Source organism: Echiichthys vipera (assembly GCF_963691815.1).
Source record: "Echiichthys vipera genome assembly, chromosome: 5".
Classification (NCBI taxonomy): Eukaryota; Metazoa; Chordata; class Actinopteri; order Perciformes; family Trachinidae; genus Echiichthys; species Echiichthys vipera.
In genome coordinates this window covers 15830598-15902686 of record NC_139830.1, presented here as the reverse complement: position 1 = coordinate 15902686, position 72089 = coordinate 15830598, and the positions used below count along the sequence as shown (strand labels likewise).

The 72089-nt window shown below is 40.9% G+C and overlaps 3 protein-coding genes across 5 annotated transcripts in view; 2 read left to right on the top strand and 1 right to left on the bottom strand.

Moving 5' to 3' along the window:
* Positions 1 to 13844, top strand: part of cbl (Cbl proto-oncogene, E3 ubiquitin protein ligase) — a 35881-nt gene extending 22037 nt beyond the window's left edge. Inside the window, exons 5-16 of the mRNA XM_083914052.1 lie at positions 1206 to 1327; positions 2234 to 2371; positions 3123 to 3210; positions 4851 to 4982; positions 5147 to 5365; positions 6228 to 6359; positions 6906 to 7325; positions 8111 to 8199; positions 8393 to 8599; positions 8682 to 8770; positions 9203 to 9454; positions 10634 to 13844. Coding sequence (XP_083770178.1) covers positions 1206 to 1327; positions 2234 to 2371; positions 3123 to 3210; positions 4851 to 4982; positions 5147 to 5365; positions 6228 to 6359; positions 6906 to 7325; positions 8111 to 8199; positions 8393 to 8599; positions 8682 to 8770; positions 9203 to 9454; positions 10634 to 10929 — 2184 coding nt within the window. The 3' untranslated portion in view covers positions 10930 to 13844. The remainder of the gene's footprint in view (positions 1 to 1205; positions 1328 to 2233; positions 2372 to 3122; positions 3211 to 4850; positions 4983 to 5146; positions 5366 to 6227; positions 6360 to 6905; positions 7326 to 8110; positions 8200 to 8392; positions 8600 to 8681; positions 8771 to 9202; positions 9455 to 10633) is intronic.
* Positions 13845 to 15605: 1761 nt separating this feature from the next.
* mcamb (melanoma cell adhesion molecule b) lies at positions 15606 to 53886 on the bottom strand. 3 transcript variants are annotated; one of them, XM_083914055.1, is made up of 17 exons: positions 53657 to 53886; positions 27488 to 27612; positions 27170 to 27395; positions 25591 to 25661; positions 25406 to 25493; positions 25101 to 25280; positions 23547 to 23677; positions 23265 to 23400; positions 23027 to 23139; positions 22283 to 22421; positions 21912 to 22039; positions 21453 to 21594; positions 21030 to 21116; positions 19492 to 19533; positions 18918 to 19041; positions 17512 to 17623; positions 15606 to 17375 (listed from the first exon to the last, which is right to left on the bottom strand). In XM_083914055.1, exons 1-17 carry the CDS (start codon positions 53718 to 53720, stop codon positions 17346 to 17348), a joined length of 1938 nt encoding a protein of 645 aa, XP_083770181.1. In that variant the 5' UTR covers positions 53721 to 53886; the 3' UTR covers positions 15606 to 17345. The 3 variants fall into 3 exon arrangements, with proteins under 3 accessions (XP_083770181.1, XP_083770182.1, XP_083770183.1); XM_083914056.1 differs by having other exon boundaries at positions 15606 to 17380; positions 53657 to 53883; XM_083914057.1 differs by lacking the exons at positions 19492 to 19533; positions 21030 to 21116 and having other exon boundaries at positions 53657 to 53876.
* A 13142-nt stretch (positions 53887 to 67028) lies between these two features.
* Positions 67029 to 70713, top strand: rnf26 (ring finger protein 26). The gene has a single exon (XM_083913514.1). It carries the CDS (start codon positions 67393 to 67395, stop codon positions 68740 to 68742), a length of 1350 nt encoding a protein of 449 aa, XP_083769640.1. The 5' UTR covers positions 67029 to 67392; the 3' UTR covers positions 68743 to 70713.
* The last annotated feature ends 1376 nt before the right edge of the window (positions 70714 to 72089 follow it).

Here is a 72089-nt window from a genome sequence, read left to right as displayed (position 1 = left end):
CGTTTGTGTGATGCTGAGGTGGAGTGTTTACTGCAGATTTGGTCAGATGAAAATATTCAAAAACAGTCGGACAAGACGCATGAAAACTCCAAGGTCTATGGAAAGATTTGTAAACAAAGCGACGCATCGCGATGACGTCAATCAATGCGTGTACCTGTGAAGTTTTACGGCGTGATGACGTATGGATAGGCAAGATGCATTTGCGCGAGGCCCAGGCAGTGTGAGTACAAACGGGCTGGCCAGCGGGGGGGGACAAGTACCCTAAAGCCCGGGGCGCGGTGCGGAAGGACAGTGTGAGTGCGCCCTAAATGTCCTCAAACATAGAATCCGTCCGTCCGTCCGTCCGTCCGTCCGTCCGTCCGTCCGTCCGTCCGTGTCCAAAGAAGGGCAAACTGAAAAAATTCATGTACAGCTATTAGATGCTACATTACAGTAAATCACACTCGGCACAGATTTGTTTACTGACCTCGCCAGTCTGCGATCACATTTCACCAAAGGGTACAAGACATCTAATGTTGAATCCATCAGAGGGAAAAGTTTCGACCTCACTTTACTTACTCTTTGCGAAAACTATAAATAACCAACATCAGATTTCAAATTACAGGGAAAGATGTTGATTTTAGCCCGATTAAAAAAAATAAGTTGAGTTTTTACATAAGTGAGTTGTTGAAGTGAGATTGAATCGCACCTGTGCCTCATCATTATCAGTGTTGAATATGTTAATTCTGCTTCTTTCTCACACTGTTACACCACCTACTCACTACCTTACTCAGTCAGCTATGGAGTAGTATGAATTTGTTTTTGTTTTTTTCTGAAGTCGGCACCCCTTGTTGCTAGGGTGGCTTGACTTGTTTTGGTCAAGTAGTTTTTAAAGAAAGAACATAAAGTTGACTTCTGCCTGCTTTATATTCAGTATAGGAAGCAGCATGCATGTGACCATTTTAACCTTCCTCATTCTGGGGCTGCAGATGGAGCCAAATGAGCTGCATGCTGTTTTTAAGTGTTACACATTCTGCTTTAAAGACCTTTTAAACTGCTTGACTCAGGTTGAAATGGCCACCATAAATCACTGAAGTTCAGTAATTGTTTTTTTTTTGTTCAGTGTCATCCGTGATCTCCATTACTTTGCTCATACTATTATTGCTGTGTCCACTCACTCACACCAGATGACTTTCCCTCTCTCATATGTATGTGTGTGTGTGTAGCCTTGGTCGTCACTGCTGCGGAACTGGAACAGCTTGGCAGTTACTCACCCGGGCTACATGGCCTTCCTCACCTATGATGAGGTCAAAGCGCGGCTACAGAAGTTCATCCACAAGCCTGGCAGGTGAGACATAAAAAGACAAACATGTACACGTGCACACAGATGCACCTTGTAATGCAGTCTAAATTAAGATGTGGTGTCATTTGGTGCGTGTGTTTGTGTGGGGGGGGGGGCATTCTTACACATTTCTGTTCACAATGCATATCTGAGTTAGCTCTGCCCTCACAGTGATTAAGTGCTCATGTGGATTATAGACGAAAGTAAAGACGTGATATAAAAACTTTCACTGAACAGTGTCTTCAGGTCTCGTGTTGGCCACGTCCAGGCGCTGTCTCACTCCCTCTTCCTCTCCTTGCAGTTCTCGTACTCACAAAACAGAAAACTTAAACATTCAGTAACCGAGTGTTACTGGTATCAATACAAAGGCAGGGCAAAAGTTCAATCTTGATGCCAGTTTCACATAGTGTGTTTGCATGTGCGTGTGTGTGTGAAGGACCCAGGGCAGCATGGCACTGGTACCTAGCATCAATGGCCTGATTGTACACCGAAAGCTGATGTCACTGTTTAGGCTTTGCTTGTGTAGGGTCACATCCAAGCTGTTATTGCTCAATGTGCACGCAATATTTTGACATTATAAATTACAATTTACTGTCAGGAGTGTTCGTTTTGTGTTATGGATTTTTTGCGTAATGTGTTTTTCAACTTGTGCAGTAACTTTTAACTAAATCCTTAGAAATGTTAATATATACTTCCATGTTGTCTATAGATTAATGTAATACCACTTTTCTGGCCTACGTAAGTCACAAACCAGTGGTCTCCAGCTTGCCCTGAATGCTGCGGTTAGTGTACTAGCGAGATATTAGTGTACTAGCGAGATGCCCTCTTCTATTTGATCTCACTTTTATTTCACTGTAACAAAGGGCAACGGCATTGCAGCATGTCTTATTTCTCATGTCTCTTTCTCCTCAGTTACATTTTCCGACTGAGCTGTACACGGTTGGGCCAGTGGGCGATCGGCTACGTGACAGCAGATGGAAACATACTCCAGACCATTCCCCACAATAAACCCCTCTTCCAGGCCCTCATAGATGGCTTCAGGGAAGGATTGTAAGTCCACTGGCATTTTGTTTGGCTCTGTGTCTCTGTGGCTATGTCTTGTTCTTCATTTGATGCAGTTTTAATAAATTGTCTATACGTCAAACTTCCTGTCAGACAGGGCTCCTTTTGCTCTCTTTTCTGCCACTTCTCCTTTTCTCTCCCCTTCTCTTGCCACAAAGCATGCCTCTCTATGCAAACTATGCAGCTCTGCTTTGCATCCAACGACTGAATCTGCCTTTCAGCACTAAACCAATCCAGCCATATCATATTGCCTGTTCCCATCATTCCAGTGTTATCATAACCAGAATAGAACTGTTGGTTTCTAATGTGCAGCTCAGTCAGTGGTTTAGATGGCTAGCATGAAACTCTTCTTCTTATGCCAACATTGATTATTTTGTTTATTGAAAGCTATGGTTGGCCTGCTCCAACCTGTAATCAAATCCTGAGTTTAAACTGAGAGCCTATACAGTAGATCGCCTGCATCTACAAACATTTATCAAATGGTAATTGCACCATCTGACCCATTTGTAAAATAGTCACGTATTGTACACGCTTCATCGCTGTGATATTAAAACACGTTGCCAGATTGAATGAATGGATTGAACAGATGTTTTCATTGCCGCAAGCTGTTAGGTATTCATAGTGTAATCATACTGACAAATTATGGTGATAACCTGTAAATGAAAATGGCTGTCTAAATAACTAAGGATACTTTAAGGCTCCCCCACCTTCTAATTTTTATGTTCCTCTTCAACTCCAGCTATTTATTCCCTGACGGCCGGACCCAAAACCCAGATCTGACGGGACTGTGTGAGCCATCACCTCAAGACCACATCAAAGTCACACAGGTCAGAGCAATGTACTTATCAGACTGCATCCTCGGTCTTTATTCTTTTGTCTTTGACCTTTTGTTGTAAAAGGCTTTTTGGTTCACACACAGGTCAGTAAAGATCTCAGGAATCAGTGCTGCAGTCTAGAGCATAACCAAAAGGAAGCAGAAATAGAAGACCTAAAACTCCACAGAGGAACCGAGTTAGCCAAGATTGAAGGGGTACTTTGGCTATTTTGAAGTAGGGTTGTATGAGGTTCTTATCAATAGTCAGTGTATAGTTTTGAGAGTTTTGTATAGTTCAGAGAAGCAAACAGGAGATCTGGCACAGAAGCTGCTGTGGATAGAAGCAACTGCAAAATGTACTTGAAAAAAGAACCACCTAGTAGAATTATATGCTATATTTATAGTATTTTCCCCAATTTACCTTGCCAAAAAACATCCCTTTCCTTAGGAACAACATGTTCACAACGTATTCCTCGCTTTATGGAATAAACAAATCCAACAAGATAAAATTCATTATGACAGCCACAACGAAATGCCGTTTACTGTGAAGACGGGGATGCCTTTATGAGCCAGAGTGTACAGAAGAGAACTTTTGCAAAGGTAGACTGAACAGACAAAAAAAAAGGAACGTGAAACTTCTGTTGAAAGGAACGGGTGGACGGTCTGACAGTAACGTAAAGCGGTGAAAATATTCCGTATATAGTGTATTCAGGGAATAGTGTACACTTAAACTGAAATAGATTTTTTTAGGTGTGCCTTTTTTTAGGTGGCTAAAAAACGGTGCTGCCCCCGTCCAGCAGTACATCTCCGTTTCAGTACACCTGTTTGCAACCATCATCTACTGTAGGTAACACACTGACTATTGTTAAGTACTTCATACAGCCCAACTCCAAAAGAAAAACCTATGCCTTTTAAGTAGCTGACTACCCAAAGGATTTAAATAAAATTCCTGACATTTCTATTTAATTATTAAGATAAACTGGATAAAAATTTGAATTTGGGAAAAAAAAAAAATTGCAGCAATCGGTGGATGCAAATGCCGTGAGCGCGATGAGCATAAATATTCATGTAGAACATTATGATATAGGTATATTTTAATACCAGTTTTTAAAGTTGTAGTCCGTAAGAATTGAGATATGTTGTTTCTAGCGGCCGCTCTGGTGGTCATCTCCCAGAGTACCTTTCGAAACCAAACAGTGTCGACTGCGCTGATGAAAATCGTACCGACTACATCTTTAAAACTGTCAGTGGGTCGTTTCCCAAGTAAAGATTCTTTGTTGGCGCGAACTTCCCTTATTGTTGAGCATTATAGGAAACCCCATCTATCTTGCAATATTTCATACTTTCGTCACACTGAAGGATGCGTCATGTTAAATGCCAGATAGAGATACATGACTATAAATTGTTAAATATTGTTAAAGACCAGTCTCTGTCTTGTCAGGCTTACATATCTATTCAGGTTTTGTAAAGGTGTTTATGAACAGACTCTTTGCTTGATAACAAGACTGAAACTAAAAATACGCCCCCACATTTGAACTTGGCTCAAGATCCTTCTGGGCTCTTTCAAAATGATCTTGGATGATGTTAATGCCATATGATGTTACTGTGTTTCGACAATGAACACTCATTGTTGACTTCTTTTTTTCCCCTCAGGAGCAATATGAGCTGTACTGTGAGATGGGATCCACTTTCCAGCTGTGTAAGATCTGTGCCGAGAATGACAAGGATGTGAAGATTGAGCCCTGTGGTCATCTCATGTGCACCTCCTGTCTCACTGCCTGGCAGGTAAGATTGGGGATGGAACCGTTTTGTGCAGGTTGATTGCTTTAAGTTAAGTGTCATAACTCACTGCTGAAGTGTTCTTGTCTGCAGACATAACAAGACATATAAAGCACATAACTTCTTAACATATCTGTGTGCTATCATGTTTGCCTTTCTTCTGTGTACAGGAGTCAGAGGGTCAGGGAACGGGATGTCCCTTCTGTCGCTGTGAGATTAAGGGCACAGAGCCCATTGTTGTGGATCCTTTTGACCCCAAGGACAACAGCGGTATCTCCTGCAGGAGCTTGTTTGGGGCTGAGGGTGCTCCATCACCCAGCTATGACGATGATGATGATGACAGACTTGAAGACCCCCACCTCATGATGAGCAAACTTGCCTGTACAAAGGTACAGCTTTAATTGGTTTGATACTCTGGGTGCAGATCATGTGTTATTACTGCCCCTTCTCTGTTTTTCTGAGAGACCCATCAGATGAAACACTCGCCTGCTTTGCCCTTTTCATTTTTTGTGCGATTCATGCTCACGGCTCGTATCTCAGCTCTTTCATCTCTATCCTTCATGGTACCAAGGTTGCAGGTTTTTTTGTGCCTCATTTTTGATATGTTGGGCATTCTCCTGTCATCTTTTATGTGCCTCTGAGAAAACAGCATTAGTCTGCTTATAGAGTAGGCGAATACCTGAGCTCACACTTTGATGTGGTCCCTGGATTTCTTTTTTACTTTCATTGCCTTTCTCATCTTTGGCCATTTCTTCTTACAAACTACACACATTGTAAACACACATTGCTGAACAAAGTGTTTACAAAACAGATGAGTTTTTGATAACTACTTAAAACTATCCAGAATGGTTCCAGAGGGTGGGAGCCTAAACTGGTAAAGCTCGGTCACCTTTGGTTTTAAGCCTAGATTTCAGGACAGCCAGAAGACCTTGGTCAGTAGTGATCTCCCTGTGCCCATGACACAATAATTCTGAAGTATGAAGTGAAGCCGCACTGTGTCGTGCTATATAGTAGGTGATTAAAAGAATTGGAAAATCCATTCTCAATTTAATGGGTAACAAATGTAGATTGGCCAACACTGGTGTGATGTGCGACCTACGTAGCATTTGTGGATCACTTGTGTCATGAAAAAAAATAAGACAAACCCTGATTCTTTTAAAATGTAGCAGGGAGACTATAAAGTCACTCTATAAAGTGACTGGACTGGACTGAACTGATGTGATGTGATGGGTGTTTTTGCTGTTGATCCAGGTGGAGCGCCCCCCGTCACCTATGTCCATGGCTCCTCAGTCCTCTCTTCCCCCTGTGCCGCCCAGATTAGACCTTCTACCACACAGACCTCCCAACCCCCCTGGTGCCTCCAGCCCCGGGGTCACCAGTAAGGTAACTGAACATAGACAACCAACAGCACCTTGTTCGGGCCAGAGGTGATATTAAATTAAACAGACAGGACATAGTGCTATCACATAAAAATGTAACAAATTTTTTTGCGTAGCTGGAAATTCCACAGTTTTAATGCAAGCTCTATCACTTTCCATGTTTGTTACATAAAAGCAGTCCACCAGAATTGACAGAAATAAAGTGTTGAAATGACAGCCACAATAATCTGTGCGTTTTATATTCTGGTTATAAGTCATTTTAGAGTGCATTTCACACACTCACACATTCATATTACCATGTATTTCTGCTTAAATATAGATGATGGAAACTGAAGATGGGAAGCTAGAACTGTCTACAGATGATGAACAACATTTTCCTTGGTGTTTAAGTTATGCGTGTTGTTGATTATGAGGATGAATGCGTACACAGTGTGCTTGTTGTTAAATGGATTATTTCCAGCACAAGATAGCCGCACTGAGTTTTCTTTGATTCCACATTCATATTGTACGTCATCTAAATGCTCTCTCCATCTCTCTATCTCCCATCCAGGCAGCATCTCACCACAAAGACAAGCCCCTCCCCCTCCCCCCAGCACTGAGGGATCTCCCCCCTCCTCCTCCTCCAGACCGCCCCCACACAGCCGGGGCAGCCCCCGATGGACGGCTGCAGAGGCGGCCCTTACCCTGCACTCCCGGGGAGCCCCTTCGAGATAAGCTCCCTCCTGCGCCCCCAAACCGACCCCTGGCTGACTGGAACTCCCGGCCTGTTCCCAAGGCCCCTACCTCCTCTTCCTCGTCGTCGTCCTCATCTTCCTCATCCACCCAAGTCTCCGGTCTGGGAGTGGACATTCGAGCAGGTGTCAGGGAACTCTCTAACCGACACTCCCTACCCTTGGCCCTGCCCTCCGCTCTGGACACACGCTCAGACGCACAGAAGAACAACAGCTCCCTCAGTCTGGACCACCAGCTGGTCAGAGAAACCACAAAACACCACACACACTAAGCTACCTTTTGATGTGTATTCATTGGCTACAAGAACACACAGTATTTTAGTAGTAACTGTCAAACTAAGAGAGCTAAAAAAGATAAAATTGAAACCTTATTAACAATCTATTTTACTGTACTACATGTGTGTGGGTTGTTCGCTAAGTCGCCCAATACACTATACTTGTTTTATTGCAATTAAAATTATTTATTTCTTCTCTTAGTATTTGTAAACTCCATATCGTTCACATGGGTTTGGCCCTGCTGTCTCAAAGGAATTAGAGTTAAATGTTTGTGAGATTGTTAAAGTGATAGTTCAGCATCTTGGCAACTACGTGTTCGTTTTTTTAGTGTTGGATAAAATGTTAAACATAAGCTACAGCCAGCAGCCATTAGCTTAGTACAGTAAAGACATAAGAGGTAGGAGTGGGTAGTAATTGCAGGATTAAGTTGAGGGTGGATCGAGTGATATTTTTAGAACACGTCTTCTATGTCCTAACAGTAAGTGAGTAAGTACGTCTGATTATCGCATCGCATTAATGCTCTCTATCCACACTGCCGTCACCAGTCAAAGCTCCATCCTCCTGCCACACACGCACCTCGCATGCACATTAACACACACACGCACACATATGCAATGTGCTAGACACACTCATTTCCTCCGAAACTTCTCTGCTCTTACCTTATCTGGCATTGTTTAGCTCCAATTTGATCATGAAAATAGTCTTTACTTTAAAGGTTCTGAGATTTCAGCTTCTGCCTCTTTTACAGAGTTTCGCAGCAATAGCCGGTCCAGAATACGACAACCCCAAAGTCAAGCCCTCAGCCTCAGCAAACGCCATATATTCACTGGCAATCAGGTATGTTGTACTGACATTAGATGTGTGGAGCATCTCATCTTTGAAAACGGACATGATCACAAAGGTCGTACGATACGTATTATAGGAAGCTTGTTTCCGCTCAAAAAAGCAGAAAAATTTTGCCTTTTACTGTTTATATTTCATAAATCAATATTTACATTAGAGTGAATATTCTTGGGTTGTTTGTTCGCAGACCTTCTCCAGCCCAGAGGCCAGTGACGGGAGAGGAGGCACGTGACAGTGAGGAGGAGTCGGAGTACATGATCCCCTCCTCTCGCCCCGTTCTTCCCTCCATCACTGCTGCACCTGTAGTGGAGACCCCACCAGTCCAGAGGCCTCTACAGCTTCAGCCCCTAGCAGCACTCCAGACACAGACCCAAGCCTCCGCACTCACCTCACAGTACTGAAAACACCATCTAGATGAAATGAGTTTGGTGACTGCGTCTGTTATTGTTGATATATTGTTGTTGTCGCTGTTGTAGGCTGACACTGGCTGAATTAGAGGATGGACCTCAAATGTACGAAGCCATGTACAACATCCAGGCCAGGTCCCAACAAGCCAGAGACTCAGGTATTTTGATTTGTCAATCTTTGGACAGCTTAGATGAGCAGCCTGATGCACTATTTGAAACCTCTACAGGGTGCTGCCTTCATGCAGACCTGTCATCCACCCTGCAAATAATTATTTCTGTTAGCTTTGCTTTTGAATTAACTGCTGGAGGAACAACACTGACTCAAACCAGCCCATCTGAGTTTCTGAATATTAGTTTCACGCCAAAACAAGATCCTCCACCATGTGAGGAAAAAAATACACCTACTCTGTTGCCGTGACTATAAATTATATGTTTGGTTATAGTTGTGACTCATCTGAATCTATTTTAGAAAGTAGAATAATCCGTGTGCATTAATGAAAACAGGCATATGCTAAATCTGTATTTATCTTTCTGTATTTCTTTGTGTATCAGATACTGTTTGCTAATACATTGTTTTCGATCCATCCCAGATTATTCAGAGTTGCCCCCTCTGACGATGACTAATGGTCCCAGAGACCATGTAGTCGAGGACAGGGAGGAGGAGGAGGAGGAGGAGGAGAACGGCTACGACTTCCCAAAACCCCGGCTGCCAATGCCCACGGCCAGAAGGACCCTTTCTGAACTGGGGGGGTCGTCCTCCTCCTCTTCATCTTCCTCATCATGCTCCTCAACTGCTGCTTTCAGCCGCCTTTCTCTCGATTCAGATGCTGGAGCTGCAGCACGTAAGTACACATGCCCCTGTTGAGCCAGACCTTGTTGTTAATACATAATATAACTTCAAAAAGTGAAAGAAGGTAAGAGATATCTGGCTTTGAAGAATTAAATAAAGATGAAACTACCTAAACGGCCAGAAACCCCCCCAAAAAACTACTTTTTTTTTTGTGACACTTAAAAATTATAATTTCACTTTACTTATGACATAAACAGTAAGGTTAGAAAGAATGGAAAAAGTTTGTTTTATTAAATGACTTTGAAGTAAAAATGTATAACAGCAGCCTCTTTGGTCTGGTGCTTCTGGGCCAAAAAGAAAAAATTGCTAATGGGTCAATATCTGAAATAGCAAAAAAGTCCTCTGACCTGGTGAGCAGCCTGAAAAGTCGACTTAAGCGTTTTTCTGCTACCTGGTTTGACTCCAGACATTATACAGATTTCCAGAATCTCTCAGAAGTTAATGTTTGACTTTGATAGATCATGAATTGATTGGCAATAGCAGCGTGCAAAGGGTAAAGATAATTATAGAGAGCTGTTCATTTACACGAGTAACCTTAAAACTAGAAAAACAGTAAGTGGTGTCTCCAGGTTGTTGCACATATCTGCTGCTCTCATAATGACCACAGAGATGTCAAGGTTTGGTGGAGGTTTGACTGCAATTAATGCAGCATTAATGACATTATCACATTCTGTAGAAGGTAGAAAAGCATTTATTTCTCAGAGTAATCTCCTTGTCTCTGCAGTGAGCTGACATTTACTACTCCGAACGATGATTGCCGCATGCGTGTGTGTGTTCCACCAAAGACTTCAATCTTTATATCTGAGGACCAATTATGTGTCTCTCAATCTGGCAAGCTCTCAGATCATAATTGGACTCTTCATGAGTGCTTTATCAAAGGTTGCTGAAATGGAAAGGTCAATCGGCTCACTATACTGTATATGCAGTATGAATAAAAACATGTATTTTATTGCAGACAAATACTGCTGTTTGTCACAGGTGCTTTATTGTAGTCATCAGGATGTTTTGTTTTTTTTAAATAAGATGCAAATTATTTCCGGTAAAGTACATCTCTATTATATTGACCTTTTAGGGTATTTAAAATGATCTTGTTTAACCAAATCTTAAAACTAGAGTGTTCCGATCTTTCAGCTCTAAAGGTGCGTACATTCACTCTCTCCTTTTTTTTCAGCTTTCTCAGAGCCGGTGGAAGCACCAGAGAGACCTCCAAAGCCCCTGCCCAGACGAATCAACTCGGAGCGCCGACCCAGCCCTGTCCCGCCCGTCCCTGCTCTACCCAGTGGTGGGGCAACAGGAGGAGAAGCCAACCTTCAAATCAGTTGTGAGATTGAGCACCTCATGAGTCAGGGATACTCATACCAGGACATCCAGAAAGCACTGATGATTGCACAGAACAATGTCGAAATGGCCAAGAATATCCTACGCGAGTTTGTCTCCATTCCCTCCACAGCGCATATTCTTACATAGCACGCTCCGTGTGCCTCTCGCTCGTGTTTGGTCTCTCGCCCTAGCTTGGCCCAGCCTGGTTGGGTTTAGGTCGGCACAGCCCGGCCTTAAGCCCAAAGCCCATTGCCTGCAGCACTACCTCCGGTGCTGGCTGAAGCCCTACATCCCTGTGGATTTTTAACTGGCTGTAACTCCACCGAGCTCACAGCATCTCTGGGACTCAGCGCCCTGCACTCCATGCGCTTTCAACAGTGTCTGGCCTTCTTAAAACTGCTACAGCAGGCCTCTTCGTTTTTCACAGATATGTCCACGGAAGTGACCAAGCGCATATGGAACAATGACGGGGACGCCACACAGCGCAAGACTTTCGTAGGAATCCCGGGGAGATGGATTCTTATCTTTCGTGTTGAAGCCTCTTGCTGAAAATGTAACCAACACCTCACAAATGAAACTAAAATGTATGTCTATATGAAAATTTAATATATGGGTAAATATATATTAAATGTGTGTAATATATACAGTACGTGCATATACAGTATGTAAAAATGACGTCAGCTTTGAGGGTCGCTGTTGGTACAATGTGGATAGACAGGGACCAGATTAAAGGGGGGTTTGGCCCTTTCTCTCAGACTGGGGGATTTGAGTGTGGAGAAATACAAGTGAGGAAGAGTCGGGGTGTCTTCCTCACCAGGATGTGTTCAGTCAGCAGCTTAGACGACGTGCAGCAGAGCTTTTTCATTATGAATTCAGTCTGGTATGGCCTTTGATTAACAACGTTGCTTTGGTACTTTTTTCTTTTTTTTTTAGAAAAAACATGCTTGTTTTGTCGTGTTGTATTTTTCAAAGTAGCATGACGATGGTTTCGGGTCTGGACTGTTTTCTGGCAGTGTGTGTTTATATGTGTGAGTTTGTGTATGTGAGCATGTGTGTGCGTGTCTGCCAGACCTACTCCTCATGACCTGCTCTTAAATGAACCCCCTGTTCCTGTGCAACATGAATGTGGAATTACAGTCAGTATACTCAGACCCGTGCTCTGTAAACGTACTACTGCTCTAACTCATATGGCAGGGCCAAGTGTAGCCGTAGAGCCTGGCAGTGAGATTATTAGAGGACGTACTAATGTTGACGACCCTGCAGTACCAGACAGGCTAGTGTTGTGTGATCCGTCGTGGCTGAAACTTTTTTTTTTTTTGTTCTGTCTTTGTCTTACTTCATTGGCTGGCTGGTTCAAATGTTCTGTCTCCAGCTCAGTCCAGTGTCATGAAACAAAAACAATGTCATTGATTTCCTTTGGTAATATATTATTGTAATATGATCATAAATATTGTTGTTATAATTAATTCAGAAGTGCTTCACTGCTGCTACTATTGTTAGTGCTAAACGATTAAGCCTTAAATGTACATTTGTGAATACTGTGTTTAACCGTCATCCTGTTTCTTTAAAGTGACAGTATCATCCGTGTTTCTCTGGTCCGTGATGTAGCATACTTGAAAGTACAAACGGCTTGTGAGCCCGCAGCCCTCTCAAGCTGTCGCTCTTCAGTGTTTTAAACCTTTTTATATATATATATATATTCTTTTTGATTCTCTAGCTATACTCTGTAATAAAGCAAACAAAATGCTTTCGCTGTGGAAACCATCCATTTTCTAATCGAGGAGTTCACCCCCACTGAAAAGCTTTTTTCTTTTTCTTTTTTTTTAAAAAGTAGGCTCATGGGTTTGCCGGCCCACCCCCAGGTCTACATTAAAATTAGTATTTGGGCCAACTGTAAGAACTAACTCAGGAAAATGTTTATTTAAACAAGTGGCGTTCACCCGAGCCGTCACAAACCCAGAGGAGACTGATTGGCAAAGAAAGCAGCTCACCTGCCGTCTCTTCATCAAGGTGACATGTAGCCAAAAGTATCCGCTTAATGAAGTCACACAAGTAGCCTATTACTTTTCTTTTTTTTGTCAAACTACAACTTGCACATTTTTTTTGTATTATTTCCAATGTTGGCAGGACTAGAAACAGCAGCTTCATTTCCAGGTACTATGAATGAATAGGATAAATATATGCAAGGAGCTTTTAGGTACATTGACTTGAACTTTTCCCAGCATATGAAGAAGAATGTTTGTTTTTTTAGGGAGAGGGTGTAAATCATGACAATAGCTAATCAGCCCTTGCTTATTCTGGGTAATGCTGTCTGTTGACTGGAAGCTATCTCTGCGCTGCCTGTCCATCCTCTAGTTCTTTTTTTTTTTGTTTTCCGTTCCTAGTTGCCTTGAGAAACTTCTTGAATGATGGGTAATGGACGGCGGAGGTCCCCAATCCTCAATACTGTACCAATGTTTTGTTGACATTTCAAGGACAACACGCCATTGTCGTATATTATTTACCTGTATTTTTTTGTTTTCGCACAGTATACCAATTTGTGCTTTGATACTGTCACTCTAAAGAAAACGCTAATTGTATAAAGTTAGTGATATGAAAAGAAAAAAATGGCTCATTTTGCATTCCTGTACATGTATTTTGTTCATGTATTTTTGTTCCAAAGGTTTTTGTTTACTTACATGAATAATTCTGTGAGCAGTGCCATATGTTGAGAGATCCTCATCATGTTTAGAGTAAGGCCTTGTTTTTTAAAGACAGTTTGTTGGTATTGATCTGTACCTGTTGACCTCAGAAGGCTAGGTTGTGCAGTATTGCTTGTATTGATCCTCTCTGCCTTGTCAGACGCATCAGGCATCATCTGTGAGCACGAGTGCTGATCTGTGAAAAGTCTCCTTTTGTTTGTCTTACCTGAAAGATAATCCAGGTCCCAGATCAGCACTTTGCCTCAGATATGCTTGATGCTTACCAGACCCTGTTGCCCTGTTTTAGGGTACTTCAACCTTCTGCCAGAAGAGGGAGCTGTTGTTCCATGTAACTGTGTCGCTTCTCATCAGAAAAAGGCATTCATTAACATTTTGATGGTTTTTAAAGCTCATATCACTTTGGAAGTATGCACAGTGCTGTTAATAAAATGTTAAGCAAAAGCCATCATGTGTCTCTTTTCTTTTTGTAGATCCCTTCACTGAGAAATATCAAATGCAGGCAAAGAGTTAAGAGGTACAGCTTTGACATTTTTATGGCTTACTATGATATTTTTATCACTTTTTAGACAAACTATACTATGACTTTTTTTAATCCCTTTTTGGACATGGTGTACTATGACCTTTTAAGACATACTACTGACATTTTTGATGAAATTATGTATAACGTAATCTATGATGGTGGTGTGGTGTCGCCTCACAGCAAGAGGGTTCCTGGTTCGAATCCCGGCTGGGACCCTTCTGTGTGGAGTTTGCATGTTCTCCCCGTGTCTGCGTGGGTTTTCTCCGGGTTCTCCGGTTTCCTCCCACAGTCCAAAGACATGCACGTGTTAGGTTAATTGATGACTCTAAATTGCCCGTAGGTGTGAGTGTGAATATTTGTCTGTCTCTGCGATAGACTGGTGTCCTGTCCAGGGTGTACCCCGCCTCACGTCCGATGTCAGCTGGGATTGGCTCTACTGGGATCTACTATGACAGTTTTTATGTCGTTAGTACATTATACAAATGTCATATAGTATGTAAATAGTATAGTATGTAATCAAAAGTTGTAAAAATTGTCATAGTATACTTTGACATACTGTAACATCATCCAATAAAATGTCACAAAGAATGTCACGGTACAGTACGTATGTCATATAAATGTCCTAGTATATGCTATTGTGGTATCAACACTTTCATGGCAGACAAAAACCAGGAAGCACACCGGGAGGGTTAACAGCATGAATGATGGCTGAATTCCATGTAGGTGAGCCAGTACCTGGGCTCATGCTCACTCATTCACATGGCTTACTGTGAGACTTGTGGCACCCTTGTTATCTTATTTACACCTGTGCTGTTCTGTTTGACAGGTCAAAACATCTGCTTTGAAAAGGGTTGATGCGAGCTATAAGAGAGTGAACAGGTCTAAGAGAGACGCAAGCAGCTTGAAGGTACAGGTCTGATAAAACTCAGGGGTTTGAAGATGCTGCAACAAGGTTTGCACAGACTCAGAAAAACAAGGGAGCAGGTGGTCAGAACTGCAGACGGGTTCAATACTTCAGTGCCATTTCTGTTTTAACCGTAGTTGATGGTTCAGTAATGCATTTGGTAACACCATTAAAAACCTAAATCTGATTTGACTGCACCAGGAACAATTCGGCCTCATATTTGAGCCATTTTCAAAAACTCAACATGACGTAGTAAAGTCTTCTGTGCACCAACAGACTGCTAAATATATAATAATATATAATTCACTTTGTCTGCAGGAGCAGAACAATAATAAAACCACACATCATTTGTCTGCTGTTATAATAAGATAATTATAATAACAGTGAAGTGAAGTGAAGCTGAATTTACAGGCCTTAAGTTTCCTAGAAAGAACTATATTATTTGTACTAATTGAAGGAAAAACAGATATTTCTATGAGAGAACCGCTTCATTTAAACCCAAGTTGATGTTCATTCATTACTTATTTAATACCAGAAACTTAATATTTGAATTTAACATTGCACAGGTGCATTCTGGGGAACTTACTATGATATTAAAATATCTTTGTTTTGTTAAAAATTAGCAGCCTGCACTTTAACATCATTGTTTACTAGTTAACTCATCATCTGACTTAAACACTTTAAGCGCTTCTTTTCATTTAACAGTCAAACTTTATTTGGTATAATTTTCAAAAACTACAAACAATGACTTTGTCGGTAAATTGGTTTGAATGTCATTAATGACTTTCATTTTACATTTCACAACTCAAAGGCATTAAAGGGCATTTTACAGACATTTTCAAACATCCAAAATCATGTAACAGTGGTAGTTCTTAAAAACAGCAGAACAAAACAGACTAACTGAGGGTAGGAGGGGTAAGTATGGATGATACTGCTCATTACTGTGCATCTTGATTGTCTCCCAACTTAATTTGCATATGTGGAGTCAGTCATCCCCCCCCTCCTCAGTAGTCATGTACTCATGTCTAAAGGGGGTTCTGTGTCCCTGGGATCCAACAGATTATTTCAAGTTTCAGTCAAAACATTAATTAATTCATTAATTCATTAATTCATTAAACAGAAGAGTGTCATTTCTTTATGAGGAGGGCAACTTCATGCTGTGAACCATATTAACCATGGACCAAATCTCTGTTCTACCCTCGTCCTTCCTCTTAAAAAAGAAATAATAACAAACTACAAAAATATGTTTCATTCACGTACAGTCACATTAAAGAAAACCACTGTTTCACATTGGAGAAACATCTGCAGGAAGAATAACCACAACAAAATCAGTGCACTGAACATTAAATAGATACATAACTAACAACAGAAATTCTGATATTTCCACAGAATCTGACTGAATTTAAAAGGCATCTGTAACTTTTTTTAACCTGGCCGTTGGCAATGCTTTAACTCGAACACACACTGAACACATCAAAAACTAGACTGTGAATGAATGAAACCATAAAGGAAAGCAACATACAATAATGTTAACCTTTCTATGTCATGCTGAACAGATGAAATCCACCGTCTTTTCAAAAATATCTTCTTTTATTTACACAAACTGGGGAGTGCAAAGACGAGCCTTAGAGATGGAACAACTAAAAATGCTAATGGTGTGAGATTAAACGACCTTAAAGTTTGGTTTCAGAGCTAAAGATAAAAACTTTGGTGAGGCTGTAACTGGGTGTAGGAGGACACATTGTTGCATCCCCAAAGATTTCAGTGTACAGACTTAAGCAAAACAGGAAACACAGACAAAAACATATTTCAAATAAAAACAAGACATCTACCTAAGCTGTTGTTGCTCTCCATAAAGAGCACCCAAAGAAAGTAAAACACTATCTGGTCATGTATTTTTGGTTGTTGTTTTTTTTCTAACATGTTATTTTAAATAAAGAAATATATACATAGATTATAATATGTACACTTGATAAAGAGCTGTGTCAGGCTGCTCTTCAGTGATTACTTTGCCTGAGGTGATGCGCAGTCGGGTATAAAAACAGTCCCTGGTCAACGTTGTGCTCAAATTATTGTTCTACGGACAATCAGCAGTATACATGGTGCGTGGTAATGAGAACTATAGGCTAAGGATAGTCCTTGGTTTTGAAGGTGGGAGATTTATACGCAGAGTTACGTCATGGAGCGCCCCTCAAATCACTCTCGCTAAAGCTCATTCCTACAGAAATGTGCTGGATGTAAAAGGACAGTAAGCAAAAGCTGCAGATTTCAATCGTTCAGTCTCAGTTGTGCATCATGATATTAACCGACAGACAACTGAGCTTTTCCATGACATAACTCTGGGAGGAGAAGCTGTGGTGGAAGCTTGAAGGCATCAGCCGGTCTGAGCCTGAGAGGAAAGAACAGGAGCAGCTGTTGATTGTCTGCAGTCGCCTCCTCACTTCTGTACATCCAGGTACTCGCCGCTCTTCACTCAAAAGGGAAAACACAGAGAGAGAAAGAGGGCGAGAGGTGGGGTGGAAGGTTTGTAAATGTGTTGATGGCGTAACAAAAACAGCATCATCTTAGGCTAAAACGCGCTCAGTTTAACAGTAGATATCTACCTGGTCGTTGGGAGGCAACTTTTCTCCGTTGACCCCGAGGAGCACAGCATCCTCGGTGCTGTCGCTCTTCATCTCCACCACTATGTTATCTTTGCTGGACTTCTCTTTGGTGCTGCAAGACCAATAGAAAAGAACCATTGAAGTCAGAACACTGTTCTTCTTTCCAAACGTAAAGCTGATTCATTCATTGCTCTTGTTTTGGACTCTTTGGCCATTTAGGGCAGTGGAAAAGAGCTGCGAACACAACACCAACACACCTGTGGCAGCACCTCTTAAGTTGATGTGGTGAACTTGATAGAAAACAGTTGCTTATTTACACATCTTACACATACAGAGCAACATAAAGATTCATTGGGAGTCGAGGGTGTGTCCACCTGATGAAATACTCTCCTTTTAGCTTTATTTTTGGTCTCAAACAACTAGCTGAAGGACATTCACGCCTCTTTAGCTGCTAAATACTTCACTGTGTTCACCATTTAGTTGCTTTCTGTGTATGTCCGCTGTTTAGTGATGAACAGACAGGGCTTTTAGTGCTTTTGAACATTGAGCACAGCAAAAGATACAAAGAAACTTCAGAGGAACCAGAACTGGTGATAATCATCTGTGGGTTCATCATCACTATACTGTAATTATTTTAAATAATGTCATTTAAAATTACAAACCTATCCAAGTCAGAGTTGGGGTTTTTTTGCAGTTTTGTTCCTGTATATGCATTTTTACTGTAAAGCTTAATTAAAGGCCACTCTCCTGAAACCCACAGCACATACTGTAAATGTCTGACATCAGGTGAAACATCTTAGTTTGCACCTGTCAGAACATTAATATGGTTTCAGAAGTTGATCTGGTGACATCTAAAACGGAGTTTGCATGGTGGTAAACCACTCACCATTAATTTCGGTACCTTCACCTCTACAAGGAAAATATTATGGAATTAACTTGATTTGAACTGTATAATTGTTTGAACTGTTATAATCTTAAATGGCTCTTTGTTGAAAGAAAGCAAGAAAGCAAAAACAACGTTTCTAGATGAATATACTGTACACACTTTATAAAACATCGTCTCCAGATGTGATGTGCGTTATGACAGACATTTAATTTTGCTTTCCACTTTTACTTTTATTTATATATTGGGAAATAAGTATGCAAACATTATAATCAATTCAAGACAGATAAGTCTGCATGAATATAAAAACTGTTACTTGACTTCCTGTTTTGATCCTCTTCCACGCTGGCCTCTTATTTTGGCACCACAAGCTAATCCGTTTGCTGAGTTGTGAAGTCAATTTTCATTGGCTGATATGGCCCAATAAATATTTGATTCCACTACAATTTACACAGGGTCTAAATGAATTAAAAATACATTACATCTTCAGCTCCAAACATCAAGTGGCTCTCCTTGTACTTACAGGTCTTGCTTGCCGGACCGGCCGCAGATCTTGCCCTTTTTGTAGAGGAAGTAGAGCACACTCCCCAAGATGGCCAGCAGCAGGATGCAGACAATGATGACTGCAATGATAACACCACTGCCCTCTGGTGGAGAAAAAGCACAACAACAACAACCACAGGGTTTACTCGCTGCAACTGGATTATGAATGAGATGACGTATGCGGCAGGAGAGTATGCAGATACAGGATCGCATCAGGCAGGCTGTGCAGCAGTGTGTAGGTACAGTAGATAGCATTTTTATGGTGCACGTGAAGAAAGAGTGCAGCACTAGCGCCATTCAGGTGACCCAAACGTGGCAACCTAAAGAAAATAAAGTAATTCAGGAGTGTAGGAGAAGAGGTTTGCTTATGCATGACAACATGCAAAGGAAGAGGTGAAGCTGGACAACTCAATGATGGTTCGATGTTTATCAGGAGAGGGGCCTGATGAATGCATGGAGGTCAGAGAGCGGGAGGTGGAGGAGAAGTAGAGGGAAGCTTTTTGCCTTTGAGATGGAGAAGTGAGGGAGAGTCTTTAGCAGCGTAATATACAAACCTTTCTTGATTTTCTTTGGTGGGATAGCTGTTTCTGCTTTGACTGAGAAAAACCACATGAGCACAATTATCAGTGGCTGTATGAATAAATAACTTATCAGCAGGCCGGACGCATATACACACAAACACACATATAAAGGTAGTTTAGACCTTTAGCAAAGGCCTGGACTAACCGCAATAAATGTTGAATTTAAGAGAATCTTATCTAGGCCGACTGTGGTCAGTAGCACAACAGTCATTTCCCAAGGCAGTCCTGTTTGATCTCATTTTGCCAGAAACAACAACTTAGAACAGTTTGAGGGGCTGGAAATTTCCTCGCATGATGTCAGAGAGAGAGAGCGAGAGCGAGAGCGAGAGAGAGAGAGAGAGAGAGAGAGAGAGAGAGAGAGAGAGAGAGAGAGAGAGAGAGAGATAGAGAGAGAGAGAGAGAGGGCGGCACCCGTAATGGGAGTCAGGAGACTCACTCTGAGTGCACTTCAAGCGTCAGCTGCTTTCTAGAGTCACACTGATGCATAGGTGTTTGTGTACTGTGTATGTATCTGCACGTCATAATGCTAACAGGAATGCAACAATAGGGGTTTTTATATTGAATTTGCGGCCAGGCAAATGCTGCAATTTGCCATCCGGTCTACATGAAACCGAGGTGTAATATTCCTCCTTTCCATAAAGACGGTTTTCTGGGATACGCGTAAACATGTGACGTGACGCGTAACAAGTGCAAAGTTCGTCGTGCAGTGACGAACAACACATGCGTCAGAAGAAGTAAGCCCGTGATCTGATAATTCACGGCTTTCTCTGCCGTGATGGACAGCATCCCACTGATTTCATAATCTCATCACGGTGGTCGATATTTTGCTCACGGTGCCAAATCAGGCCGGCAATATACCTCTGTCTGTCTGAATATGCGGACCAGGCTGCAAAAAAGGCTGCCAAATTACCATCTTACTGTCATATAAAAAACACCTACTCAGTCTTCATGACACTATACGCAGAAGATAAACCACGTCAATCCTTTTTTATTTGATTTAAATTATTACTTTTCTGGGATAGAAACTCAATTTTCACATAATTTGTAAAACTCATTAAAAAGACCACATGTAAGCAAATACAGATTAATTACGTAATAACAAGCAGTGAGGGAGACTAACAAATTTGTCAATAAGGCACCTCACATCGAGGACAGTAATATCACCCATTAGAAACTATAAAAACCTTGTAGAAACCACAGTTTTAATCAGTGTTCTCTCACACTGCTGTAATGACCTTTCAGTCATGCCTGTGTGGGAATTACTGCAGCCTTCAGGTGCTTTCAAGTTTTCCTCTCCTGCTCTTATTCTTTCTGTCTGACTCAGCCTGACCATGAAAGAAAGGAATAGTGTAAACTGCCTAAACACTCAACATGTAGATAATAACCTTTACTGACAGCTGAAGCATCACACTCACTCAGACTCGAGTCATTTTCAATGCATTTCGTTTGCTAAAAGAGTAATCTTTGGAACTTTTTGTAGTTGATTCGACTCAGAGTGACTGTGTTCTTACCTGTGGTGGAGGAAATAGTAGTAGTACTAGTAGTAGTACTAGTAGTAGTACTAGTAGTAGTGGTAGCTGGTATGGTGGTGTGTGTAGCTGAAAACAGGTAAAAGCACAGAAGGGAGGACACTCCCTGTTAACACACTGGGGGGAGGAGGGGAGCACATTTAACAGCCGCAGAGCTTCACAGCGTCTCGTCCGAAACAACAACACCACGGAATGAAAAGTCCAGAATCACAGGCAACACGTTACAGCACATGGCGGAGCTTGAGGCCTCCAGATGAAGTTAAAATAAACAAACAAGTGCCACAGACATAAAAGGGAAGAACAGAAGGAAAGGGGGTGGTCGCGAGGAGGACAACAGATGGAGACATACACGCAAATTAACACAAAGAGAACAGACGGGAAACACAGGCAGCAGGAGGGACTCACTGGCTGTGATGGTGAAGGTCACGGCGTCATGGCCGAACACGTTGGAGGCATTGCAGAAAGCGGTGATGTCAGAGGTGACCTTGACACTGACCACACTCTGAACACCGTTTTCGGTCTCCTTTTGGGATGTTGTTGGGAGGGTCTGGCGCAAAAACACACAGTTGACACAGGGAAAAGGGTTTTACATGACTGTATATTTCTTTTACATCTTAAATTTAACTATCAAATTATTTCCTAAATCAAGAAATTGTGTTGCCTGTGTTGCTCCTATGATGATGTGGCTTCTTCTCTTTGTTGTTCAGTTTTTCTTTACTTTCCTTCTCTGTCTTTGTAATTATACTCGATGTTACTGTAAATGATGGTCACCCCGCAAGGATATGAATAATCGTTGAATAAAAATTTGCATTTCTGCTGCAGCTGTAACTAATCCAAGAATGGGGAGCCTTCCCTCTGATGTACCTTTCCATCAGGGGTGGTCCAAATAACACTGGGTGCAGGGTAACCTCTGACAGTGCAGCTCAGCTCGACTGTCTGCTCAAAACTCTCCTCCATCTCTGTGTTGAGCGGCTCTATGATCTGTGGTGGGCCTGCAGAGAGAAGAAGGAAATTATAACTCCTATAACTATTAGAACTACTGAAGACGGCTGCTGCTAACACACAATTACAGCTTTTTTCTAAAAACTATTTCACTGACAACAATAAATAAATTCTGAAACTACACAAACGTGAAAAAAAACATAAAGATTATATTAGGATATTTCTTCAAGAACACAGTGATAGACTAAAAAGCAATTGAATATTCAGTATACATTATATGTGGCCAGAATTACCCTGGACAAAGACGATAAGCGTCTCTGTGGTTTCCATTCCCTCGATCTCAGGAACAGTCACCACACACTGGTACGTCCCTGCTGTCTCATACGTAGCCTTCAGGGTCAAAGTGTGGCCCATTGAAATCTCTGCTCCATTCTACATACACACAGCAGGACACAAATAGCACATTTAACACGTTTCACACCTTTTAGTAGTATCAGATGGCTGCAAACTTTTTACGGAAAAAAAATCAAATAATCCTTTTGCAAATCTTCTTTAGGTCTGTTTTTAACTGAAAAAACTGAGCTTTCACCAACATTTACTACAACTGATACACAGCCAGTCATTGTGATAAAAAAATGAGAAATTAATATTCAATCGTCCCTTTTTTAGTGTCCAAAACTTTTAGACAAGCCGCTGCTGCCAACCACAACAAACTAGTCAACAACTATTCTACAACTTCCTGATTGCCCACACAAATGTTTGTCTGCAGGATGAACTCCCATACCTAAAGGTGAGTGTGCACATCATAAAAATGAGCCAGTGACTCTTTGAAAGAAACATCTAAAAAAGCAAAACTATAGTGCAGTCTGATACCAACATGCATCTGTTGAATGTTCACAGTACCTGACTGCACACACAGTAGTAGGGGGACAGGTTTTCTAAATGCATGTTAGTTAATTGAGGTGTTAGTATATGTTTTAGTCAGAATGTTGTTGTTTGTGTAACTGCACTGTACTGTTTGTGTGTGTGTATGTGACCTTAAACCAGACTGTTTGTGTCTGGAGAGAAGAGAGGGCGTTGCAGGTGAGCTCGATCTCCTCTTCCTGGAACGTAATAGTTTCTTTAGGCATCACATAAGCGGGATCAAGGACTAGGAACACACAGCAGAGAGAGAGAAAGAGAAAAAAAAAATCAAACTGAGCATGTACAGTCGTGCTGCTGGTAAAATGTGATGTATTGTCACGACTACAAATCATATCAGTGCAGATTCCTTACAGTTGACAAAGACAGTGGTATTTCCCGAGATCTCGTCAAAGGTGTCCGTGTCCACAGAGGTACATTGGTAAACTCCACTGTTATGTCGGGTCACATTATACACCATCAACATATTGTTCTCCAAAGGGTGATCATCCTACAAAAAGCCAAAGTAATCTGATCAACACATAAACGTAACTGTCAAACTTTGGGAAGACTGTAATCAGACAAAGTAGGCAGTGGTAGATAGTCTGCCGCTTTGCATATGCATGAACGAGCGTAAAAAAGTGTTGCTTTTCTTACCTCTCCGTGCATGATTGATAAGATTGAGGATGGCATATTCCCGTTGCCGTGGCAGTGAAGCTCGATTGTGTCCCCTTCCTTGATTTTGCCCTTTGGTGACTCCACCCAAACATTTACAGCCGTAGAGGGGTCTGAAACAGAGATAGGAATTCAAGGTCGGACCACAAACCTAAATATTTAGTTGTAGAAGGTTTACGTGCATCAGCAAAAGTCCCTGCAGCAGACTTGGCTAAACCTCCAACTGCAACTGGGAAACCAGTGAGGGATTGTAACGTCTGAGTGCCCTCCTAATCAGAGGTGGCTCACACAAGCCCAAGACCAACGGCAGAATGTTTGAATGGGGAGAGGTATTCAGTAGCGAGACACAGAAATCAAAATAAATGCTTTACACAACAACTGCAGCCATATGCTGATTTAAGAGTGAACTATTTTTAATGTCCACTTACAAGAACCTGTACTCCTGTGCGTTTCTCTGACTCTGGCATAGAAGGGTGACGTCAATGTTCTTTAATTCACTTACAATACAAACAATACAATTCAGTACATGGCGTTCACACCAACATCCAAGCAGTAATCTACTAAATCCTTCTGAGCTTAATAAAAATCAAGCAAACATGGATGCCTAACGCCCTTTAATGTAATAATTAAACCCAAACTTGATGGATATTCAAGTATTGTAATTTTTTGTATTTTTAATCCTTGCCATCCCATTTGATGTGTATTCAGCATAAGCCCTGTTAGTTCCAATTAAGTGAAATATACAAGCCCCAACCACAGGGACTTCCTGGCTGATCCAATAAAGAAGTGCAAAAAATTGCAGTTCGTCAAGTGTCCGCAAGGGGCAGGTTTCATAATAGAGCAGTTTCTCATTGACCCCCATGTTAAACAGGCCGTTTTCACAGCAAAATTAAACCTGTTTAAGGCCTGGTACAAAAAAAACATTCTAGTCTGTATGTTAAGATCATATCTCCATGACATCACTGAGGGGGGTTCGATTTTTTTATACCAGGCTAGTTTTTATTTCATTGGAGGTTAAAGTTTATGAATAATTAGGGGCACAGCCTCTTGAGTGACCCTCACCTCTCCTCGGAGGTAAACGTCAGCCAGATGGACGTACCCCCCTTCCCCCAACGTCACATCAATATCCTTTTTGGGTCAGAGGAAATGAGGAGTCAAAGTCTGACAAGATGGCGACTCCCATAGGCCAGGACCATTGGATCAAGTTGAGAGAACGGACTCAGACGTAGAGGCTATGTCCATTTTTATACAGTCTATGGAAATATATCACCCAAATTCAGTACCTAACTTTACTCATGATCTTGTGGCTGAATGGGATCAAAGCAGCCAGGTATGCAGAGGCTTTAATAACAAAAATATTAACGCATGTGGTATCACATATGGGTGTAATATTCTGGTGTCACATAGTTTGAGATATAGTGTATCCCACCAGTGGTCAATATGGGGCAGTTACTATTTAAATTGTGATCGTCTCTCATTGAAAAGAAACTAGTTATGTGGTCTCATAGTGCTCCATGATACTGCTGTTATACTCACAGTATACAGTGATGTTGATAGGGTTGGTCTCAGTCATCCTTAACCCTCCGGGAACTAAGTAGGTGATCTCACAGTAGAACAGATCATCTTTGTCCTCCTTCATCACCTTCATGCTCAGCTCGCTCCTAACTGACAACAGGCCACTGGATTCAGTCGTGATTCTGAACACCACATCCACCACTGGAAGACACAAACACATTTGCATGAAGAGGGAAGTAAAGGGATTTAAGCACATGAAATCATATTAAGCACTGACTGAAACAGTGTAGAAGTGCGTTGCAGATGTTGATGTCAATCGGTCTCACCGTCCGGAGGACCGCGTAAGGGCGCGTTGTTTCGGTACCACGTGATGTTCGGCTTAGGGTAGCCATTTTTGACCTCACAGGTCCCAATCTGTGGGAGAGGGGGGAAGGAGAAGATCAAATTCCAAGAATTATATCGCAGTCTGATATTTTTATACTCTGGTGTTCATGATTGAAAGCTTGTTTACCTTAGATGGGCTGTCTTCGTTGACTGAAATCCCTGTTTGCACACCCTCAATGGTGGGACGGGCTGGTGTTTCTGCACAGAAAATAAGAACTGAATCAAGAACTAGAAAAGGCTACATTTTCTAAAGAAATTCTCAGTCCAAGGCAGCTGATCATGTGTAGTTTTGAACAGTTTGAAACTGTTTCAGGGTCTTAGCATGTTGCATTAGTGTCACTGGAAGCAGTGACAGGGTTTGAAGTATTTTTACTGACTGAATGGATTTGAATTAGTTGAGGTGTTTAAAAAAAAAAATGAAATATCCAATACAATGACCAAATCATGATTCGTTTTTTGCCTTGATTCCCAGTTTGACCAGAGTTCACGAGCAGTCATTTACACTGCGTCAGAGACTCCTTAGCCCTGATTGGCTGTCAAATCTAACAGATGCCATCAGGAGCAAACAGAAAGCAGAAGGTGGAGGTAGAGCTACAATATGTTTCACAGATCATTAGGATATACTGACAGTTTGAGCAAATATGAAAAAATATATATATTTCTTAGTTACCGACTACAGCTTTACAGTACAGGATGAAAGAAGTTTAAATGTCAGAAAATTGATGGGGTGGGTGGATGAGTTTTTGAATATTGTGATGCTTAAATTATGCATGAAGTGTGGAAAATGTGGGAGTAAAAAGAGTCTTAGGGTGCACTCACACTGTCCTTCCGCACCGGGCCAAAGCCGGTTGTACAGCTAAAGCCTAGTGTGTTTGACCAGTGTGAGTGCACCCACTCCGCACATAACTGCGGACAGCGGGCCGTCCACGGCTTTAGTAGAGCCCGTTTGCACATGTACAAGCATGAGCATGCGCACGTGTACGAGCGCGAGCCTGAAGCCTACGGCGGTTCTGACGTGCGCCATTTCGGACATAGAAAATAGAAGGACGGACCATGCGCGGACATTTAACAACAACAACAATGGCAGCGAAAAGTTCACGTTGGTGTGATGCGGAGGTGGAGTGTTAACTGCAGATTTGGTCGGATGAAAATATTCAAAAACTGTCGACAAGACGCACAAAAACTCCGAGGTCTGTGGAAAGATTTGTAAACAAAGCGACTCAATACGACGTGATGACGTATAGGCAGGCAAGAAGCATTGGCCGAGGCCCAGGCAGTGTGAGTACAAACCTGCTGGCAAGCAGGGGGAGAGGGAGGGGGGGACAAGTACCCTAAAGCCCGGGGCGCGGTGTGGAAGGACAGTGTGAGTGCGCCCTTAGGATCCTTTTGAGTGGAGCTAAAGCTCAAGTTTTGAGGTCAGAGGGTGTGAAATGAGCCTCATTTAATTGTGATTACCTCATTTAATTGTGATTACGGAAAAACTATGTGAGTTGTAAAAAAAAAGCTGAGCCAATATGATTAAGTGCGAAGGGTAGAAACAGGTTCAAAGCCTAAATGGAGTTTCTAGGTGAAGTTGTGAGAATAAAGCAGTAGAAGGAGTTGAAAAGCTTGGGCACACAAGTAGCTGAAGCGAGCAAACTAACCACAACTTATTGTATGATATGATATCTATTCATCGATTTAAATCCGGTGTTGCTGAATCTTACCAAACACCTTCAGCTTTGTGCGTCCCTCCCCAGTCCCATTTGCTTTGATGAAACAGATAAATTCCACTTCGTCTTCCAGCTGCACGTCGCTGATAGTCAACACTATCGCTCCGGTGGCTCCGGTGCCATTCACACTGATCCGGTCTATGAACCGTGTGCCTTGGTCTACAACCTTCATGTTAGTGTCCTGGTAGTAGATTTTCTGCTTCTCACCCGTCCATGTCACCTAGAGTTCGGAGTACAAACACATGAAACGTTGCACACATGGACACATCACACCTATCTGTGAACGCATGCATCAGGATCAATGAAACTCACGTAGAACCACTGTATGATTGTTCCGTCAACGCCTTCTGCCGATTCGAACATGCAGGTGATCTGAGCCGTTTCTCCCCTGAACACCTCCACTCTGTCCTCCATGTTCACCACCACATCAGCCCACGCTGAAAAAAGAAGATATGGTTGTTGCTAATTATGTCTGTTTAACATGTTTTAGTCCTTTTATCACCATCAAGCTCATATTTGCACCAACAAGAAAGAGAATATGTGCACTCTTACTCCTTTTTCTCAAGTAGTTCTTACTTTATTTTCAACTATAATTAGCCATTCCCTTTTTCAGTCAAAAATCATGTCAAAGGGAGTTTTAGTAAGTGAGATTTAGAAATTTCCAAAATGCCAGTCAAACCTCAAATTAACACGATGTTGAAAGTGCAATGGGAAAATTGCAGTTATGTATTTGTAGGGCAGCAACTAACGAATTTTCTTGATTCAGAGATTAGTTTGGTCTATAAAGTTTCAGAAAATGGTTGAAAAATGTTGGTCAGTGTTTCCCAAAGCCCAAGATGACGCCCAAAATATCTTGTTTTGTCCACAACTCAAAGGTATTCAGTTACTGTCATAGTGGTAAGAAAAGAAAGAAAAGGAGAGAAACCAGAAAATATTCACATTTAAGAAGCTGGAATCTGGCCGTTAATTTAATAGTTGACAACTAATCGATTGTTCAATTACTTTTTGGGGCTCTTTATATACCGTATATGCCATTACTGATCTGTTAAAGGGTACAGCATACACAAACACTTCTGATAAGGATTCCTTAAAGTTGTCTCTGGAAGAAACTCTGTGGTCTCAAACTCTTCTGTTCTGAAATGTCTTATTATTATTATTACACCAAATGCGTGCCAATAGTAATATACTGGCATTAAGCTAATATTGACCTAAACCAAAAACCAGTAAAGACGAGATTGTGATACGACAGAACATCAAGGTTAATAGCTGTGATTATCTTGCGAGAATCTGAATCATGTTGAAGAAACAAACTTCTCCATCTACACCCTGTTTGACATAAACTTAAGAGGAGACATGGAGGAAGAGAGAAGAGAGAAGAAAGTCACAGAGGGTCAAAGGGAAGAGAGAGATGCTATGACAGGAATGAGGAGCCCACCCATGTCCACATTAATGTGCTGCATTCCACCATGTAACCCTCTCACAGGAAGAAAGGCTCAATTTACAGGCTGCATAGTAGCTCCACTGTTCCTCCATGATCTGCCTCTGAGGAACGAGTGGTTTTCCCCTTCCAGGGTCTCTCGCCATCCTACTAGTCTATAGGAGGGACCCTCAATTACAGTTTACATCGCAATGCGTCAGTGGGTCTACGGGATGCCAATGAGAGCTGTAGCCTGGAGGTAACAAGGCTGCCAGGTTTGATTTAGACTTTCCTGATCGCCTGTTCATTGTGTTGCTGAATGTCGCTTTTCTCGTAGTTTATTTCGAGGGCTGCTCAGAAGAATACACATTCAAGAAGCAAACAATTCACAATAAAACACACCAGGACTCCGTTTAGTCTCATATTCCAGAAATAAAAAAGTCCAATAAACCAGAAAAAAAGTCTAAAAATTGTTTTATCATAAAAAGTTTACATCCAGATTTCCAGGATGACGCTTTCTACCGTGCCTCATGGTCTTCCTCAACAAATCAAGTTTGCTTAGATGTCGTGGAGATAGTTGAGTTGTCATCATGTGACCAAAGGTCCACACTTCTGCCACCACATCTACTGAAGAAGGCCGAGAGATTCAGCAAACAACTCTGAAAAATATCTAGTAGAGTTCAATTTACAAGAAATGCACTCACTGGTTTCAGGTCCGATAAAAGCGTTTTCTAATGGTGATACTTCTACCAATTAAGGGGACTGGCTTATGCTGAAAGATTATTATGGAATTTTTGCTCAACCATGCAGAAGATAAACTGCAGGCTACAGCTTTAAGTGAATTAGCATAACACAAGGGTTACAAATGAGCTGATCACCCAGCAGACGTCCCTGCTTCACTCCTGGCATTTAACTCCATCATCTGCACAAACATTTAGTGATTCCTCCTCCAGACTAAACCTCAGACTGCTCCTTGACCTGCATCAACAATAAACATGCCTCCTTCTTCTTTTCCTCCCTCCATCCACATCCCAAATCCCCTTTTCTCTCCCACCTGCCTCTCCCTCTGCTGTGTGTTGCTGTTTACCACCGGCTAATGGAGCTGGACGGATGCTTTCCTGTTAAAGAAATCCAATTAGTCTCTCCAACATAGACATTTCCTGGCCATTAGCAATGGAAGCACAACGCTGACTCACTCGCAGCATCCCATCCCCCTACCTAAGGACTTACCTACAGTGAGAAGTAGGAATCAGAGTGGCAAATTCAGATTTTTAGTTTGCATCAGAGCAAATGTTTCTAAAAACTCTTCCCCCTTCCCGTCTGAATGCTGGAGTCTGTTTGCTCATAGGAATCTCAGTCAGATCTCATTAGTAATTTGACCAGCATTTATCTCCACGGTGCATCAATCAGAGCGGCTGGCGCTCCAAGGCCTCACATCGATCCTCTCTCGATGACGAGAGAGTAGATATTGGAGTCCGCGCTCATTTGATAATACCTCTAAATCAGTGTGACAGAATAAATCTGAGCATCCCCTCAGACAGCAGCACGTCACGAAGCTGGGCATCAGTTTTATGAGCTCCCCTCACCAAACAATATTCTAAGGGTGCTTTTGACCCTGAGACAACACATGTAGAGTGTGAAAGAGAGGAGAGGAGATCGAGTTAATAAATGTATCATTCTGAACTATAAGAAATAAACAATGGATAATATATCTATATATAACTATTTCCTCTATCAATTCATGGGCAGATGAGGAAGGGAGTGAACAGGGTGGGATATAAGGGTGTAGCATATTAGAGAGATATGGGAGGGCGTGGTTTTGGGGAAGCTTTAAATGTTAACAGAAGTTTGTAATGTATGCGCCGTTAAACAGGAAGCCAGTGAAGTTACATGACGACAGGTGTAATCAGAGTACTTGGTGAGGGTGATGATTCTGGCAGCGCTGTTGTTGGATGGTTTGTTGCAGACATGAGTGGCTTCGACCTCCTCATGGAACTCAACGAACAAGGACGTAAAAAGCCCAAAAAGTTTAACTGTTCTTTTAAAAATGTTTCAGTCAGTAAAAGCATTAAAAAAAGAAGAAAAAAATGAAGCCTCCACTTCACAAGAATGCATAATAAAAGGATTACCAACACCCTGGAAAGAGGAAAACCCTCACAAGAACAGCGCTGTTTATATTCCCAGAGATATACCAGAGAAACGTTGCAGTTAAAAGGGACATTTTTGCTTTGATTTATGAATTAAATCTGGGCTGCACACACGCATACACACACATGCACATATACATCTTAATTAATGTGTCAGCGCTGATAATTGAGTTTCAAAGGGCTGCAGGTGATCCCACAGAAATAAACGTCTCGGTTCAGCCCCTAAAACGCAGCTCATCCCACAAAAGAGAGCCGATTGTATTCAATAGTGTGCACAGATAAGAGGAAATCTTACAAAGCCGTTATCATCTCGGGGGGGGAGGGGTCCTATCGAAGACATTGTTGTGTCTACAATGAAGTCAAAGCCTTTGGTCAGGATACACAATCAGTTTCTGTCTTTGGAGAACGACGATAACAAAACTTCCTTCCAGAGCTATAAAATGTCTTCATTTCGTCCTCTCTCACTACAAGAGCGTGTACAAAAAAAGCCTCCTAAAAGCAGGAAACTATTGTCAGGTGACCGTCTATTTTAAACATATGCCTCCGTCTGACAGGCGGCAGGTACAGTAGACGGATGAAATGTGGCATGTGGTTGTTCAAAGGCTGGAATCTGTTTGGACTTTCTAACCACAAAGGGTTTAGCTGACAGACTGCAGTCGACCTCTCCTCTCTCTGCCGGCTCTGGCAGCTGGACCAGAGCACAGATGGTTATCAGTGAGGGAGAGGAGAGGACGTGCACCTTCAGTGCATTAACTAGCATTAAAGCCATATTTTTTCAACCTGGACTCTTTTTGACGTTAATCTAACTGGGTGGAATGGTGGTGCAGGTGCAGAACATGGTAAAAAAAAAATATTTGTATATGACCATTACAAGTTTATGCTCTCCACCCTTTATCTCCTGTGCCAAACTGTAATTTTAAATACATTGCTTACTAAGTATTTTGTAATATGAGTATTACAACAAAACATGCTGCCTCCTGTTGTTGCAGGGGAGTCAAATAAAGACAAAGGGGGCATAAAACAGAGTACTAAATAAATTTGATTTGTAAAGCTCCAAGAAAGATGTGGTTGCAGTTAAACATTAACACAGTAACCATGTCTGGTCTTTGCTTAAACATAACCATAAACAATCTTTGTCATACTTTATTCACTACAAGCAGATATTGTATTGTAATAGGAAAACAAAAATATGTTGTCAGTGAGTATTTCACCGGTACTTTAAGCATCAATTCAGTATCAGTGCGAACTATGTTTCCTCATTATGTGACGAAAAAGTGCACACTACATAGCATTCATTTTCTTCAAAATCATATTTGCTGATGCAAAAAAAATGCTTGACAGAATCAAGAAGACACTAAAGTGGGTGGTGCAACAGGGAAGATAAGTGACGTGGTTCATCTGCAGCATGGAAATGCTAAGCAAATGTCATGGGAGTGACCTGAGGGTGTGGTGATAGGAAAGTGAATGTGTAAAATGACATTTCATCCTCTGGGGACCATGATTGTACTAAATAAATATCACAAGAATGTGTAGATTAGTTTCAATATTTTCTAGTGGAAAAGTGGAAAATACTAGGCTGGAAAAAACGCCAGCTGGTCACCAGAATAAATTAATATCCTTAACAAATTTCAGGTCAACCTGTCTACTAGCTTTCATGATATCTTTTATAGGGATGGACAAACAGATTCCTTTGAGCGCTGCTGTCCGTGGAGAAGAGAAACATTAAGAAAGCACTTCCTCAAATCTGGGGGGTCTGATCAAAGCAGCAGCATACAGATCACTTAAGTCAAGGGTAAGCAGAAACACACACACACACACACACACACACACACAGAGATCTTTCAACCTGTCTTTCTGGGAGTCTTGAGGTGGGACGAGCCCATTAGATGTGCAACGGGATCTGGGACACACACACACAAACACACACACTATGAGCTGTATCTAACTACTGACCTGAACTTGAGACTTGACAGCACTAAACACATTATTGCATGGTTTGCAAGCGTCTCAGAGCACATGACACACATTCTACTCTGCTGTGTTTCATTCACTAGTTTCCAACCACTTTATTTTTTAGTGATTCACCAACAGCCTTTCTGCTCTCTTTAAAAGGAACTATGTCGTCCACAATCCATTAATCTGGAAGAGAGAGCACACAGTTTTGTTTGAATTACAGAGTCCTTACATAATCTGTTTCTTCTATCACAAGGTTAGTTTTTAAGGTTCTGTATTAATATTTACATAGCGAGGATTCTCCTGCTTAGACTCTAATTCATGTTTGATTTACTTCTGGCATGTCCTCCAAAGTAAAGGCCGTGGCTCCACTCGACCAAGACATGAGAGGAGTATGAATATTAAATTAAAAATGGGGGACAGATATTGAGACATCATATCGTCTGTGTGTGTGTGTGTGTGTGTGTGTGTGTGTGTGTGTGTGTGTGTGTGTGTGTGTGTGTGTGTGTGTGTGCGTCTTTGTGTGTGTGTTTTTGTGATTTGTCATGATTTATATCAGTTTTAATTGCTTGCCATCTTTCTCCGGCTCATCCTGTCAGGTGATAGCACTGCTGAGAACATATAGGCAGAAATACACAGACAACACGTGGAAGCATATAATCATCTTAAAAGAAGAACAAGAGCCATATTGTATTCAATTATAATGTTATTATAAAAATCCCTTTCTGGAAGTTCATTACTGAAACACAGCATGCATTGCGTGGCACAGCGTATATTATTTTGGACCCCCTCAAAACATGCTGGTAAAATGAAGCGACAGCTCGGGAACATGTTTCCAGCCCTGTCACATCTAAGAATAACAACGGCCTATCAAGCTTGTTTGCTTACATGATACAGCAGAATTACAGTGCACTGACCCGACTGGCACCAGAAATAGCAGCCCTACTTCAGGACAGGGTGAGACAGAGAGAGGGGGCCTGGGAAAAACAGGGTTTCAGTCAGGCAGTTATTCATACAAATGTAAATAAGGCTAAAGAGAGTAAATAGAATGCAGAGTTAACATGAGAAAACAGATAAAAGAAACGCGAGAAAGGATAAATGAAGAAAAAACCTGTTGAGGCAGGAGGAGAAATCAAGAGGGTGTTTGGTTCTCTGACTGTTGCTGTGGCCTCTGACATTTATCACACTGATCCCTCAATGGCACACTTACAGTATCTTGCAGGGAGAAGGAAATGTTATCAAGCTAAAGATAACAACACTCACTCAGAGTGGCGTGAAGAGAAATATAGAAAGAGACAAACTAGTACTCCCTGACCTTCCACTTTTATTCCTCCTGACAAGCTGCAAGGTGTGAAGTGTAATGCCGTCTTTCACACTGCGTGGTACGGCTCAACTCGCTCTTTTTTGCTTTTTTATTGGCAAAAGTTGTGGATAGTAGGTTTTTGTTTTGTTTAGTTTTTTGAACCACCCCAGCTGAGGTTCCAATCGAGCCGAGCTCATACTAGAAGGTGAAGTTAAAACAATGCAGACAACTGATTGGTCAGAGAGAACCGTCACTAACGCAACACCAGACATCCTGCACAGACCCGTCATTTTTAAACGATATTAATAACAAGTTGATCATAAGACGATTATAATTCTAACTGGCAGTGTAGCAGTTATGGCCGTGCATATGCCACATTATTATCTTTTAAATATTCCTTATCAATCAAGTTAGTTTTTTCTTCTACATCAGGTAACATCCTTTAATGTTTCATCCAAACTGTGACCAATATTTTAGAAAAAGAACTGACAAAGATTATTATATATATATATATATATATATATATATATATATATATATATATATTCATCCTGTCGAGATTGAAAAAACAACACAAACAGCTGGTGCAAAATGTGCAAATACATAATGCATGAAACATTACATCAAATATGCAAGTGCAAATACGGCACATTAATCACTTAATGTAAAGGGGCAAGTTTAAGTTACAGCCGTTATAGAGGCACTACCAATTTCACACATTAGGATCAGTTTACTCGTCATGGGCAGAATCACTCAGTGGTAAGAACAGTTGTGTAATGTCTTTGGTGGCAACTGGAGAGATTTTCTTAAGTCTGAGGAAATGACCCTGGTGGTGTCATCAGGGTGATCTCATCTTGTGGAATGCCTGGGTTACAAACTGGTGGGTCATTTACCGGGCAAAGAGGATCCAACAAAAGATGATATCGTGTTGCATCTGGGGATTTTAGGAAGCTTTAGTGAGGATATTTCAGCCTTTTCTGAATTCATTTTGACAAATGTTTTATGCTTTCTTATTCGTAAATATGTCCCTAAACTGTATGGTAGTTAAATACTGGAGTGTTCTTTTATCTGTATCTGGAAGCAGATATACAGAATACATATTATTTATTAATTAGGCTATAAGAAATGTGTTCTTCTTTTCGAAATTCAAAGCGAGTGAAGGGGAAAATGACAGTTCAAGTCAACAAGACGGCACTTAGTTGTCCATGTGAATGAAAGCCTGACACTGACGGAGAAAAAGGAGACCCTATCTCCTGGAAAACTGAGAATCTTCATAGACATATTTGAGGGATGGACAGATGCAGCCAAGTTCTTGTCCCCCCCTTCAGAGACCCATTGCCAGAACAGTAGCCCCACTTAGTTTGGGTCAACTCGGCTTGGCTAAATAGGCAAAGGAATGTTATGAGAAACTTTTGAAAACGTATACACTAAAAGGCCTTGTCACACACCCAAGACACACACACACACACAAGACACACACACACACAAGACACACACACACACACACACACACACACACACACACACACACACACACACACACACACACACACACACACACACACACACACACACACACACACACACACACACACACACACACACACACAAACACACACACACACACACAAACACACACACACACACACACACCTACATCTTGGCTTTAATCAGACACTCAGAACAAAAAGGACTCATGAATCCCCTACAAAGCTCCAGACACAGCAGACACATTTCTCCATAAACTCAACATGCAGCAGGGTTTATAATGCCATGAATGCGTCTCTCAAATCAAATAATGAAACAGCAGAGGCCAATAAATACACATGATATTTGCAGCCATTATCCTGTCAGCTGTAATTCTGCAGAGAGGTCGTAATGTCTTTGATCTACGGTGCACGACAGTGCTCGTTAGGGATCTTTCTTCTTTGACACTGGGCTCTTTGACCAAAGCATGTTTTACTGGGTTTTTTCATAAACATGCATGCTGCTTTTTAAACTGTTCACGTGCATTATTAATAAGGAGTTTAGTGACCTTATTAAGGTTACATCAAGAGGAGGCCTTTCTAAATCTAGTCTTGCTGCTGCGCACTTGGCCTTGGTGGATGGCTCCATTCCCACAATGTTGGCTGCACACTCTGGCCAACAGCTCCGAGCAGAAATAGCAGCCGAGGAATTACAGGAGTTTGAGGTGTGCAGGGATCAAGACAGGATGAGTGGAGATTAATAAACCAGATGTAGTTTAATATTTAATGTACACGGTAAGCACATCTATGCAACACACCTTTCACATATATTGTGAGTTATGAAATGATTATTCAAGGGAAATTAAATGCGAACAACAACATTCAAGTCTGTTATTAAACAAAACATCAAACAGATACTGGTTCCACTTTTCTCAAAATGAAGGTATCATTTTTGACAACTAGTAGCACTGTGGAGTAGTGGGTGCGACAAAATATTGATACGGCAACGCCTCATATTACTTCCTCTTACAATACGTTACCAATACACTGGCACCAAATATCTATATTAATAAAAGCTGCAGTCGGCAAGTCTGGCAGATCGATGTGACTTTTCGAATGTTTACAACTCTCACGCCCATCCCCCACTACCACAGAGCTCCCTCTCATTGAGCTTGTGCTCGTCAGTGCGTGTGCACAGATTTCTATTAACGTGGCCGTCTCTTACTTGCCGTTACTCATTTACTTTCCTTTTTTTTTTTTTTTCAAACCGGCTGATTTACGTTGTTCTATCGGAGCATAGTGTCGGTTTCAGTGAATAGGATCAGAAATATCTTGCCAACTGCAACTTTAAAGATAAGAGAGAAATTTGTATTGTAGTAGTTTTTTTCGTATTATGTAAATTATATTATATACAAGTTTTTTTTACAATTTTAGATCTGCATGATGGCACACATGGACGCCACAATGCAGTGAATAAACACTTAATTCCTGCCTTTTATCTTTTTAGGGGTATTTTTTTTGGTTTATGATACCGTGATTTATCTTAGATGATTGTCTTATATGTGTAATGAAGTTCTGCTTAACCGTTTTATTGTGATACCATCGTTGTCGTGGGCAACGCATCGTGATAGTAACGTTTCTTGAGTCACTCTGAGTCCCTCCCCTAATGTAAAGCAAAGTTTTTACAAGTGGGTCCCTGTTTTGTTCTAAACATAACTTTTGTTTGTTTACAGGGAAACTCCACAGGGCAGCTTCATGGTTTATCAGACTGACAGTCTGATTAATACAAATACATGGTACACAGTTGGAAGCGCCCCTCTGCATGGAGCCTGTGTGGGGTTCAGGTGATGTTTTAACTGCTGTGTGCAGAGACAATGAGATGGACAGTGGCAGCTGCAGCAACCAAACTGCACATTCCCACGATGCCTGAGAGAAAAACAAGGTCAACTTGTCACAGTGACCTGCCAGACACTTTCCCTAACACAAACACACGCTCACTCACTCACTGATCCCCAGGGTGCTGGAGCCCAATGCTGGCAGTATCCACTCAACATGCCATCAGAATTAACGATTTCCAAAAGGCAGATGAGACGAAGGATACAGGGAATGTAAATACAGTGGAGAGGATCAGAGCGGACCACACAACAGGGGAGATAGGGAGGGAGTCACATCCCTCTCTGATTTCTCCCAGTGATCTGACGCCATATTCCATTTCAACAGACCACCTGTTGGACAGATCAGACCTGGCTTGGTTCTCAGCATGACAGACTCCAGTCCATCCTTCGGGGGGGGGGGGGCTCTGCCAACTTACAACTGTTACAACAGTAAGGCAGTAAAGTTTTCTATGGGTCTCTGTAAGGTCATTTTGTTTGTGATCTCTCACAACATAACCCGTTTAATGTTACAGGAATAGTTCAGTATTTTGGGAAATGCACTTACTTGCTTGCTTGTCGACAGAAGAGAAAATCAATGCCACTCTCATGTCTGTATGATAAATATGAAACTAAAGCCAAGAGTTGATTAGCTCAGCTTAGCATACATACTACTGAATACAGGGCGAAACAACCAGCACATCTAAAGTGCCCTAATTAACACGTCATGCCTCATTTGTTTAAATCTGGACACAAACCAAAGTGTCAAAACTGAGCTAATCTGTGGTTTTGTTTGAGTTATGTGCCGGATTATTTCTCAGCTCGGTGGAGTGACTTCAAGGAGTCTAATCATCACTTAACCCCCACATGACCTACTGAACTGTTATTTTAAAAAACATTACTGTATTTTCTCTGGATGCCAATTTAGAGCTGGAATCTAATAATTTAGGTCAGAGGCTCCGAAACCTCATGCCCCCTACGTGTAAATTGACTGAAGTTTGAACAATTGATACATTTTATGGGGAATGAACTAACGAAACGGTGAGGAAAGCCCAGGGCTGCTGCTGCGTGTCATTAAATGTATTGCATACTTCTTTGTTTACTTGCTACAATGACTGAAGCAAAGTGTGAGATTCTGTAGGCACTCTTTGTCCTTTATTGTCCCCAAATGACTCACGTCCAGAATGTTTTTCCACGGCACATAATTGAATTGTCACAGCAGGAAAAGCACAGGGAGAACAAATAATAAATATGGCTCTGTTATAGCAATAATAATTATAATATTAATGTTATTGGGAGGGAGGGGAATTGATTATATTTTATTGATACCAATACCTGTATCAATTCTGCTTATTGCTCTGATTCTTTTCAGCGTCAATACAACTGTTTCATTATCACTGAGTCTGAACACAGTGTAGATTAATGAAGAGAATATTTTTCACAGCTTTCTTCTTTATTTAGGTTTTCTTAGTCAAAGAAATAATCTAAGCCTGCACAGTGCTAATGTTATTATACCACCACGGTTTGGACTGTTTCTTTGTCTCCACCATGACTCCTTCTTGTTGCAAGCTTCCAGCAGCGTAGACGCGCGCGTTTGAGTTTTGCATTGTGCAACAGTCAGAAAAACATTGATAAAAGGAATCGATAAGCTCACAAGCATTCCAGGTTTTTCCATTTCGCTGCACTGTACACTCAATTAAGACCCTAATTAAGACCCTTGGACTGCTTGAAGAGAGCTGGACTGGCCTCAAAATAATCTGTGCGTGGTCTCACACCATAGCTATGAAGCTGCGAGGAGCAGCACAGGTTCACTGACCTGAGGCTAATCTCTCTTTGATAAGCACCTCTTTGGTCTTCCCTCAGCAGTTACACTCCAAGGAGAGTTCACTATGTTCCCCCCGCCTTTGATAACTACTTGGCAACACAATCTACTCCTCTTTCGTTTCAACACTCAGCTATTTTGATATGCCCACACACACACACACACACACACACACACACACACACACACACACACACACACACACACACACACACACACACACACTAAATGTGTTGATACATGACTTCTGACTTCATGTGGGTTGCGGCCATCTTCCCATGTCCAAAGCCACGGCTCCCAGGATATTAAAAAAATATTGTTCAATTACTCTCACAATCTCGCAAATCTATGCCTACTTGCATTTGTGTGTGTGTGTGTGTGTGTGTGTGTGTGTGTGTGTGTGTGTGTGTGTGTGTGTGTGTGTGTGTGTGTGTGTGTGTGTGTGTGTGTGTGTGTGTGTGTGTGTGTGTGTGTGTGTGTGTGTGTGTGTGTGTGTGTGTGTAAAAATCTCTGGGCCATTTCCTCCTGCCTACTCCCATAGTGGTACAAACGCCCCCTCCATCCTCTTTCCCACGTCCCGGACAACAAAATGCTCTCCATATCAGCCCCTCTGTGAGTCAAAAGTAAAATAACACAAGCTGCTTTGGAAGTATGGGAAAGGCCAACAGGGACCATATTTTTGTATAATGCTGATCATGATGGTAGAGAAAGTCGGAGAGAGAGAGAGGGAGAGAGAGAGGGGTCCCATGACATAGCTTCATAAGTATGAGATGTACGTTGCTTGCTGCTGGCATATCATGGCTAAAGATAGATCGCAGATACACACACAAACACTGAAAGCTTTTTATCCACTGACTCACGGGATGAAGTACTCAGCAGCAGGACTCTCCTTTTTTGGTGGACACTCGAAGTGGTAATCATGAAACGCAAAATCATTTATTGATCTTGACGACAAGATATCTATTTGCGGCCCTTGTGTACTGGAGGGAGTTTGTGAATGTGAGTGTGCGTTCGATACCGAAGGATCTGCACCAAAATCTTATAATAATCTAAAATAACCCCCCGTTAAAGCACCAGTGTTACAAATGGTCTGAAAGAGCCCGCACGGTGTCGTTTAGTTTCACGTTAGATCACAAGTCACATGAGTCTTGATGCCACTGTGAGCTTGCATAAAAACAATAATTGTGACTGTATTAACAAACGCCATACACTGTCAGTATGAGATGCCCTTCAGTGTTTTTATACAATCTCCCATTTGAAAATAAAAACCCTGATAAAAATCTAATTCTTTCCTGTGTAAGGTGTACATATGTGCATGTAAGTGTACGTTGGAAGAATTAAAGATTCCATGAAATGGGCACTTTAATGTCATGGAAAAACTTGGCGTCCTGAGAAAGGAAGTGGTGACCTAAAGTAGTTGTAGATGATTCCCATGAGTTATACGTGGCTTTTACGTTACATGACATATAACCCATTACATTACAAGAAAGCATGGATACCTGTTCTATCAAGGTCACCTCATGCAGCACTAATTACAAAATCCCCTAAAATCGTCCCACATTTTTGGATGATGATTCTGACTCTCACTGTGTTTTGTCCAGCCCCACCTCCAGTTTTAATGGGTAATACATCACACAATGGAGGTAAATATACTATTTAAAGCTGTTTTAGACACTGGTTGCACAGTTCAAATTCCCAGTACAGTGGAGGAGGATTCACAGCTACAATGTGCTCTTAATAACACTGACGTCAGCTCAACGTCTTGCAGTAAACAGTATCAGTGTTGAGTGTTGTTCACATGATTTACTTGGCAAAATCTTTGCCTGTTTATCACAGGACAAATAAAAAGATCAATTTAAGATATCTCACATGTTGTGATCTGAGGGCATTTGTGCTTGATGATTAAGTAACAGAGCGATGAAAACAATGACCTCTTTTGACTGCATCAGCTGTTCCTATGAAGGCAGATTAAAACGAAGTGACTGCATCAAATCATACCAGACTACTTAGTAATGAATGTCTGGCGTGACCTAGATAGAAAATATTTTTTCAGTAATGACAGTTTCATCAGAAAAGAAAAATAAACAAATTAACTGGAGAAATATAAAGCTTTGATGATAGAAAAGACTATACATTTAGACATTAATAATCCCACAGACTAACACAAAATCCAGAGAGGAGAGCAAACCAAAAAAGTTAACTATCAACAGTCATCTACTGTAACTAAACAATGAAGCCACAGCAAACACATCAGTCTGCTCTGTGGAGTCAGCGGCACAGTGTCGTGGCTGAGGCCTGACAGGTTGCATTAGGTTAAAAGGATCCTAATGTGCATTAGATCAGCAAGAAGCATTATTTCAGGAAAGCAACATCCATTATTAAGCAGGGTGTTGAACTATCAGAGAATAGACAGAGATCCTGACAGGCCTCTGGTCTCCACTTGTGCCCGCGCAGCTCCCAGAGGACAACTTCAGATCCAAGGATCAGCTCAAGCTTTGTACTCCTAGAGCTGGACCCTCTGCTAGCTCTCTTTCTCTACAGCGGCACAGAGAGCTCAACACACTGCAGCCTAAGGGAATGCATGCAACACATTAGAAAAACGCATAACTTAAACCTGTCAAACTCACCACAGACTAAATATCCCTACCATAACCACACCTCTAGCCACATCACAGGGAGGAATGAAGGGTTTATTAGGAATATAATTTTCACTTGACAGTACTATTAGCTACGGTTTCTGTTAAACGAGCAGCACTGGGGTCTAATCCCTCATCACGCTAAAGAGCAAAAGGGACCGGAGGGCAAAAGGAAACACCCCCGTGCCGGGCAGTGAGTGTTTTTCTCACATTGGTAATACTTAGCAGAGGTACAGAGAGGGCTCTGTGTGTGTGTTTGACCTCAGAGCAGAGGCGGAAAGTGAAGAAGCACATAAATCACCGTGTCAGAATGAAAAAGAGAGCAGAAATAAAAGTGCAGCAGCCAGTGACGGATACTGCATTCCTCTGCTGCTGATCAATTATCTTTATTCACACCAACGAAACAACATTTTATGGAACCTCTATATATATCTATGCTTTTATATATACGCAATCATTCTTAGAATATTATATAACATCAGTTCCACATCACAAATCCAAAGCACGCCTGTTTTTTCTCCTCAATGCTACGAACTGTTCTCATGAACACACTCAACCGTACATCACGCTGGATAAAATCGAAGTTTTCACTACTATACGTTCTTAGCTTTCCAAAGTATGGAAACCACATCTCCAACACCTGGGTTCGGATGAGAATTCAAGCCCGTCCTCGCAGCCCCGTCTTGTTAGCATCTTATCAGTATCAGTTACCACTTCCTCAGGTGCTGGCTTTGTTTAAACATTGTATTTTGTATTCTGCTGCATTAATGCCTCATTGATGCTTTCCAGGATCACAGCTGGACAGCCCTGCAGCTCTGTAGATGCTCATGTTTAAAAGCTTCTCTCCTTTGACAACATTTTAAGAGGTTCAAATCTGATAAAGAGACTTTATTTTTGTTTTTATTGGATCAGGCAGTTTCATCGAGATTAAGAGCTCTTTTTCAAAATGGAACAAGGAGCATTCACAAGAAAAGAAACAACACATTTAAACAACAACAAAAGTCCATTTTATTTAGTCCATTGTCACATAAAATCCCTGAGCCTCAATCTTTTGTGCCTCTCTTGCTTTTCCCAGGTCTTCATACTTTTGTACCTTTTTCTATAACAATTAAAAGGCAAGAAATAATGACAGACCTTTACCACTTTCTTTAACAGTTGATAGGCGTAGTTAAATGTCTCGATGCCATGTGCAGGTATTTGTTTGTGCTTGCATGTCTGTCTGTTTACACAGACCCTTTGGAGAGCAGCACTGTATCGTCACATCCAAATTTAAATTGGCTCATATAATCTCACCCTATTTTATTCCTTAAATAGTCTGGAACAAACAGCTCTCATCATCCCTGTCTGTGAAAACCGATCTGGAGAGAAGGACAAGGGTGGAGACACTGAACATACAAATAAGAGTTTTTGTATTTCAGGCTTTTAAGTAGCTGTTTTCAGGATGCACAACTTAATCACAGGGGACCAATCATTTAAATGCAGCTGTTAACAAAAAAAGGCTTATAATAACTGTATTATTGCAGACATGATACCTCAGTCAACTTACAGAGTGCTTTTGGTGTTTTTTGAGTCTTGCAATGTCAGTGACGTTAATGAATTTTCGACCGGATATATTTTGCAATACGCATATGGCCCATATATCTCACATCCCTTATCCTGTCTGACAGTGGGAATGGTGTCGATTTCAACATTTTGGTAAAACGCCACACCCCTGCAATGCAGGAAGGATCGCTATTTCTTAAGGCCAAACCACCATGTAGAAACCATCGTTATGACATCGGAGTCACTGTGACTGACAAAAAGGAACAACTGGCTCGTCTAGGGACCACTTAACAACCTTTGAAACAGAGTGAGAGGGGGAAAAAAAGGTATTCCACAGTCAAAAAAGCCAACTCCCAGTTCGTCCCTCATAGACTGAAACTGGCGAATGCATACGTATGTTGCCACTTAAATACAATCAAAACGTTTAATAAAATAAATCTTTTGATATTGAAACAGTGAGTTATAACTGCACATATATTCATGCACTGTAAAAATTCACATTGTGATTTGATAAGGAGAGAGAAACAAATAATATTTATGTGGTGCAACACTTTCAATAACTGCAGCTTTTAGCACCAATTAAATCCCACATCTTTAGGTGTTAGGCTGACCTGTTAGGTCGGCATTAGCTTACCTGTTTAACTGTGCATCTCTATCGTAAGTAAAACTGTAAGTTTATCTGTTCAATCACTTTGGGTGATTCTACACCCAACGATTTACATCTACAGAAAACATTCAGGGCCGATGCAGGAAGTAGTGTTCTTACACCATAAAGCGAGTTTGATAGGCCTGTAGCACATCTGACTTCCAGGCAGAAGGCTGTTAAGAGTTGGGGCGGCTGTGGCCCAGAGGGTGGGTTGTCCACCATTCGAGAGATTGGCGGTTTGACCCCTGGACCCTCCTCCATGTTGAAGTGTCCTTGGGCAAGACTTTGAACCCCTAACTGCTCTCCGTGTTGCACATGGGTGTGTGAATGCGGTGTGAATGGGTGAATGTGACAAGTATTGTGAAAGCGCCTTGAGTATAAGACTAGGCGCTATAGAAGTCCATTTACCATTTACCAAGTGTAACCAAAGAGTTTCCAGAGCTCCTAACCAAAGGTTTAAGTTTCCTAACCTTAACAATACATAGCTTATTCACCACGATCATTCCCCAAGCCTGACCCTGCCGTAGCTGCCTTGTACGGATATTGCAGAGAGGCAGAAAGACAGAGTTACTGAATGCAATCTGGGGTTTTGCACAAAACTACAATAACGATGATTCATTACTGATCACTGGGGATAAGGTTGAATTTGCCTAGAGTGAACATAACTTTGAATACAACTTAAACAAGTAATGCCGAGCCACAGCACAGATATAACAAACTACTAATTAGAAGGCAACATAAAACTGGGTAAAAACTGAGTAAAAGTTAAAGCAGGCAGTTCTTTTTAATAACAAAAAGCTGCTCAGTGTTTGTAAATCTCTGTTACTGGCCCATTAACACCAGTAACAAAGAAGCTGTCTGGACCCTTAATTAAGAGCTGGCTCAGTAGGCTTGATGCCAGATATAATACAATAACCACAGCCCTTACCCCGTGATCAGAACTGCAACTTCCTCTTCTTCATGTGTTCTTGGACAAACAGCTGATCTTTCTGTCAGATGTTATAAAACAGCCAAACCACAATAATTACTTTTGTGTAAGAAAGTCAGCCAGACAGACATACCAAAAATCCAAAGGACATATTTGTGGGGAAGAAAAACACAACGTTGCAAGCATATTTTTCTAAAGTTTGAAATGCTGTAACAGACAATTTCAATGTAATAAATGTAATTTTAAAGTATTCATTCAGGCCTCAACCCAACACTAGCACACTAGCTCCCTGCACCTCTCCACTCACTTAAATAATCACATTAGTCTCCTCAGTGACCTCCCAAGTAATGCTGATGTTTTATGCTGATGATATTTTTCTGAGGTTTACAGTTTATTTCAGGGCTGATAAAACATTGTAGAGTTCGGCTTGGATTGTTGTTCCAACCATGGCCCAAGTTAAACTAGAAAACCATCCCACAGAGTGGAGTAATTATTATTACAGGAACTCAAGTGTGCAGACGTTTGGATGAATAAAATAACAACTATTCATATTAAATTAACAACAGGACAAGAAGTGATGATACACTGAAAATAAGTGCATTTTGTCCAATACACTGGTACAATGTATTGGACAAAATGTATTGGATGTACTGGATTACAATGATAGCTGCATCCATATTTGCTCTCCAGCTCATATTCATTAGTGTAGCCTCACCAAGGGTCTAACCACTAGAGCAGTTTGGGGTTTAGTGCCTTGCTCAAGCAGGACCTGACAGTTTGATAGTAGCAGCTTTCGTCCACTTGCCAGCTTCATAAAACCAGTTCTCCATGACTTTAAAATTACTTCCAAATGTAGGGATCTCATAAACTGAGTCCTATACTAATCATGCTCTGAAAACAAAACGTCAGAGAGAGAAGAGGGATACTACATCCTGCTTTCCTGCAGAGTGTACAACCTGCAAAACACTCAACTGAGCAACAAAACCTTTCATCCTGTTTGTATTTTCCTTCATTTTGACTCAAGAGGCTTTGAAAGCACCTCACTGACCTCTTAACCTCTCTCGCTGCGATAAAAAAGAAATTAACGGGGTAGCTCATTTTGAGGATTTTTACAATTTTCCTGCTCGGACAAACAGGACAGGCTTTTAATATGATTTATGTCTCAGTTTGCTCATAGGTTTAATTGCGAGCCTGAACTCTTTTGACTCAATTTCTGGTTGTTTAAGGGGTTAGGTAGCAGCTCCTGTGAAAGCAAAATACCTTCCCCAGTGCTGAGGCTTTTATACCCAGTGCTCATTAGGCTTGGGGTATGTGTTTTGTTTCCCAGGGACTCACAAAATCCTAAAGAATCACAGTTTGGGACTGCTTTTTCAGAAGAATTCCTCGATGTTTAAATCCACAGTGGCTATGACTGAGGCCATATTTAGTCATATCTAATTCATTCATTATTCCTGAAATCAGTGACTTATAAATACTTGTAACATAGCCACAGAGAACCCACCTTCAGAATTGTTACTCAAAACTAGTCTTTCAGCAGTTCAGTCAAGGGTGTCTCTGCATGTTTTCTCATGTTGTACATTTCCATTTTAAGAGTTCTGTTCCAAAATATGAACAACCAATGCACCAGACAACACAGTCTGTGTCTAGTGATCTAAGATAGACAATATGAAACCACATCCTTCCAGGTTCAGTTCCTGCTTCATGTCACCACCTTCACCCTCTTCTCTCTTTTCTGTTTAAAGCAAAATGCCAACATAAGAAGCCTTTCCCTTTCTGCAACATTCTGACTTCCTGCACATACAGTAAACTCAATTCTTTTTTTGTAGGTGTTAGTTAATTTTGAATTCATTGTTTTACAATACCTTTACTGATGTATGTAAAGTCAGGGGGATCCTACGAAACCTTTTCTCAAAGCTTATTCCCCACCAGTTTATGTGCAGCTGAATCTGAGCTACTCTGGTCTGCAGCTGGCATGGTGTTATGTTTATAACCTCAATAATTAAATTCCTTCAAATTGTCCTGATGTAATGTTTTGGTTAGAGTCAATTTAGACCGTTGTATTCTACAGTTTGTCACCAGCAGTGAAACAGTAACCATGCTTTAACAAAAATAACACATGATGACAGGTCATTAAGTGTTGACCTGTGTGTGTGTGTGTGTGTGTGTGTGTGTGTGTGTGTGTGTGTGTGTGTGTGTGTGTGTGTGTGTGTGTGTGTGTGTGTGTGTGTGTGTGTGTGTGTGTGTGTGTGTGTGTGTGTGTATGGGCACCAGGTGTACGCAGCTGTCCGTCTGATCAAGGAACTTCAAAGGCGGTTAGAGCAGCAGTAAGTGGTAACAGTCAGAGGAGAATTGACTCTTCATATACTGTCTATCTTTAAATTGTCTGATATGAATGGATTCACCCTGCAGTCTAATATAGAACCAATGTGTGTTGATGCCCTCCAATATGTCTTGCAGATGAAACGCCTCCTTGCACAACAAGACAAGGTCGATACTGTGTTAAGGCTCTCTGTTGGGCATCACTGAAGGTGTTTCTTATAAAACCAAAGCATTGAAACTGGACAAATCACGGAAATCTGTATTTTCTGAAAGCCATTATTCAATGCCAATCGCAAAAACACTTTCATTGCAGATGTTTGCCCATTTCAAGCCAACGTGTATACAAAAAAAAATCATTTTCTTTGGGACAAAAGTGTTTTTCTCCTTTTCTGATAATAGAAGAATGAACCAACAGAATGTGAACTTCCTTCCTCCCTTTTACACGGTAAACAAGTGTTAGACCACACGTTCTGGCAACAAAAAGTGTTGATATTAAGATATCATGCAACAAGGCTTGGCTGCAGATGGTTTCTTTGCTTGCAAGCTACATTATACAAACAGTCATTTGCTGCTACTCTCTGTGAATACACAAAAGGGCCCTGATGACAACAGCACAAAGTCCTGGGAGCTTTCTCCACCAGTAACAGCCCTCCGCCCCCTTCACCACTGGTTTGCTATATTGACCCAGGTAATGGTGATAATGGATGTTATTCACATCAATAGGAAGATCAAACTGTAAAAGGAAAACCTCTGCTTCTACAATTCGTGTTCCCAAGTGCAAAGCCTCGATCCATTACATGATTCAGCTGGGAAACACCGGAAGAAAACGCTGTTTCCATTAAAAAAAAAAATGCAGCTGTTCTGCTTTCATGGTCTAACACCCAGAATGTTTTAATCTTCCTCACATTTTCTCACATAACAATTGAAACCTTACAGTGCAAGCAACAATGTAAAGGTGTTGATTTATTCAAGCCCAGGAACTCTTGTTTCCTGCAATGCCGTCATCAATCTGACAGCAGCAGCAGGTTGATACAGACTCACTACAAACATTTATAAATCTGACAGGAAATACCTTCTCCATAGAACTTTCCCACACAAACCTGAAGTGACATGAAAAATGAGTCTGGTATGACTAGTATGAAAGCAGAGGTCCAATACGTTCTGCACAAAGTTGGTTTCTGTCATTTTTACTAGTTCTTATAACGCATTTTTAGATGTGTTTTTTTCTGATAAGTTTTTAAAACGCGGTGACACGTCAAGATTGATGTGGGTCTATGGGAGGGACCGTGATACCGTCCGATCACTACGCTACTCTACTACACTACTGCACTACTCTGGCTCCAAAATTACAAGATGGCAGCGGCCTTATCCAGGATATTTTGGCTCCCACTTTTGTACAGTGGGAGAAGTGGAGACTTGCCGTTCATCTTTATATACAGTCTATGGTCCATCAATGTAGGATGAACAATACAACTTAGCCTATGCATGTAGTGTAATAAAAAAGTAGTTTGTTCTGTTGCTAAAAACATCACAGATGCTGGACAGTGAAAAATATCATATGATCATTCTTTCTTCTCTTATAGTTCGCTTATTTGAAACTGGAGGAGCCTGGGTCACAGACAGCGGGAATCTGTGATGGAGGCATGCCAGATCTAACTAACAGACTACAGCAGCAAACTGATAACCTATTTGTGAGAGTTGTGTGACAGCCCCTCCCTTACATACTCTTTACTTTTCTCTGGAGCCCCTGATCTCTCAATGTTTTGAGTCAATTTGCAAAAACTGAAATAAAATTCACAGAAACACAGTTCAACGCCTTTATTTAAGACACATTTTTTAGGATTTGTTCGTCATGATTTGGCCACTTTATAAAGACTCAATCACTTTCAAATATCTTTTTGATGGACAATAAACATTTTCTGATTGTGATTCTAATTCTGAGGACCAGATTGGACTGCTGCCAATAGGGACTTCAAGCAGCAACGGTTGAGTGGACGGCTACGGTGGTCGAGAAGAACTTTTGCAAATTCATGTCGTCACTTTTCGTCTGTGTAGTCTGTCTGCTAACAACAGAAGAACAAGTGTTTTGACGCCCTGAGCACTATGCCAAAGTTTTTGCAGATAATTTGACGTGTTTCTCCCATTAGACACTGTCATTTCATGTATTCAATTGTGCAGTCTCTTCATCGTGTAGCTGTAACAGCATGGGTATTTCAAACTCTTCAGCTTCATGCAGAGCGCCTCTGTGCCAGCCACCACACTTCTCTACTCACACACAAACTCTTAAGGTATGTTAGGAGCCTCCACAAGCAGTGGTATGTCTGTTCTTCTCACCCAAAACTCTGCTAGACACTCCTTGTCATCCAAATTAACAGAGGTATATTCAGTGGATGGGAAATCTAAATTGCTGGATCTTTTCATATCGTACATTAATACAAATTCCTCATTTCACAATAAATCATCTTCTAAAGTACAGTATATATGTCACATAAGCATAAGCTGTCGGGTCATTTTAAGAATGAGAATCAGCGAAAAGATTCTCAGCAAAGTTGGTTTCCGCAACAAGTAGCCATTATGAGAGTTACAATGTTGCTTAGTGATATTATATTCCACTACAACACCGTGGAAATCTAGCCCTCGCTAAAACGGCCCTGCTTAAAGTCCCTAATATCTATTAGAAGGTTAAAGCATCAGTACAGTAATAATCTCACAGCGATCTCTTAAAGCCAGCCTATGTAAGTTTCGACGAACAGCAACAGCTGTCGCCACAAGAGGTGATTACTGAATGGATTACTGGATAATGGCACACTTAATTTCACTTGATGTCATCATCGGCTAAACTAACAGAGCCGGTCAAATCACGCCACAAGCAGGGAACAACATTGACTTTAAGTGAGGTATAAAGCCACAGAAATGTTTATGTGACATTAAAACAAACACAGTGTAACAGAAGCGCAATAACAGTAATGTCAGCAATATCTACGTTACTCTAACCCTTTCAGTGCTAAAACAGAGACAGTTTGCAGGCACTACCAATAACGACCAGTTCACACCAACAGCGTCTTTGCTTTGTCAGGGTTTTGATGGTAGTCCCATTATTTGTACTCCCAGCAGTGTGAGTGCTTTAAAAAGTAAGAAACAGACAAAGATACGCTCATAAACTCACAACCTTTGTGCTAAGTTTAAGAACAATTGTCAAGATATATCCATAGGCTTTCCTGTTGTTTTCAGATCTATTGTTTTTACCATTAAAATGAATTAAACTCCCTGTTCTTTTCTATGGCACCAGAGTGATATTCTCTAGCATTTGTGCTGTATCCTTTCCAGGTTTTACTGGAGATCTGGCTTATGTTTTACTAATCCTAACAACCGTAAATTCTCTAAAACAATTTTGGACATCTCCAGATTGATGTTGCACCGTCACGGCCCAGATCAAAAACAGTGGTGGACTGCTCCTTTTCTGTGTGGTGTCCTGAGTAGTCTGTTGCTTGGGAACACATAAACAGTGCGCTTCAACAGCTTAAGGCTTTATTTCAGGACAAAGATAAGACACTGCATGCCTGTGACGAACTTTCTCCACACAAGGACCTGGTTTGGGGGCATGGTGATGATTTCCGTCAGTTTGGTTAAGAAGATGCATTTAATAATATTTCAAATCTGTCAGAAATTCATGAATGTATCCTGCAATAATCTACTTGCAATGAATGAGTGTTATACAATTAGGAACGTGAAGACCTTCAAACTCCATTTTCTGCTCATATGCATGGAAATGAAGAGTCCTCACTGTGGATATATGCCTGCTCGGCTCTGCTGATCCTCTGCCAGATTACTGAGCCTCAATTTTCTATGCTGTGGTCAAAACACAACAAGGACACTTATTGTCCCTGACCAGCTCACTTCTTCTGAAGAGCAGCAGTTGTTTTGAGCAGATGAAACCGAAGCACACCGCCTCAGCCGCAGCAGAAACGGGCGACCTTTAAATGAGTGAGGTCTAGTGTTGCTGCTCTTTAGCACGGCTTGATAAGCTGATGTCACAGGAAGTGAATGGTTATCCTTATCGAGGGTCACCACCGCCTTCCCTCTGATGTCAACGGAGGCTGGAGACAGAGATCTGGCACGGAGGCACAGACTCGATCACACTCACACAGGCCGTCTTCAAAGGTCCAGTAGGCCTGAGTAGATGTGAAACACCATCAAATGATTGAGACGATTACCACTAAATATTTGGGAGATTCATGCGTCTACGCTGCTGAGAAAAATAACAACAGTGCTGAAGTGTCAAATAATAATTTCAAGTAAGTGTAAATATCCTGTCATACTAACATTAGCGCCATGCAGACAGGCTTAGTCTTTGACTAAGAAAACCCAAATACAAATTAATGCTCTACGAATACTCTGTCATTTAATCCACACTGTGTTCAGACGCGAATAATAAAACTGTTGCACTGAAAACCATTCACATCTGTAGTAGGCGTGATGTTTTCCTAACACTGATTAGAGCAGAGATGATTGCTTCTGGCTCTGGAAAGTTATGAAGGGTGTTTTATTGACATTGTACAGACTAAACTACTTACAAATAAAATTAAAAATAATCAACAGTTATTGGAAGACTAAATTGATTGGCTGTATTGTGGAAGATGACTCATTTCAGAGTGAGATGTTAGTGTCTTCCTCTGGCCAAACAGCTACACTTAAGTTGTAAAAAAAATGTAATACAATGAATGTCAGGGTAGATATGGATTGGAGGTGAAGGGCCCCGATACAAGGCCTGAAGAAAACCAGAGAAGGAAAAGCACAGGAAGTGGACTTGATAAGAGCAGAGAGAGCTGGAAGAGGCCACGGACAACAGTCAGGCTGAACTTAAACAGGAGATCAGCACAATACAGGGATGAGGCGGGGACAGGTTCATGCGGTCGAGTCCTGACCGGGATAAGAAAAGGTAAAGACGTGGTGGAGAGTGGGAGGGCAAATGAGGAGGGTAGTCCGGCTCACAAAGAGGAAGGGTTGGGGAGGGGGAGCCCACATTGACCGCTCTTCTTTAAACAAACAAGTTAAACCACACCAACACAAAATGATAAGCTCTTTAAAAGGAAACTGTAATGCAGATAGCTGAGGCGGCGTGCCCTGCTCACCCACATACCACTACATATAAATCTAAACTCACACGCTCTCTTCTAAAAATAAACATTCATCTGCACCTCATCAAGCATCTCACAGGTCGCCGTCCAACTTTTTTATTATTATAGTGTCACGCGGCTGATTTAAAGAAGTAGTGTGATTAACAATAAGCAAGATGAAAAACTGAACAGGTGAACTTTTTTTCCTCTTTGGCTTCACACTCTGAACCCGTGCAGTGAGAGCCAGATCTCACTCGGGGAATGTGTTTGACTGTGTAGATAGAAACACAATTTGCTGCCAGGGCAGCACTGAGCCACTTGATCACTGCTGGGAGAAGATGAGGGCTGACAGAAAGCAGACGGAGAGCTCCCTGACTACAATCGGACCTCTGTGGATGTCAGTGGCTAAAAATACACGCCGCAAACTATTCAAACTATCCGCAACTAGCTTTATATCCAAAATGAATAAATTAGCAAAGTGTGACCTCTCATTATGATCATTTCAATTAGATTGATTTACAGTATATGTGTCCAACAATCCTGACATTTATTCACAACACTGCAGCAAACATCTTGGAAACTTTTGCACCGTTAAGAGTTTACATTCCTCCATTTTCATGCATCACGTCACCCACAGACCAAAGGAAATGCATTCAAATGAAGTAAAGTAGGCTTCAAAAAATGGCATGTCCACATAAAAACTACCTAAATATTGTAAAATATATAATACAGCTTGAAGTTATTGTCTGGTGATATCTTTTTTTGATCAATAAAAGTATCTACCCTCTAAAATCTACTTGCTGTGACTCCAAAAAGACAGAGGACTTGAAAAGTCATTTTAGCACATACTGAAAGGTGTGCTACCCTGGATGGGTTGATTTAGATTTATACCCAAAAGTAAGGTAAGCAAGAGGGCACTGTGGAGGATCCCATCTGTGCAGCGTGCATGGGCTGCACCTATGGGACACTACAGGGAGGCAAAGTTTCTCTGCAACAGTATGAGCTGGGACCTCTTTAACTCCCCAAAGTCACCTGAAAGTTTCCACAAACATTGTTGAATTTAGCCTTTTTTTCTCAGCTGCAAGGCCTCAGCAGAGTAAAAAAACAGTCTGAACTGTTCATACATCACATCCAACAGCAGGTTTATAATCCCTACTTTCATGACAAACTTCTTGTCTTTACACGCGTCGACCTGAGTTGTATCTTGACAAAAAAGATCAATTTAAAAACATCAATATATATATTTCTATATCACAAGGTACGGTTCAGACTCTCGTGTTCGGGGCGGATATCATACATTCCGGGCGCACTCACCTCCCCAGGTGTGAAAGAGGACCAGAAGTCCGACGAGCAGAAAGGCAGTGTCCCGTGCAGCCATGGTTGTTGTTGGTCGGCACTGCAGCTGTCCGGTGTCGGGGTGTGTGTATGTGTGTGTTTGTGTGTTTGTGTGTGTGTGTACGGAGGGAGACTGACAGGGACTGGTCCTCCTGGTAAACTAGAGACAGAGAGCGGAGCGGCGGAGCTGCGTGGGGAGGCAGATGATGCAGGAGGGGCAGAGACAGGAGGTCCTGCACTGTAAAAAGATCATATATCTGTCTGTTCCTACGATTCATTCAGCCAGTCCGAAATGCGTCATTTCTCTCCTCACATTATTTGCTTTAGAGAAAAGTCTTTTAGCTCTTTTGTGCCTTATTTATTTCCATGGATAGACTAACAGGAGTTCAGAGCCCGGGTTCAAATGAATGAGTGCGGTGGATATTTTTTGCAGTGTGGAGAAAAAAAAAGGAGGAACTTGAGTGAGAGCGGCAGGAGGGCGGAGGTCTGGAGTCCAATAAAGTGTGAAGTTATAATTTACAGCTTCTTTTTTGTTTCCCAGTCTCCAACACGATGCATTTCTCAACCCAGAGTACTGTAACTCATGACACAACCCTAAAAAAAATGAAAAAAATCTAGTTTAGCATCACTTTCTTAATTTGGTGTGAAAGGGTGTGTCTGTCACTCCTCTTTTTGCATAACATGGCTCCAAAATGTAGCATGCAGGGTATATGGTATGTAACAGCTGTGTGTGTGCTTTGTGACCTTTGTTGTCTAATGATTTAATGATCAGGTTGGGTTTGTTGTTTGCAGTGGTGTGTTGGGCAAAGTCAACATAAGATTGAGGAGCTGAGCCTGAAAGATGAGGCATAAACTAAACCTCCACCTGCTCCACGGTGAACTGATGCAGCTGCGAAATATCTTTAATCTTTAGTTTGTTTATGCGGTAGCATGTCAAAATACAGAACTTCCTTAAGCTGTTTTAGTGTTAAAGGTCCTCAAACTATCTCATACAGCGTTTCACTGTGAGCGATGGGTTCCTATCTTTTGTGTTTTTCACCTTGTTTTACTCACTGGTATGAAGTGAAGTGGCTGGTGAGCTGGATATTTCCCTGCACCCGTCAGAGTAATGGAAAGTCTTAATGTGATGACAGCTGTGGAGTTTTTTTAAATCACTTCAGAAGACAATTTAAGAAGAAATCAGCCCACTCGCAATACAACACGTCAGTGCACACTCATTTTGTTCTCCATCAATAACAAAGATAGTATTTATCTACATCCAGGCCTTTACAGAACCTGTGAATATGACTCCCTTGTTGTAGATGCCAAGCTTAATATGGACATAATCAGGGAGTTGAAACACAGTCAAAACATGGCACCTGCCAGAGGACATCATATCATTTACATTATACTGATGTGCACTCTGATTGCAGGATTTCCTGATAGGTAAAGCAGTTTAACTGTAAACATGGGTTTGACTGTCGGGTTTGGCTGACTGCAGCGTTTGCCAAACTGTAACAAAGATATGAAAACAAATTATCCGGCTGCAGGGAAATTACACTAAATACTATGTACTGATCAGGTTGTTTTGGCTTCCAAGTTAACATCATTTAAAAATGTAGTGACTGGACTGGAGAGCACAGTGCATATACAAAGGAGCCTCTCAATAAACAATCTCGGACCCCATCGGCTATCTGTACAACGACAATTCAGCCTTTGGGGCCAGCAGCTAATATTCGGGGCTTTCCTGTGTAGCCAGCAGATATCCGGGCCAAGACTTCCTCTTCCGAGTGTCTGTCATTGTTTACAGTCCGATTAACAACTTAAGATGTGAGATCAGAGTTGGAGACAATGTCTCTATAAACAGGTATATATAATATAATAACAAGACATAACAATAAAATTTTAAAAAAGCTCATGAAAAGCTAAATTGTCGTCACAAAAAAGCTGATTGCATGATACGTTACGCCAATACGTTACGTTTCGTTTGCTCTCCACATGAACTGTCTACCTGCAGCCAAAACCTGCTCAAACATGATCGGAAAATACTTCTTAGACTAAAAACAGAAACCAGACCACTTCCACTACTCAAATCTTGTCCTGTTGCCTCCAGATTCTACATTCCTCTGCAGAATCTGTTTAGAAAGATACCTCAGTGAATAAATTAACGTTGATTTTAGATGAATAAAAGTCTGATAGCTTAAGCCCAACTTAAAGATTGATGAGGCTGATACAATATTAATATTTGATAATAACAAAATCTCATGAGCTGGGCGGCTCTTGTGTGATTTTTTTCGTACACCTTCATACCGCTGCATGGCTAAAATAACCGCTGTAACTCTTCAATATTTAACAAAAATCTTGTTTGTCACAAACAGCACCACGTTCGAGGACAGGAGTGTGTTGAGAATGGACCTTCTAAATGCACGCCCTTCTGACTAACAGTTATAACTTTTTAACGCAATTGATAACCCACAACTTACTCTCTTTATCAGGTCAAAACACCACGGCACACAACAGTACACAACAATTTGTAGCACTAATTATTGTACATTTACAACATAACACTGCAGACCAGCATGTTTTTATATTCTATGTGCTCCTGACAATAGAATAAGCCACTATAAACCTATAATGAATACTGTGGTAAACAGTGAAACCAACAGAATCTTAAAAAGTACAGAGATAAACATTTTTCGTCGTACCCCCCAGCACTAACCTCATGATGATACAGTGACCAATATTTGTTTTCACACAGCTCAAACAAAGAGTGTTTGATTTGGATCCCATAAATTTGCTTATTTAAGAATTAATGCCAAAAATATGTACGAGTGAGACATTTTACAGTTGTGTTACCTCACTCACATCTTTGACATTTCTGTACTGCAGTCTCTTGATATTTATCAGCTCACATATAGACATAGACATCTGTGATGAGTTCAATTTCCCTATGCTTTTAATATTTTATGTAAGGCACTTTGAATTACCTTGTTGTTGAATTGTGCTATACCAATAAGCTTGCTTTGCCTGAAAAATCTGCATTGATAGTATACTGCAATTTGAAATCACGCGGTTGCTCCAAAGTGTGGACCCAAACAGAACTAGGGACAAAAAGACAACTGAAGACATTGCAAAGAAATAACAGTCCTTAAGTCTTTAACAGGCTGATGATTTTGAAATGTGTGTTGATCAAACATATATTTAAAAATTCTCTTCAGTTTAAAGCTGGCGTTTGGCACAGTTGTGAAGACCTGAGAGGCCAATGTGTGTTACAAACAATACAATACTTCCCCAGACATTGCACAGATAAAAACCTCAAACTGTGGATATAGTTACAACAACCGTTCAATCTCTGTATTATTTGATCACGTGTGAACTATCACAACCTGTGCAGCTGGAAACAGATCAAAGAATGGTGGGACATGCAATGAAGACTGATCTCTATAACCTTTGCTGCTGGAAAACATCACCGTGTCTGCCGTCCGCGGCTGCCAAGTGGATTGCCTCTGAGCGCAGGTCAGAGCCGCAGAGGAAGGAGCAGGCGGTGATACTAAACTCACTACTGAGAAAGAGTCTGCAGCGGAGATGAGGTCCGCTTCAGCTGGAAGGTAAACCTCCTCAGAGGAGATAGTTTTCCAGAAGGATGGAGACGTTGGCTGGTTAGTTGTTTTTTGGAAAAGTGGAGAATGGCTAATTTACTTTATGGGCCTTATTTCATTTTGCTTGGATCAGGACATTTGGTCAAGGCCATTATCCTGCTTCAAGAATATTATCTTTTGGTTTGTCAAAAAGTTGGGATTGATGTGTGCTTTGTTCTCACTGATCTATTTCAAATTGCGTTTTTTAAAAGATATGCTTTCTATTTATTTTTATTTGGTGGCAACCAAATAAAGAGGCCGTGAGAGAGCCTCAGGGAACTTTTTTTCTGCGTATTTCTCTGCCAAACTCTTGTGAAAGCCTTCTGTGTGCGGTAGAGAAGCCTGGGGTGTGTCAGGCAAAGACACACTGACAGCCGCTTTAATAAAATTATTAAGAATCACTGTCTGATGAATCACAGGCTGCCATAGAGGATATGGGTATTTTCTTATAATGATAAATTAAAGTGTAATCTCAACATAACACGTTTTTTCTTGACATAGCTTATAGAAAATAACTAGTTTGTATGGCATGGTGTGTTTTTTTCCCAATGCGAAAGGCCACGCAGGAAGATGGAGTGCAGCGCTGGCTGTCAGAATGGAGGTTCACATTTTTAAGTTTACAGACCCCTTATGAACCAAAACCCTTGGCCTGTTTCCAGTCCTAATGTTAAGTAAAACTAACCAAGGTTAGGGTCACCACTTACATTTACCGTACAGACATGAGAGCGGTATCCATCTTCTCATCTTACTCTCTGCAAGAATGTAAATAAGCATATTTCCCAAAATGTTGAACAATTCCTTTAGTGGCCAAATGTTTTCATGGTCTCTCTCTGCGGTTCTTTATTTCTGGGGTTCTGCTGTTTCCAAATGTTCAAAGTAGGTGAACAGAAGTAAAACAGAAAGGCAGGAAGAAAGTGTGTCTGCTTTTATGGGTGCTTTTAGTCGAAACATCCTAAAGCTATCAAAGGGGATCTGTTGGTGGAGATACGAGCGCTGCCATCTGCTTTCATGGAAATATAAGGCCAAAACTGATAACACATCCTAACAGCTCTATCTTTAGGCTGTGAAGTACTGTTTCTTCTCTCAATCTGGCCTGGGTTGCTGCATTGCCGCCCCAGGGAGGGTAACAATTGCAATTGTTTGATGTTTCATGTTTTGTCCTGAGAAATATACATTTTGACTGAAATTGCTTTAGGGGTACATTATACATTTTATCTAGAGAACAGTATATATCAAAAAACTAACATATAGGCTACAGAAAACAACAGGGAGGCCAGTCATTGTATGCTTTTAAAAAAGAGATTCTATATGAATGTAAATAAGGGAGTAAACCACCGTGTTGATGTTTTCATTTCCTTTGTGGTGAAGCACAGTCCTTATGGTGCGTAGCGATAGCAGAGAACTAAGTGTTCTCAAAACAACGGCATTGTTCTGCCACTCAAGGTCACTGAGTTATGACCAAATCTTCAAGGCTGCTATGTGGCGTGACAAGGTATATGGGTCTACACACTCACTGGTGATCAAAGAACAAATTATAAATACTTGATTTTTTCTGAAATATTGTTGTTTTTAATCTTTTAGAATTTGTCAGAATATCCACTTTGGCTATAGCACTGCTGTACTGGCATGTTTTTTTTAAATAACCAAGGCACTTTAACAAAAACCTTTATTTGTGAAAAAAAAACAGTGAGCAAAATCAGAGAACAGTAACCATTGTGTCAGAAGAGAAGATTTAAACAATATTTTCTTAGGGCTACAGGATTCAAAAAAGAATAGGAAGTGTAGAGGCCCTTGCTTTGAATGACTTCAGCACATCTGCTCCCACAGGACATCACTAGTTTCTCACACTGCTCTGGTTTGATCTTGGTTCATTCTTCTTCAGTCTCTTCCACAGTTCAGTAACTGTAGTGGGTTTATTAGACATTACTTTGTCGCCAAGGATTTTCAAGAGATTCTCTATGGGGTATGTATCTGGACTATGGACTGGCCATTTCATTGTTTTAATATTCTTAGCTTCAAGGAACTGCTTTACCTGTTTTGCAGTGTGACAGGGGCATTGTCTTGTATGGAAATTGTAGCTGATTGGGAGACAGTTGCAGTGAAGGTATTGCATGTTGCTGAAGGAAAGGTCTGACACTCAGCTTAAAGGGGGAGATGTAGTAAGGGCAGAAGTATAGAAAAAGAAGAAGAAGAAGAAGAATTCCTCTATTAGTCCCGCAACGGGGAAATTCAATTTTTTCACTCTATTATTGTTATTAATGTTACACACACACACGGGTAGCTGTACAAGGGGCCCAACTCCTGCTGCAGAAAACATCCTCCCAATCATGACATGACATTTCTAAAGTTCAGTTTATTTGGGTCTAAGGGAAAACATTATGTTCAGCGTCAGACTGAGGAAAGACTGAACACAAAGTGTCTAAAGAAGTCAGTTAAATTTGGAGGAGAAAGAGTCAGAGTCCAGACCTAAACCCCGTAGAGAATCTCTGGAAAATCCTTGGCGACAAACTAATGGCTAATAAACCCACTACAGTTACTGAACTGTGGAAGAGACTGAAGAAGAATGGACCAAGATCAAACCAGAGCAGTGAGAGAAACTAGTGATGTCCTGTGGGAGCAGATGTGCTGAAGTCATTCAAAGAAGGGCCTCTATACTTCCTATTCTTTTTGAATCCTATAGCCCTAAGAAAACATTGTTTAAATCTTCTCTTTTCACACAACTGTTCTCTAATTTTGCTCATTGTTTTTTCACAAAATAAGTGCCTTGGTTATTTAAAAAAAACATGCTAGTACAGCAGTGGTATAGCCACAGTGGATATCTTTTCAAATTATGAACAATAGAAAATAACAGTATTTCGGAATAAAGTATAAGTATTTATAATTTGTTCTCTAATTTTTAGGTTTAGAGAAACCATATTTTTATTGCATTTCCATATGATATTAGTATCATAATGTGTACAGCAGATCTTTTTTTTTCTTCTTTTTACTGTATATTACTATGCGTGCCTCTGCCCCCTTGGGACAAAGAAAGTATTTTTGAATAGAATTTTTTTCCCTCTTAAAATTCCTCGCAGACAATTTGCAAGACAGTCCCCCTTTCACCCTTTATTTAATATGATACATCCTGCACAGTCCATTTGGGAATATCAGAGGGCAATGGGTTTGGGAATGAGACTGAAAAAGGAAAATAGCAGGAAAGGCAAAATCCCCTCCCCCACAGAGTTCCCAGGACTGCAAAACCCTGAAACATGTTTCACAACCTGCTGACAGAGGGAATCCTCCAGCGACAAACAAACCCAATCAATCAAATCAAAATCTTGAACCTGTTTTCCTCAAAATGGTTAAATTAGAGCAGTTGCATACATACTGAGTAACTTAAAAACAGGTATTTTATCCATCCTGGAGTATTCACGGCCGGTTTTAGCCGTGCATTTGGCTCCTTCAAAGAAATAGTTCAACATTATAGGAAATAAGCTTAATAGCTTTCTTTGCAGCTCGTCTGTGGGATATTATAGAATAACAGCCTGCAGCTGAGTAGCTTAGCTTAGCATAGACGTCACTGTCCAGTCAGCAGGTTTGTTCAATGCAGTTTGCCAGTATATAAAATGTTTTCAGAAACGCATTTTAGTGTACCATTTAGCTGTAATTTAACAAAGTTTGTGACCCGGGCAGCATTGATTTCCACTGACCAAGCACATTTCATGGCTCTGATTGGTTGTAGGTCTATCCAATTGCGTCCAGAAGCATTTTGCTGCCCCTTAGGAATGGAAAAAACTGAGAGAGCCCAGATTAGACTTCCTGCGTCACTAGCCCCTACATGTAGTTTACTCTGTAGTTGGCAGTAAACTGAGATTTTGTTCACAGAAACTATCATCATCTACCTACCAGTAATGACAATTGTAGTTTTATGCGACTATGTGATAAATTGCATTGTAGGATTGTTATCAGAAAGACACCCCTTACTGACATCAAGCAGCTTTACAGGTGATTTATTTTACATTCAGACAGAGCTTGGCTAGCTGTTTCCCTTTGTTTCTAGTCTAAATGCTAAGCTATCCATCTTTTGGCTGTTGCTTCATACTGTCCTATAGGCAAAAGAGTGGTATTCATCTTGTCATCTGACTCAAGAAAGTGAATAATTATAGTGCTCATAGAGCTTTGCTCCTTTGAGATTCCCTCCTAATGCACTGATTTGAGCGTCCTTTCCATGCACTGCTGTGTGCCATTCTTTTGTGATTGATGATTACACATGACTTCTACTTATCTCACCAGGGCTCACAGCGCTGTGCTCATGGGCTAAGGAAAGCCAGAAGGAAGGAAAGAGAGGAAAAGAAGTCATTCTTTCCGAGGCCAGACGCAAGAGCAAGTTGTTTCGGGGGGTAGTCTGCCCGGCATGAGAGGTGGCTATTGTCCGAGTTGCTCCAGAGAACAGGGGGCTTTCGAGCGTGCACTGGTGTAGTGAGGGGGCTTGGGGGAAGAGTGGGAGAGAAATTTGAATTTCTGCTCAACTCCGTCACAACAACAGGGATTGTGACAAAGAGACACTTTGATAACTGCATGGGCCAAGAATTGAACATTGCTTCTCCATGGTGATTATATGTAATAGTGGCATTCATCATAATAAATCCACCCACTGACATGTTTCTTCAGTGTTTCAGCCTGGGAAGACGTTGGTATTAAGAAGAAGAGAAAAAGAAGATAATGAGTAAAAAAGGTTAATGTCTTCAGTTTAGTAATGCAACTTTGGGTGATTATAAGTAAAGGGTAGGAAAATAAAAATGTTTTTTATCAAGTCCTGTCTAGATTTTAGTTCTAAAAAAATCTTATTTTCTTTAAAAACAATAATGAAATAAATCTCTCAGGGTATAGTTTCCAATAGAAATGAAGGGTTTTCAAAGGATGAGCATCTGATCTTGAAACGTAAAAAGAATAAAGCAGATCACTGAAATAAAATCAAGACAAATTAAAATGCTAAAACATTATTTGCATTACAAAATGTTTCACTTGTTGGGAAAAAGAGATGCTACTGACACAAATTTAGTTTATTGGAAGTATAGCTTTAATTCTTTCAAAATACAAATATGTGTAGTGTAGGCCCAGATATCTATTTTGCTCCTTAACATGATAAAGTCATGATGCAATGTTGGATGTATCATAATTTTCTTTCATGAAAAAGATCATATTTGACGGGTAAAGTGCATTTAATTCATGATTATTATGTAGTTTAATGAGTTAATGAAAATGTTTTCAGTTATTAAAAAGGAAACACACTGGATGGTTACAGCTTCACATGTAAAGAGTTGTTCTCAGTTTCATGTTGAAGCTGAAAATATCAGTTAAATAATTGATTAGTTGATGAATAATTATTTTTGATGACTAATTATTTCAGTTATTTTCAAGCTAAAATGTTAAAATCTTCCAGCTGCTCACGTGTGAGAATCTGCTGCTTTTCTGTAATAAGATCGTTAGGTGAATATTTTGAGGGTTTCGACTGTTGTCGGTGTAGCCTGTTACCTTGGCCCAATTTTCTCACTATTTTCTGATATTTTATAAGCAAATTGGTTCACTGAGAATATAACCAGCACATTTATTAATCATGAAGACAATCGTTAGTTGCAGCCATATTGGAAAAAAACGTTTGGGTTACTTGGCTGATGCATAAATTAGGTTCAATCAATCAGTTAGTTTTATGATTTAACAAATGTTCTCACATAGTGGTTTTTTTTCTTCCAGAAATAATGAGTCATGAAGCAGGAAGTTGCTTCAATCTGCAACTCATGAACATCCTGCAGATGCACAGACAGGGTCCTGTGAAGACAACTCAAAGAACAGGAATGTCCCACTAAGTGACCTCCAGTCTTAGTCATCCTATTCATATCTTTCTGAGTCACATCAATAAAATCGTCACTGTGTCTTTTCCTGAAATAAGTCTTTTATCCCGTTCCTCATTTTCCCACCTTTTGTCTGCATCTTCCATCACTTCCTCTTTCGCCTGCTCAGCGAGTCGTGGAGGCAGCGGGTTTGAGGCGGAGGGTTGGTGAGGAATGCAGGGTCCTGCTCTGGGTCTCGAACCAGTATTCACTCAAGTGATTTCTACTGTTTGGAGTTTATGCTTTTCCCAGAGAAGCTTCTGGTCTGCCGCCTACCCCCTGTCCTTTTTCTAAAACACACACACATGCAGAGATGTACTCTGAATATAAATTTCTGTGAGTCCAGTGAACTGGCTGGCAGCCAAAGTCATCATTAAATCTGATGATCTGAACTCTACATCCCAAATGAACCACACAGTCTGGGAACTCACCAGAAAACTTGAAGTCACGGCCATAAAGACTGACTTTCAAGATTGTTGAGGGACCAGTCTGTGCAAAAAGGATTAAAGGTCACTTTGGACAGGGTGTTGGAGTTTAAACGTTATTTACCTGCAACCTGTAAGAATATGAACTTCATCCTATAGTTCAATGGTCGAGAAATGTTCTTATGATCACTTTCTTGCCGAGAGTTAGATGAGAAGACTGATACAATTACATGTAGTGTAAATATGAACCTACAGCCAGCAGACAGTAGCTTTGCTAAGCACAAAGACATGAAACGGGGAAAAATCCAGTCAGACTGTGTCAAAAGGTAACAAAAGCATGGGCTTGTCCTCGATTAAAGAAATGAGTCGACCCTGACCCGACTAATTGATTAGTTTATTTAATCGACAGATATATATAAAACTGAGTTTCTCCACGCAGAATCATGCAAAAGCACAACATTAAACCTTGTGCAAACAGATATGTACTCGTAAGTTTCTAGTAAAATAAGACATTCACCATGAAAAAAGCATTAAAAAATTACTAATCAACTAAAGAAATCTTAGCTGACTAAGACCAAAACGACTGCTTAACTCTAAAGCTCGCTAATTCACACATTATATTACATTTGTTTAATTTCTATAAAAAACAATGTGTAATAGTTAGTCTTGTCTGGTGATAGTGTTTAATTCTGCTTTTAAAAGTCTGATAACTAACACCAATTGTTCTCTCAGAAAAGAGCTTGAAACTGTACAGGTGGTAATTTCCTTCAATCTTTAAGACTTTATGGATAACATTTAACTCTACATAACAATATTTAAGACACTACAGCAGAACACTGGTAAATATATTTCAGCTTCCCATGGGGCTTACAAAGAGCATCAAACAGTTGTTTCTTGGGAATGGAAGAGCAGACAAAGAGGTGGAAGGGCAGGTCAGACGCTCAAGTTTCTTTAAAGGTGGAAATGACTCAGCGGGCGAGAAGCCTAATTGCTGTAAATCATTCATCCGTGGGCCCTGGGTTCCTTGAAGGAAGCGCGTCAAGGGGTTGGTTTGTCTTGTTGTCTCTGTTTCATCCTGTGTCTCTTGTTTCCCATGTTTCCCATGTTGGTGTGCCTATATTTTCACTGCCCTTTATATTTTAAGATACTTTGCATGTTTCAACTAAACATCTCTGAAGAGACATTTTCCAGGTGTTAGTTTAAGATACAGAAGATGAACAGCGAGTGTTAAAACCAATCTGTGTCTCAGCTCAGCTGGGTTGGCTTACTTCTGCTGACTGAGTGAATGTGATGAGCAACATCAAGACTGCTGACAAATCTGGAAGCTGCACACTTTGGTAGCTTTGGTAGCACTTAGGTAGCTGTACTGTGGATGTTGAAAGTTAAAAGGTCAAAAGTTTTCTTGGTTCCACTAAAAATCCTCCATTATCTTTGCAAGAGGCCACTCAATATGGAAACCTGTGAGCTGAATGATCTCCTGAGTCCCAATTAAGCAGACACGTAACAGTGTAGTAACCATTAGGGACACTTAAAAGAGGCTGCAGGAGGTTTCAGATGAAAGCAAGCCTTTTGCAACCCCTCGTCATGTAAAGAGGAAGGATTGGGTTGACCAGAAAACAAACAAAGGAAACTGACGACTGGCCGCCTAAAGGACCACAGGGAAGGTTAGCTACCATAAAAGGAGCAGGTCTAGAAGCTCCCTGCCAGAGACAAAGTAGTGCACAAGACCTTTTATAGCTTCTTGCACTGCTCCTACATTTCCCTGTTGCATCATTAAATGCTTAAACAAATGCTGTTTGTCAAGTGTCCAAAGGTTCGGAACAGGATTTCCCATGATCATATCTGACAGAGTTTCCCTTTGCTGGTATTGAACAGCTCAGATGTGGAGGATGAAGCCCAAGGCAAGGAAGGAAATACTGTTGATATTGTTCAGGACTGCAAAGCTTTTGTGTTTCATTGTCGCTAAAGTGGCTGAGGTAATGGGAGAGTACGGCTCAACATTGTGTTAATGTTAATGGAAGGACTTTTGGAAACTGGAAAAAACACGGTGATGGCAAGACAGATCACAACGCTGAAAATAGACTGCAGTTGTTTTCATTTCTCTCAGAGGTTTCTAAGAAACAATACAAATAATTTGAGTTTCCTTCCTTACTTCCTTATTCTATACACAATTTCTTAAAGCTCAAGTCCGTAACTTTCTATTCAATATATGTTTTGTTTTTCATGTTTGCTCAATCTGTCACTATATCCTGACAGCAATATGAGACAGAATAAAGCGTGTAGCTCTACCTCCACCTGCTGCTCCCTGAGAGCTCCTAATGGTATCTGCAGGACTCCACCGTCACTGACATAAAACAACAGAAAGAGCAGAGGTCAATGACTGCTCTGTACTCTGATCTGACTATGAAACAAGGTGATCAAATGTGAATCATGATTCTGTATTGCTTATTTCTCACAAAACTATTTCTAGAAACACATTTTAGTGTACTATTTAGCTGTAAAATGAGAAAGTTGTGATCAAGTCGAGCCAAAACAAAGCATTGCCTCACCGGCCAAGCAAATAGAAGAAGAAGAAATAATAGAAGAAATAAGAGTCATAGAAATTAATTACACATAACTAAACTGATCATCAGGGACAACAAAGACCCAGTCTTTGTGTCAATGTATATCATGTCATATTAATGACTAATTTTAATTTATATAGATTATGGACATGATATTTCGTTAATATAGTATTGAAATAATACATACATTTATATTTTCTGCATTATTGTTAATTTTACTATTATGTTATTAATCTTGTGTATATGTCCGCAACATTTCTACATTTCATAAATTACTGTTAACGTTATAATTTGTATTTACTTTATAAAAGTGTATCAATATTTTCGTTTATATGCATATAATTGTATTTTAAACTTGCATTTTTATAAACTTTATAATAGTGTATTTATATTTTCGTCTATATGCATATAATTGTATTTTAAATATACATTTTTTTTTTTTTATAATTGTATGTATATTTCCGTTTATATGTACATCATTTTGTTTTATACTTACATTTTTATTGTCTTTATAATAGTGTATTTATATTCTCGTTTACATGTATATAATTGTATTTCAAATTTACATTTTTATTTACTTATTAATAGTGTATTTATATTTCCGTTGATATGTATATAATTGTATTTTATTTACATTTTTATTTACTTAATAATAGTGTCTATATTCTCGTTTACATGAATATATATATATAATTTTATACTTACATTTTATTTACGTTATAATAGTGTATTAATAGTTTTATTTACATGTATATAGTTGTATTTTCAAACTTACATTTTTCTTTGCTATCTTATAAAAACAGCTGACCGGAAGGAAGTTGAGTGGTCAGCTGCCTCGACACAAACAAACATGGCGGCCACGGTAACGACGGTAAACACATCGAAGCTTTGTGAGTGCTTTTCTTCGTCTCTCTTGCTTTTTGCCTTTTGTTATTACAGATTACACATTTGTGTAACTCGACCTTTTTAACTAGTCGGGTGTTTCCGGGACCACGTTGTGAACAGAAGAGCCTACAACGAAAGCAGGAAAGCCAACGGAAGTGTTTGAAACCAGTTTGAAACTAAACATCCGCCGCTGTGAACGCGTGTGTGTTTACTTCAGTCGCGCGTCGTTTTCAGCCGAACAAACACGAGGGAAACATGACAACTACCAACTGTTTCGTCCTTTTAACGGAACGAGGTCTTCTGCGCTGCAAGCTGGCGGTCTGAACAAGATGCATTAAGGCAAGATACACTACCATGGGTTTGGTGAATTTTGTAATCTCCACTGTGGTAAAATGTCTGGACGCCGCCTGTTTACTGCTGGACCTGAATTTCGTCATCGTCCACACCGTGGTGCGGACTGTCCTGGCGGTTATCACCTTTATAACCAGCCTGCCCACCCTCCTGCTCAACTCAGTGGCGCAGCTGGGAAACCTGACCGTGTTCTGCTTGATGTCCCTGGCAGAGGCGTCGTCAAACGCAGCCCAGGGTACCGTCACCATGCTGGGGAGCTTGGTGCTGGCCCTGGAGGGGCTGCTGGAGAGCCTGAAGATGGTTGGTTACCTGTCCATGCACGTGCTGCTTCGTGGGAAGGAGCACCTGTATCGAGGTCTGCTGTGGGTGCTGGAGGGCTGTGGCATCGCTGTCAGCCTGGTGGTCTACTTCACCAACACCGTGGTCAACTTTGCACTCATTGCCACGCAGAACGTTTACGCAGTGGTGGTCAGCGTGTGGCAGACGGTCTCCAGCCCGCTGCAGAAGGTGCTGGAGTTCACACTGACCTCCTTTACCTTTCTGTACAGCAGCCTGGCTGGGACTTCGGCTTTCCTGTGGTCCCCCTGTAAGTTGATGTTGGACTTTGTGGCCTCGCTGGTTCATATGTTCATTAGCATCTTCATACTGAACATATATGGTTTCCTGCTCACTGTTGCTATCGCTCTAACCACCACGGCCTACCTGAATCCAGAGCTGACCCGACAGGCTGCTGCGCGAATCGTGGATTACATTCACTCTTTTCCTGCCTTGCACAGACTTCATCGGGCTCTCCGTCGCCTCGCTTCAGCCTTGAGGGGCGCCCCGCGTTTTGTACGTGGTGCCATTCGGCGTCTTCGAAGAATACTCCACCACCTCTACCGGCTAGAGCGAGGACTTTGGCAGCAGCTGTCTCGACTCAGCAGCCAGCTAGGTCTGGCTCTGAGGACGCAGCTCAACAGGGACAACAACAACAGAGTACGCGGCGATGGGGACCCTGGAGAGGAGAGGCGGGACCCACCGGATGGAAGAGCGGGAGACGGAGCCCACCAGGAGCTGCAAGGTTTGGTGTTCCCCTCATCAAGCACAGACAGACCACTGAAAAAGCAGTCGTCTTCGGGCAAAGACAGTAAACATCTGCCTGCTGAGAATCTGCTGACTCTGTTGAAAGAGCAGGAGGACAGGAAAAAGTGTGTGATCTGTCAGGACTGCACCAAGACGGTGGTGCTGCTGCCATGCAGGCACCTCTGCCTGTGTAGAGACTGTACGGACATCCTGTTGAGGCAGCCCATACACCAACAGAACTGCCCGCTCTGTCGGCAGATGATCCTCAACACTATGGACGTGTATCTATGAGGGGCCAACGGATGGGGATCTGTGGGCATCTGACGGAGCAGCCAATACTTAAAATTTTACCACCACTGAAATGACGTTGTATGACTTGTGTTTTTACTCAGTTGTGTTAAAAGATACGTCTGATAATATTCTACATGTTTCTTGCTGTCAACAAATCCCACCATAAAACCAACACGTTTTTCCTGCTTCCTTACCCTGACGGTGGCACTCGGCCCCGAGCCTGTTTACTCTCACTGAAGATGTAAATCTGTAAAAACAGTTCAAGGTGTTACTTTAATTCTCAAACAGTGCAAACGGATGTAAATGGGTAGATTTTGACTTCACAGACGATACTTGCTAGTGAGGTGAATTCAGTATCGGTTCATCAGAATTTACAGGATTTATTGATAGTTAAAAAAAATAGAGAATATCATCAAACTATCTTTTAGAATCTGGCTTCAGATCTGTGCATTTCTGAGATCAGTTTAGAAAATAAAAGCTAAACAGAACACATACTGTACCCCACTTCCATATGAAATACTAACTGTATTCAGTATGTACGGTACAATAAACCAATCTTGTACTGATTTTGCAGTTAGTATACAAGACATCAACATACTTAACTGTTTCTACTAAAGGAACAGAAATGATACAACACTTGTGCCGTCGCCTGTTAATCAAACTATAACATCAAAATGCCACTTAAAGGTTTACACCATCATTCATAATTAGTTTTATTTTCTCTACTTGCGAACAGCTCCTGCCTGTCTTTTGTGCATTGCATTGTGGGAGAAAAGTATCCGTCAACAGTATGTTTTTTGTATGCACACAAACATGACACATACTGTATATCCTGCTCAGAATTACAGTAGTTTGTAGTATGGACTTGGGACACAGCTACAGTCTCCGTTTTGGCTCTAAGATGCACCTGTTTAGATACTCCAGTATTGCCATGTTGAGTCTCAGGTCTCGTAGCCATGGTAACCCGCCAGTGCCCTCTCTAATGTTGAAATGTTTACCACCGCTTAAAAGGTCTTAAATGTTGTGCTTTCAGCGGGCCAAGCTGTGAACAAGATCAGATTAACTGTGCTTTATTGCATGAATATACAAATGACTCCACACGTACGTATGAATGATGTGTGTCACAACGAATTCAAAGCTACACCATGACCCCTTTTTTGTTCTGTTGTAAAAAAAAAAACAACCTTTTACCAATTTAAATATACGTATGTAAATGATGACCACTTCTCGAGGAGCCATGTAAAGAAGCTTTGTGATTTGTAATGTTCCAGTCAGCTTTATTCCGTTTATTTGTTCTATTGATAGGGCTCGTTCCACTCTTCCATCTGAGGCACATTACAGTCCCCACCAACGCATAATCCATAAAAGGTTTCCTCTTTCCTTTGTCATTGTGATGAAACATAGATTTCTGTTGTGTAAAAGGACGATAAACTAATTACAATTGAATTTGTCGCAGTTGAAAGCTGAAATGTTGATATTGATCAGGGTTTAAAGTTTACAGGGCACAGTTGTGACGCCATTGAATGTGTTATTTCTGGTGGTGGGTGGTGCAGAGTCAAATCTGTCTTTTCTTTTTTTTTCTTAAAATAATTTGTATGCTTTGAAGAAATTGATTTCTGCATTGTTTTTGCTGTCGGAGCTTTGTTAATACCGATTACTGACATTATTATGTCCCCTACTACATTAACAGGTTTCATTAATGAGGGTGATCTGAATGTCAGTTTTTGAAAAGGTTGTAAATGATTTCTAAAGACCAGGCTGTAGTCATTATAGTAACATATTCCTGAAACGCCAATGGCATTCCTGACTCAAGTTTGCAGTGGACCATCATCTTTTGTTACCTGCAGTTTGTGGGATAATGTGATTCACAGAAATGAATGTAATTCGTGTTTTGTTTTTTTTAATTACAAATGCTGTGGCTGCCACATAACTGGCGAGTCTTCTGTTCATAATAAAACAACTGAAACTGTCTCTTGTGATCTTCATCAATCCAACGCGTAAATATCCTTGTAAATGTTGTCACAGCTGGACTCTTAGACGGCGAGGAGACACATGGGTGTAACAACCACTAAAGTAGAATTATTAGGGTTGGAACAAACTATTATATTAACTGACTAATTAGAGCTTATGATCTTGATTGATTAGTTAATCATTTAGTCTAAAGAAAGTCAAAAAATAAACAGCCATCACATGTTTGAAGAGCCCAAGGAAATGTCTGTCCTTGTTTTGTGCTTTCTAAAGACAAATAGGTGTAAAAGCGCATACTGAAGAGATATGAAATAAAAGCATTTGCTTTAGGAGCAAAAAAAAGAAACATAATAAAAAGATAACAAATTACGCCTCATCGGGCCCAGGTGTGTCCGATGATTGTGCTGCCTTCAGGTGCATCTCACAACAGACAGAGAGGCAAGTTTTTCACATTGATGTGTTACATTAGGGGAAAGCACCGGTGTACACAAAACAACGATGGCTGGATTCCATTTAGCTGCTTCAGTATCATGCCGGAGCCATCTTTAATGTCATTAGTAACACCTGTGCTTTGTTCCACTTTGACAAGCTGTTAGCAATCAGTAGGGACGTAAAGCAGAATCACATTCCTACCAACGTACTGCAGTGGACTGAAGCTCACATAATTTAAGCTTTGGCCTCTGTGTCATTTACCAAATTTGTTTTCTACTGACCCACCATTTTTTCATGACGTTCACACAGCCTGCTTTCTGCCCCCAGTGGCTTTCACATGCAGATTTTTACAACGTACAGTGGGAAGTACAGTACATTTCCACAGGGCCGGACACACAAGATGACAGATTCCTTCCACTTGTCGACGATGTATGTGAAAGCAGAGATAAGGCAACCGTTGAGTCCAGAGATAGCTCGACTTTGATGTCTTGCATCTGCGAAGATAAATGTTTGGGGGCTGCAGTGGGGTTTGCAGGGCTAGAGGAGTGGGGTTCCTAATGGTCATGTGGGACCACTTCCACCACCATATGAGTATTCACCAGAGCCTTGTGGTTTACATCTTCATTCCTGTTCCCAATGTTCGCTCTAAAAATAACCCCAGCTCCATACCAGACATGTGCTTAGATAAAAGAAGGCACTCAATGACATTTATCTACAATACAATTTAATTTGAGTGTATTTTTCTGCAGTTAATAGAGATTTAAAGATGTAAGATTTTCATCTATTCAATTGTCTTTTAAGTTGCTATCTATCAAAGAGTGAGTTAAGACAAAGGTCATTGATCATGTGACCCAATAACGAAATCACTTCTATCTTTTTGCTGATAATCACAATATCCGCGTCTGTGGCAACATTTGGGGTCTAGATGTAAATAAGCTGCTGACAAC

Coding starts and splice junctions, on each gene's coding strand:
- mcamb (XM_083914055.1), bottom strand. CDS start 53,720: ATGGCTGCACGGGACACTGCCTTTCTGCTCGTCGGACTTCTGGTCCTC. Junction 27,396..27,487: donor CAATCATACAGTGGTTCTAC/GTGAGTTTCATT, acceptor TCCGAACTCTAG/GTGACATGGACGGGTGAGAA. Junction 19,534..21,029: donor TACTATTTCCTCCACCACAG/GTAAGAACACAG, acceptor GGTTTTTCTCAG/TCAAAGCAGAAACAGCTATC.
- rnf26 (XM_083913514.1), top strand. CDS start 67,393: ATGGGTTTGGTGAATTTTGTAATCTCCACTGTGGTAAAATGTCTGGAC.